The sequence below is a fragment of the Melanostigma gelatinosum genome, assembly GCF_949748355.1.
Source record: "Melanostigma gelatinosum genome assembly, chromosome: 10".
Lineage (NCBI taxonomy): Eukaryota > Metazoa > Chordata > Actinopteri > Perciformes > Zoarcidae > Melanostigma > Melanostigma gelatinosum.
Window position 1 is genome coordinate 23,122,468 of NC_136643.1, and position 71,101 is coordinate 23,193,568.

Below are 71,101 nucleotides of genomic sequence, written 5' to 3' on the forward strand. Positions count from 1 at the left end.
TTATTATCCCCCGAGGCTCAGCCAGGGGAAGCTTCAGAGGCAGCAGACCCACAGCACCCTCCTGCATTCCTCCTCTTACAAAGAGTTTAAGAATGGAATGGGCACCGATGGGTGCTAATGTATTCACTAAGGCGATCTTATCTGGGCCCTGCCCATTCAAAACAAAATGCTTGTTCGGGTAGTTTAGATAACATTAGTCTGGCAGAGACCCACAGGATGAGTGTGCACATACCGTACTTTCCGGGCTATAGAGCGCGCCAGCATATAGGCCGCACCAGCCGATTTATAAAAGAAAAAAGAATTTGTGCATAGATAAGCCGCACTGGTCTATAAGCCGCAGGTGTCCCCGTTGAACAGCAAGATGCTTTTAACAGTACTAAAGTTGTCTTCTTCTATGAACATCATAACATGTTGCTAGCTTCTAAGCTAATTTTAACATTACGGCCAATGGGGAACAGCATTAGCGAATATATAATATATCTTCGTACATCTTTTCATGCAGACATACTTGCATTGCAGACCAAGGTCTCTCACGGCTACCAAACGAAAAGCAATGAGGCAATAACTGTTGTTGCTCATAGCTCTGAATAGCTGTTGTGCTAGCAGCAACTGGCCAAGCCAGTTAGCCGTAAATGCTATTCAGAGCTATGAGCAGAGAAGATCAGCTTTTTCTCAAGTCTGCCAGTGGATCCTAACAGCCCGGAACAGTGTGAAAGAATCCATCATCACCAACGGGTTCTGAAAGGCTGGGATACTATGAGATTAAGGGGACAGCGCAATGAGGATGACAACGCAAGCTCAAGGGCGGATTTGCCCCAGTTCATGATGTGGTGTGTTCAAGGACCCAAATGCAGACTCGTTTTTTCCATTTTTTTTGTTCCAGTTTTTTTTTTTTACAGTTCTACAAAACTTGTTTGACAAAACATTTATTTCTCTCACTCAAAAACACGCACAAAAAAAAACCTCTTGAACAAGTTTTGTAGAACAAGTTTTGTAGAACTGTAAAAAAAGCTGTTGTGTTAGACCGGAACTGGAAGTTGCGGTTGTTGTGGCTGAGAAAAGCTACGGAAAATTCGTATATAAAGCGCACCGGACTATAAGCCGACGCCTCAAAGCGTGGGTTAAAAAGTAGTGGCTTATAGTCCGAAAAGTACGGTACACACACACACACACACTGTACATGCACACCTTGGTATGTGGCCTAAGGGGAAATGGAAAACACACAGATCTTGTTGTAAACTAACTAGAGGTTGTCAGTTTCTGTCAATCAGGCCAGTAAATCCTATGGGAACCATGAGAAGCTTGTCAAAATGTACCACCCACTCCCATCAACACAGGGTTGGGTTGGCTGAAGTTCACACAATGCCGATGACAGCAACGAAACAGTTGGAGACCATCTTGACGATTCGAATTCACTTTTACAGTTTTTTTTTTTTTAGCTGGCAAAGAAAATAAAACTTGGTTGAAACGGGCATCACTGTTAATAAGACAGTAATTAACTGTATTCTGTTGAACAAAATCAGTCGTGACTGATTTTGTTAAATGTTAATTGCAATTTGCTCTGCATCATACTTGAACATTTCGTAAAACGTGACCGTGCAATGATCACAGCATCATATCATCATGGAATGAATGGCACTCTCAGCCTCATCCATCAACATCTTCACGATCAAGATCTGCAACAGGACCTCCACTTCAAACTCCCATCTTGATGTATTTCCCGATGTGCTCAGTGTGCATGCACCTCTATTTCCACAGCCTGCACAAACAAGCTTAGTTGAACCGTTCCGCCACATATTTCCACGATGCCATACACATTGTGCTCATCCACACCGTGGCTCTCACCCCAAACTATTTTCTATATCTGTTCACCAGCGTTCACACATGCTCGCACTCTTCGTATGTGTGAACGTAAGGAGGACGAGTTGATTCATATCCTGGGTTGCTAGCCATGAGAACCGAAGCGCATTCCTCTGCATTCCATGCTGAGGTGAACACCGGGGTTGAGAGGAAGAGACAGGCATGTCTGTGGATGTCAGTGACTCACTGTCAGACCACTCGGGGATCATCTGTCTTTATTCAAAGAGGCCGCCACAGTTGGCACGCCTAGAGGCTTGGGCTGAATTGTCATAATTTTTTCCTGTAAACCCTCCAGGGGGGCTGTATTTCAAATGGGAAAAAATGTGAGATGGTGAGATTTGTCGAGCGTATTGATCTGGCCGAAGGAGGCTGCTGCCCCGGGGGCTTTAGGAAAGAGCTTGTTGGTAAGTGAGTTAAAGCTTTAGGGTCGTGTGATCAATCAGGTTGATGTGATCGGCCAAGACAAGATGTCTCCTGAGTGACCGACCTGAGGATCGCACACATGCACACACGGACATGGCACTTGCACAGAAAAAAAAAGGCGAATAAAAAACACAATCGCAAACAGAGACATAGGGATTACACAGGCATTTAACAAGCTCTTTGTGCAGGTCAAAGTTGACTGCAGGCCCCTCAGGAAAGAGGAGGGGCGGAGGGCGGCTGGAGAGGCAACAAAGGGGAGAGCTGGGGAATGCAGGGGTACGGGGGGGGGGGGCACCGACTGAAACGAATAAATCTTAAACAGACGGGATAGATGAATCTCACCCTTCCTTCTCTGACATCCCTATTTGGTTACCTCACTGCCATTCATACCTTCCTTTAATCTTGAAAATACCCAACTGAGTGCAGAACTGCTGTGTTTCCATATGATTTTTCTTTTCTTTTTTTAAAAAGATGAAACAGATCTTCATCAGTCTTCATCGGTTCGAAGGAGCCAAAGTTCTGTTCTCTAAAACACATCCGTGAGGGATCAGGTAAAAATGCAGTGGTGTAATCTATCACGTTTCCTCCTGTCAAAGCAGCTTTCATGAGGAACAGATAACACAGAGACGGGGTCCATTTAATGCTCCTGAACTGTGTAATAGATTGTCAAAGAGCAGCAGTCCCATAGTCCAAGGGTTAGGACCACCCAGGAGCCCAAACCCTGCCCCGCAAGGACGACAGGTTATTTCAGGATGCCGCGAGAAAGATTTATCTTCCGGAGGACAAAATTCAAATGCGCTTTTTCAAATCGATCATCTTGTGTTTTGCTTCACTTTGCTCTTGTAAAATATTTAAATTATCACAGTTATTTTCTTTTGATCAAATGAATTCAACTGAAAATCGTTTTGCGATGAAGCCGTGACATACGTGGTAATTTTCAACTCACCTTCATTTTTCTCTCTGCTGACTTATTACCTGACAAAGGCTTTCCGCTTTGAAAGCGCTTAAGTGCTCTCTCAAGGGCATGCACAATTATAAACCACAGTTCCCTGAATTGCATAAGAACTGAATAGCAGTTCTTTGAGGCGGATTAATCTATTTATCTCTTACGCGCTCCAAAATCTCATAGACCTGTACCCTCCGAAGCAGAGGCGATATACTGAAAGAACCTGCAGACATGCACCAACAAGAAACAGGCCATTTGTTTTTTTGCTATGCTGGCCCAGTCACAACCACGGAGCACACTCAGTCACAAAAAGCCCCACCAGTTAAGCAGATCACCACTTAATACAGTGAAATGCAGCTGAAAGAGTGTCTAGAAAATGATCTTCCAAAGACACACTTTGTATGATACTGGCCCAGGTTAGGACTGAGGGAGGTCTTCCTGCCTTGCAGCTACCTAGTGGGTCACTCCAGGTCAATGAAATATTACTGGACTAATAGCTCCCTCTTGTGTCAACATGTTATTAATGTCGATCATATTACAGGAGTCTCATTCTAGGTCTCACCAAGAGGCGGCAGGCTACCCACAGGACATAACGAATGCACCGGAGGACTCCAGGAGGCCAGGGACAAACTGAAACTTTAAGCTGAACGACAGCAGTAATGGAGCCAAAGCTCAGCAGGAGCTACAATGTGCTAATTCTAACCCATAGATGGTGGTGCTGCATACTTTACTTACTGTGATACACACCGCTACCTTAAAGCACATACTAACATATAAATATACAAGTATTTATGTACAAACACTGTTGTATTCCCAGATAAAGCAGGAGTATCGTGTGCACTGTGATCGGACCAAACTCGTATTGAGATTAAGTGGATCGTACATGAGTGGATCATGAGACAAGAGGACTCTGGGCAAAAACATGTGAAAGGCACCACCACCTCTCCCACATGTATACCGCATTGTATTCAATCTGTCTCTTTCCAATCTTTTTGTGTCTCTTTATTGTCAGTTTGTGTATTTTTATTTGGTCACGTTTGCCTCTTTCTAGTTGTTTTTCGTCTATTTGTGGCTTTTTGTATCTCTTTGCAGTCATTTGTCTCTTTGTTGTAGTTTTTTTGTATTTTTGTTGTATTTTGGTGTCTCTCAGTAGTTGTTTTATGTTTCTTTGTGGGCATATTGCATCTCTTTGTGGTTGGATACATGTCTCTTCGAGTGACATTTTGCAAGTGAAGGCCATGGGGCACCAGACATTGTGGCATGCTTGTTCGGTTATCCATCCATGAATTATTAAACAGACTGTTCAAGCAGGTATACTGTTAGTGCGGTGCTGCGTATACTGTATCTGTACTGTGACCTCGCTGTGAGTGAGCAAAGAGAATTTACCTGCAGGGATCAACAGCGTACTGTATATTATTACTTATGCATGTATTTGTAGCGCTTGTGTGTGGTGTGCATGCTTTTACTTTTGTGTGCTTACTTTAGTTTATAGTGTGTGTATTCTGTATCTATACTACACAAGTTAGTTTGTCTTTTTCACTGACCTCTGTGTCTCAGCGGTGCATTCCTGTGGTGATTGTGTCTGTGAAAGGAAAACAATCTTCAAAAACCTGGTGCTCCCTGTCTTTGGTGGGGCTGCAACTCTGACATTTCAGCAGAAATGCAGGTGTGTATGTGTGTGTGTGTGTGTGTGTGTGTGTGTGTCTATTTCAAGCGAACAAACATCTGAGCAGATATTCTGGTAAGTAAATGTGAATGGCTCCCATTATGCACCTCTGTCTCATTGTGCAATATGGAAATGGTTAAAGGAGTGCTCCAACATTTTGTGAAATTCGATTGGATGCTTTCTCACCAATAGCTTGTGAGAAGAATATCAATGTCATTAAATACAGGGCACAGGTAGCTCTGACATATGAAGCCCAGCACAAACAAGTTAACGCGGTTACTCTGTCTTCACTGTTGCCATTGTTTGCACTGTTAGCGCTGTTTGCACTGTTAGCGCCTTTAGCACCGTTAGCGCTGTTAGCACCGTTAGCGCCGAGCCGCTGGCTCAGCTGACGCCATGTTTAGAGCCGTGTGAAGGTAAGATATGCTCTGAATTTCGTGATGACATGATGCAAACGGCAGTCTCCCGTGTCCCAGGAACATCCCTAGTTGATCCCTGATGCGCTAAAATGAACACTTTGCTACTTTCACCTTCACTCGTGACTGAGATCATTACTCGTACGGCCACAACAGGTTTGAACAAACGAGTTTGAAGTATTTGTGCTGACGACTAAAACATACAGTCCACAGGCTAAAGATGTAACAGAGCTATCACTGTAGTAGACACACAGAAAATAAATCAGAATTATTCTTGAGTAAAACAGACAAAATCCAAATTTCCCAAAATGTGAGAATATTGCTGCAAGTTCTGCCCAATTAGCTTCACAGCCTGTCTCGTACGATTCCCAGGAGTGATGAAGCACTAATGTGTAGTGCTGCCAACATCACTGACAAGTTCCCATAAACAGAAATATCTCATTTTTTTTAAAAGATAAAAGCAAACACCATCTGCCATGAACTTAATTAGAGTTTATAGTATGTACATTAGGCAATACTATGTTTGCTCTTTAGATCTGGAGCCTGATGGAAAGAGAAATCATGGTCCATCCCCATGAGAATAAACATATTATTGACGTATTATTTACAGTGCTGACATGAGCTAATTTCATGCAAAGTACATCACATGTTCAAGATGTCATGCTGCCTAATTACAGTGACGATCTCAGAAACTCTAACAGAGACAGAGCTATGAAAGGGTTATTGGGGATTATGGTTTCATTTCTTTATCAAAATCGTTGTTTTTATGGGCGTCTTGTAAAATGTTTATTTGGAGTGGACTGTCATGGGTATCATCAATACTGTCTTATTGCTTAAACAGAATTCCTTCCAGGTTAGTAGAAAGGAAATTATTCAGGCAGTCGTAGTTGCAACCTCCGGTTCGTGACTCCTGATGCACAACGCACCGCAGGGTTCCAGGAAAACGAGTGGCAGCCGTCATGATTGTGCAGTAGCACTTCATAGCTATGGGATGCTGTAATAGTTAACTTTCCTTCCCCCTCTGTCCGTCTGTCTTCATTAGAGTCCTGTACGTCAGTGGAAACTGATTCAGCTCCGTCTCAGCTGGGGATCGAAGGCTGGTCTCGTGGGACCGGGCCGGGGATTCCTCGGGTTCCAGGATGTCTGCTCTGGAAGCAGGAAGCCTGTTACTCATATCAGCCGTGGACGTTGAAGATGACGTCACTGGTGTAGGAAAACCTCCACAGAGAAGACGATTCATTTTTTGGTTGGTCAAATGTTTCAGAGGAATGGCTATAAACGTTTGGGTCAAATTGCATGGCAAAACAAAATGTCTTGAATTCTTCATTAGAAAACACAGGAGCAAGTCTCTAGGCCGGTAAAGAGATACTCAATGATTCCCTAATGTGTGATTTTCTGCACAGTGTTCGAATGTTTCAGGTCAGAGGTTCTCCTTATGATACAAACAGAACACACACATTCCTCAGCCTATTCCAAACCAACAGTGCTTTTTTGGACACAGGCCTGTTTCCACTCACAATGGGGAGAAATAGGCTTGTACTCGATTTAGCTGTGAGTTTGTTTTAAACACATTCAGTGCTGTCCACGCGTGAATATGTGTGTGTACCTTCTCCAGGTTTGTTTTCGTAGGTTTTACGAATATAGTCCATGGCATCTGTTGATTCTGGACAGATATAGCTCATGGTCTCTCATGACCGAGGTGTTGCAAAACCTGTGCTCAAAAACAGAAAAGCAAATGCAACAAGCTGCTTCATACTTGGGGTTTAAAGAGTGCAAGGTTTTGTTTCCAATTTCCAGAGAATAACAAGCGTCTATAGCCACACTAGCGACTCTGTGAAGCACAGGAGGCCTTGAGCTAAATGCTAGCATCAGCATGCTTACTCACAATGTTTACCATGCTCACCACTGTAGTTTAGCCTGTTAGGTTGCTTACAGTTGCTAATTAGCACTATAAACATAAAGTACATCTTGAGGCTGATGGAAATATGGTTATTTTTATCGGTATTTAAACGAAAGTATTAAATTAGAGCCACATCGATAGCGTGGCTGAAGTCTAAATGTTAGCAAATAGCCTACAGTAGCCACTGTTATGTCACTATTCTAAAACGTAGGTTTTAGTGGTAGTTGTTGTAAGTCAGGAAGGACATTATCAGTTATTACATACTTTCAGAGCTATTTTGATCTGTATGACTCAGTCAGAGCCTTTCTCCGCAGTCCGTCTGTCCACAACACACAGTCTCGTATTATAAAACAGCCCTTATGGCTCTCATTGCCAAACCAGCTGTGGGGCTGGCGTACTACTCCACCAAGATTTGAGTCAGAAATGTCCCTGGACAGAGACTCAGAGCTGAGTGGCAAAACTGCAGTTTTCACCACGCTATAATTCTTGGACCCGATTTAACAGCAGTGGTTCTTCAACGTGATTGATTCTCATTGTGAGCAATTATTCTCGATATTTCCACGTAGTTTTTGCAAGACACTGTTTAGGTTCATCCGTCCGAATGTACCCAGACTTTTATGTCCAGTCCACTTCCAAAAAACTGCCCTTTTTAACAAGACATTACAGAGGATTTGGATGTTTTTGGCATGTGTTTGGTGCTACTGTAATTCCCTTTATATTGTCCCCCACTGGGATTCCTCATGGATCCCAGTTGTTTTAAAAACTCCCAAAGTTTGACTCATTAAAGCTCCTGATTGCTACTTATCTCTGAGATTTAACTGTAGGTTTCCTGCTAGTATCCTCCCCCGAGTGTTTCGCTGTTGAGCTTTTTCTCATCTCAACAGACCGTCAGCTCCTGTCTGTATTCTTCCAGAGAAGGATGCCTGGGAGAGACGGATGAAAGGCCAGGAAATGACTGTGAATGGGAATAACCCGCCCACTGGTGCCACGCCATGAAATCCACCCTTAAGAATCTTGTCATTGAAGCTTGAGCTGCTATAGTCTGGGAGGAGGAGGACCTTGAGGGGATAGCTGAACTGGATCCACTGAAAATCCCTTAGCATGGTGCTTCAGCAACCTCAAATGATTGACAGCTACTAACATTGACTTTTGACTTATCTAAAGCTTATCTAAAAATAAGCGTGGGACCAAATTGTTTCCCATTGAGAGTTTTGTCTTCTCAGTCTCCAAAGTGCTCTATAATTGGTTGTGGATGCCATCCATGCTGAGTACTTTTATACAGCAAGTAGAGTAGTTTAAATAATAGACCTAAATATGACAAATAATCAACCTAACACAGTATACTGCAATACTGTTATGTATAGCCTCTACATCTACATACTCTACTTCTTATTTGAGTGTTCTCATGAATTCACATGTCACATAAAAGGTCATTTCTTCCTCAGCTTTGATCTCGATTGATGTCTTGGTGACATTCTTTCACACAGTCATTTGTGTAATTGTGTGAGAAAGTTGGACCGTCTGTGTCGCGGAGACTTTGTGATCGTTGGAACTGTCACTGTCGCGGTAACACCGCTGTCGTCTCTGTGAAATGTCAACATTAGTACAACACAGACTGTCTGCCTCTCCGCTCCACAATGGGACTGTTGTGTCAGTGTCAAAGACGCGACAAAGTCTTTAAAGTCGGGACACTTGGGTAAGCTAAGCTTGGCTCTGTTTTAACATATTTAAAGCTCTTTGTGCACCATCTAAGGGGCTTCCCACCAATAGCCAGCCTGTTTATACAATGGCATAATTAAGGCCAGTCCCTCTGTTATGTTGCCTGAAATCTGCTGTATGTTGAAATGACAAACTGACCAACATGAAAGAACATTCTCAAGCCCCCCGGCCCGGAAATGTGCAACAACTGATCGTGATTATTCCGTTACAAACACCCTTCTCTTCATCGCTCCGTGCTCTTCTTATTCTCTCACACTCATATCTTGCATATGGATCTGATAGTGCACCTCTTTGAAAGCTTGTACAGGAATCCACACAGCAGCTGCATCTTGTGTGTAAGATCAATGGGCAACCTAAACATGGACGACCACATGTTTCAGATTGAGATTATGTTTTCCTTATGCCCCTTTATATTTCAAAGTAAAGTATAATTCAACCCATCGCCGTGTTACTGCTTTGGATGTCTTGAGACGAGTGGACAACCAAATCCTCTTTTTGTGGCGCTATTGTTCCACAGAAGCATTGTTCGTGGAAAACACAATTGCACACATGTATGACTTCTTCTGTTGTCCTTCTCTTCTTCTCTTCCCACATGAGTTCAGAGTTCCGGACCAAAACCGATGACTTCCTTCGTTCATCCAGGTCGTCTAAAGTCGACTGCATGAACTCAACGTGTGCTGAATTGAATCTAATTTGTAAATGTATAATTGACAATAATTAATCTACTGCAGACATCAGAGATGCTTTGGTGGTCCGTGTTAGTCGCAGCCTTCGGCAGCAGTGGACTTGGCACCGGGAGTGGCTGGCTGGGGCACGAGGAGGACGAGAAGTGAAGGACTCAAGGCCTGCTCAGTAAGAGAGCAAACATTCCCATCCTCCCCAAAGTAAACCTGACCACCAAACATGCCCCGGGCCTCAGGACACTGTGCACCGGACAGGATGTTAATACCTCCTTCTACTTCCTCGTATAACTTCATGTGCTCTTAAGTCTAACTGGAGATGTTTTTCAGCTCAAAACAGACCTAGAATATATTTAGACTGCTTTTTTAGAAGGTTGTTCATGATTTGTTACTTCAATTGCAATGATGATGTGTTCAAATACAATCAAAGCGTGTACAGAAAGTACATGATTCTGAGTTTATACAACATATATATTTCTACAACCTGTGGTGTAAAGTGTGTTTGTGTGTATAGGGGGAAGACTGACGCACCTAAGAGAGCCACAGTTTGTATGTTGTTTTACCTCACATCCCAGTTTTCAAAGACGTGCGCACTGACCTGGGTGGAGCGCGCTGTGAGTGCAAGTTGCACTGCAGAGTCAGATGTCAAGGAGCCACATAACCTGGAGATGAGCAGAGCAGAGCTTTTGATTTCCCGTCTCCGTCCACGGCGCTCGTCATTCCTGTATCAACCTGTCGTCACTGTAAAATAAAGAAATCACAGCACAATATGTCATTATACGACACGATGTTTGCTGGAGCTAAAAAGGAATCAAACTATCAACTAAATCTTATCAACTATACTTCACAAATGTTAAACATTAAATGGCACAGGTCTCAAATGCTGCCTGCAAGCCTTGACAGAGTCTCTTTATAAAAGGCCATAAATATAAAATCAGGCTCCAGCAGTTACTCCAGCATGATGTTTGGAGTTAATCCAACTCAGTTCAGATGTTTGCTTTTCTTATAAAAAGAGATTTATTTAGCATGTGTTGATATTTCTGGGGCCGGTAAGGATCTGCATGCAGAGACGCTGGTTTGTTTTTTCACATGAAGCACATTTTCTGCCTTTGGAAAGCTGATAGATCCTCACAAATATCAAAACATGAATGTGTACCAAAGAGGGAATAAAGTGTGTGTGTGTGTGTGTGTGTCCTGACCTACACGCTGCATACAGACACAATGATTGTTTCAGTGAATAAACTGAACTCATGTGACTGCACAGGTGCAGCATGTGGGAGTCTATAGGCCTGGATCATCAGCTGACGGGGCACTTGGAGTTATTTGTACCAGTAGCTGTGCGTGAAGGGAATGTTATTCTAAAGCCTGACTGTGGAATGCACTGTTCAAACACTATAGACCTACCCACGCACTGTACTGCATCAGGGTAGTATAAAACGATGTTGGCTCGAATGTCTTACTTGCACCGGTCTGTCCAGTGTATGAAAATATCAGGCATGGCTGGGAGCGTTTATCTACCGGTGTATCAAAAAACATGCATGGGCTGGGCATGCATATCCATGCACCATGACATGACTGGTCAAAGACAGCTCTGCACAGTGTGGCGCTCCCTACCAGCCGTAGGGAGCCTCAAACGCTGCCACGAAAGGGAGGTTTGTGGGTTGTGATAGCCTCAAATCAACTGTTGAGGATTTTTGGAGTTTTTTAAATTCTTGACCGAAAACACATCCGTTCATACTCCCGTGGAGGCCAGCACTGGCTTAAACAGGGTGTGGTGTGAGGAGATACAGTCAAGAACTCTGGATTCAGAGAGGCTATTATTCAGAGACAATTTTTGAGATTTGTCAAGCTATAAATCTATAGATTATAAAAAAAGTATAAAGTAATTATAACTCTTATTAGATTTTGCAAAGTTACAGTGCTTCCTGGTGTTGACCTGTCGTACAGCAACACTGCCATGGAGGCAATTAAGGTGTTTTCTAACAATTAGCACCCAATTGCCGCACATAATTCGTCCTCCTCAGAGCAGTAACGTCAACTCAGTCAACACAGATATGATACATGTATTTTTTCAGACGCAGTATCACTTACATTTCATCTCTTTGATGTCCATCGCGTCCAAAAGTCCATGATTCCGTTTAGAAAACATTCTTGTTATGACTCCAGATCATCACGTTTTTAAGTCTTCTTCAGTATCTCAGTGCTCCTGCAAACTGCTACTGCCACGAGCTAATTCGGCATACTTTTGATGTTGCTGATTTGCCCTTGTATTAAAAATGTTTTGTTAAATGAATTGCTTTAATTGTGGTCATTGAGACCCAGAACCATAGAACTAGCTAACTTCTTCTTCTTTGGGATTATTATTGGTGGGTCGCAAACCAACGTTAAAGGAGCATACCGTGACCTCCTGTATCGGAATGTGTAGGTCCATGACATTACCACTGATCCATGACATTACCACTGATCCACTGATGAAAAAATACTGCACCATATCCTAATCGTGTCTTCATCACATAACCAATATAACATATTAATCCCATAGTCTTCCCTGGCTCTTCAATCTGCTGATCCCTAATGCATACAGCCTAAGTTGGGTAAACACAGTGATCCCAACATTACCATACCGGCAATATGTAAATATGGAATCTTAAGGTGGGTCTTAGAGTTAATGGAAGCATATTACGATGATTGGAAATCTTAGGAAATCAAAATTGCTCATTGTAACAACGTGGTGAGATGAGGAAGCGAATAAATACAGTTTATCTTATATAATTCCTCGTTATTTATCATTATTTTGGATAAATTACTGTGTACGCTTGTTTAAATCTAATTTAGGAAGAGGGACATTTCCTTACAATTATCCAAAGACTCAACAAGCTTCGAGGCCTGACACATTCCGGCTTATTAAAGATGCCTATCAAGCCTCGCGCCCTTACAATCCAAGATAAATATCCTCCGTCCAGCCGGGATGTGATTGTCGTCTCCGGACCTCTTTGCACTGCAACGTAGCCAGACGTCATTATCATCCTCATCTGTGCTCTATTATATATCTGCTATTTCCTTCCGCGAGGCATGGGATTCCTATGTATGCATTTGGATTTAGAAATGTTGTGCGTGCGTGCGTGCGTGTGTGTGTGTGTGTGTGTGTGTGTGTGTGTGTGCGTGTGTGTGTGCGTCTATGTGGCTTGTATTCAAGGTTAACAGTCCCCGTGCTCTCCCAACATGGAAGCCTGCTAGTCATTATCCGTGCTGCAGTATAACTAACAAGACTCCTGAGTACAGAACCGGCACATATGGCGGATGCATATTCAATACTGCATATTTCACATTCATTGCACAATTTCTCGTCGTACATATTTTGCATTCCTTTTTCTTCATCTCAGTAGATGCAGTTAAGTATGGTTATTCAAACTGACTCTTCTGTGTCAGAGTATGTTCACGTGTTATTTTCTTTGCTGTGTCCTGCTACTATTCATCGCTGCATGACTCACTTTCCACAGGGGAATCATGAAAGTGTCAACATTCAAAATCACCATGTGTTTTATTTTGGGAGGTAGAGTGAATTCTAACAAAGCTATTCAGCTGTGAATAATAAGGGGGATTTTCAGTTTGTAAAGCAACTGATACATCTAATAAGCTTATATGCTGTTAAAATAATGCTAATGTCTTCTCTTTCCAACATCCCCTCGTTATTGTTCCACAGTTTCCTTCGCACATTCCCAGGGTTTCACGGCGCTAAAGCTATTAGCATACCAGTAACAAGCCTGCACATGGAATTGATTTGGGATTGCAGTGTGGTCTCAGTGCATCGCTCCTATACACAAGATGAATCAGGCAACATTGTTCTCCCCGTCTTTATTCAAAACTGATACAATGCAGGAATGCGCTTTGTCCCGCTGAGTTTGGGGATGCGGCTCATTGCAATTGGCTTTGCTGAAGTGGTCACGACTCCATCCGCATCTCTCACACTCACACACACACACACACACACACACACACACACACACACACACACACACACACACACACACCTACACACACACACACACACACACACACCGCTTAACTGAATCAAAGTATACTCTGGTCAGTGTTCCCACTGCTGTCAGGTATTGATTATGAGGCAAAAGTTTGAACTGCCACATTTGATGCTGCTTTTAGTGTAATCATTTATAAACCACACGACCGTTTTAGTATCAGAGTAAGCGGTGGTTTCATACCGTCGATGTACACATTTCAGGTACTTGTACTTTACTTGAGTATTGTTATTTTATGTCACTTTAAATCAAGTCTGCCTCCTGCCACATGACATCCTCTTCTCACTGCAACACATGTGCAACGCAGCCTGTTGATTGTCGCTCGTTGGCCTCATGCCGGCTGCCACATCACTGACATGAGAACTATGCAGTCGCTTGCTGCTACTGTTGCTTCTGCTGATATCGATTCTTTTTGTTTTAAACCCGACTCCACCTGTGGGCTCGGAGTCTACTTCCCCTCGTGGGGAAGTTGTCATCAGCGCTCTTCACTCCCTGATGTGCTGAGCCCGGAGCTTCATGCTATTAACAAATTGCCGCTACTCACACATTGATAGATCAGGAACAATTAAAAAAACTCAATATGGATTATTTTTGAGTCTCTCAAAGTCTCAATTCCTTGAAGTCATCTCCAAGTTGAGGGACGAGTCTCCAAGAGAAAATTGCAAGTCCAGAGGCAAGTCTTTTTGGTCAACCATTGCTTGCCATGGCATTAGTACTGCGCTGGCTGCTTGAAAGATTGGTTTCACGTCTGCCTGGCATTACTGAAAGCTTCAGAATTTTAAGTTTTTGCTTTCATCTCAAATCAAATCAAGTCAAGTCAAGTCAAGGCACGTCAAATCAAGTCCAAAATCCCAAATTTGCCCCAGAGGGTTTAACAATCTGCTCCACACACACAATACTTCTTAAGCTAAGACCCTAGATTCAGATCAGGAAACAGTTCACACCAAAAGCCTTCTTACATGTGTGAGCGATACATCACTTTCAGCCAATAACCATCTCATCCATGCAGGTAAATCTCCCCCCTCCGGCTTTCAAGCCTCAGGTTCACCCTTAAACAAGTTATTTCTTCAATATATCCGCCATGCTCCACAGCGCAAATAGAGCGAGCAGGATTTGAAAGCTCCAGATGTTCGGGTCATTAGCTGGGAAGCCTTAGCCTCGGCAGCCGCATGAGGATTGACTCATAGCCTGTCCTCTAGTCTACACCGCGGACCCTCTATGATGTCTCAGCCTGAAAGGCTCCCCATCGACGTGCATACACGTGCATGCATTCTCACATAGCTTTCACAGCTGCTCTGTGTGTTTTTACATGTGAAGTCGTGGAAAAAAGAAACAGTAGTACACATTAAAACAGAGGACACAACCCTGAAGAGAACAATGGAGGGAGAGTGAGAAAAAGGGTAGTGTGACAACATGAGACAAAAGATCAGGGATGTGAGCTAAAAAGAAAACTCATCTCGCCCTAAATCAGTGTCTGATTTGTGCTCTGTCAAGCTGTTTTTATATTCCGGCTGAGCTGCACTAAATGATGACATATGAGAATCATTAGGTTATTTGAGTCATATGTGCACACGCTGCCCTTTTCTTTAAAACCTTCGGTCCTCTCTTTCATGTGCTTCGAAGTTAAAACCTTTGTGGGTCGATATGGTCAATCTGCTTCTGAAGCATGTTGGGAGACCTTGTGAGGAATACAGCTGATCATGCACACACTCACTGTTTCATGGGACATATAAGAATCATAACTTTTGAGCGTTCAATCTCAAGATGTCAGTAAAGTTTCGGACACATTACACGCACCAGGAAAGCCTTTGAACAGAACATGTGAGACACAGATGAGTCGTGTGGGATGTCAGACTCTGTGAATTGATTTGATCAGAAAAAGGGCGGTGCAGGAAAGACAAAATTTCTTTCTAAAACAACATTTCCTGATGTTCGCCCTAAGACTGAGCCCAGTTCCATACATACCAATACCATCCAGAATGTACTGTAGCATGTGCACATTTTCATGGCATACTGCTTTTGAATACAGCAAACTTGGACATCAACCAAACTGCAGGTTTAAGTTAAACTTGACTACGAGACAACACACTGTTTCCCCAAAGAGTTAGTACTTTGTTGTTTGTTTTCCAAGATCTCCCTGGAGTTTTCTCTCCACTGTGTGCAGCTTTATTTCATTGTTTCCAGCTGCAAGTAGCTCTGCCATTGTGTGCTTTGTGGGACAAAATAGTGTCCACCAGATGTAGTTTCCAATTAAAATAACCCACACATGTTTCTGCAACAGTAAAAAGAAGGCTCCTATCGAGACACAGATCTGACTTTGCCACACAACTATCATGCCCTGTGACCTGCTGAGGAGCAGAAATCACGTTGTAAACTTCAGCAAATGAATATAATAACACTTTATCATACATCACATCTGCTGTTTGCTGGATGTTAAGGCCATTGGGTCAGTGTCGCACATCTGGACGCCACATGCAGCATGTGTTTTAAGTACATCTTAAACTTTGGTTGAAGCATCTGCTTCCCTCATGCGTGATGTACGTGTACTTGCATATAAATGTGGACCGCTGCTTATATGACTTTACTGGTTTGTTTGAAAGGAACAAAATAGTCTGTAATAAAGAAGCATCCGGATGGCAGTAAAATGCATGTTTCAGCTGGCAGTCCTGGGAATGATTTGCACTCATTCACAGTGAAGTGACCAGAGGATTGCAGTGCTTTTTGCATACAGTGAAAGTAATTACAGAGTAAATCGTAGGGACCTCTGCTGACTTTAGGACACATGTTGCAATCAGGGCTCTGTTTAAAGATGACAGCTAAGGTAACATAGAGCGACGGACTGAACATAGCCAAGTCCATCGCGGCAAGTTCAGCTCTTTGTGTTGACTTTAACCCAAAAAATGTTGAAATCACGTGAGCAATTACTCGCTGTCCTGCAGCTGTTATCATCTGCTGACATCGGCAGGAACGCAGGATGCTTCGGGCCCTTTCGCTGCACTCTGCAACCAAGAAATATCTATTGAGTGACAGTTTCACCGTCTGGAGAACCCACATGTGACTCTGATACAAACAGAGTTTTATAAGAAACCCACCAGCCTCTAGATATGTTAATATATCAATATTATTCCAAATGTGATGGTGAGGATAAACCCCTGACATCCTCTTATTCCGGTTTTGAGGCAAAAGACCATGTTGTCTTTTTTATTGTAACGTATTTAGGCTGAGACAGTCGGACTATAGTGAATGGAGCTGGTTCCCTGTTCAGCATCACTTTGCCAAAGGCTGTTATTATTTCAAGACCAGGGTTGCATCTCCACCACTGAAAAAAGTCACTTGTATCACCGAGAGAAAAATGAAGATAACTGATGGAACTGCGATCAAAATACAGGTGGTTATTGCTTTACATGATATGTTTTGTTCAGGCAGAGATAGGTGCAAAATGTATTTTGTTTTCCACAAACCAGCAGCTCCAGCATTGACTGCACGTATGTAGTGTTTAGTCTTTGCAGTGAGAGTGGATGTGGCTCAGACCTAGTGGTTTACTTTTCTTTACTTAGGCCTTAATTACAAGCCAAAATGGGGAACTTTCTTAGAGGAAAAGGAAAGAGTCTGATTTGGGCTAAAAACAACACACACCATAAAAGAGCAAAGCCAGTCATTACAATGATGTTATTTTGGCTCTAAACATGTAAAAACAACATTAATTTGTGCCTTCTCTCACCACAAGTAGAGAAAGAGTAAATGGATGATCAGCCTCTAAGTTTAAATATACAGCAGCACTGGATTCCCCTCTTCATCTGTGTCTGTGCAATTTCTGCACACAAAATGAAAAAGAAGAGGGAAAAACAGTGCACTTGGAATAAATTCATGGAGATATAAGGACGTTTCTTTCATGTCTTTAAAGAAGGAACTCTGATTCTGATTAATTCATCGAACTTCCCGACAGTATGACCAGCAGGGGAACAAACTGTTCTCACATATTTCTAAATGTGCTTCTAATCAGCTACCTAACATGTTGTGAAAACCTTAAAACCATCGCCTATATTCCTAATGAAATGGGTGTTGCAGACTGAACTGGCAACCCACAGTCCCGGGGCAGGTCCTGCCATTGCGTCCCCAAGAGTCCGGAGGCTGGGTTTGTGTTTCAACATTTCTGGGAAAGCCTCCAAACGCTGACTTTTGCCAAGGAGAACCTGCGAGGGAGCACAAAGGCATTTTTCCTGCGCAGACTCAGCGCAGTGTGCGCATTTCTTGCATGTTGTCGGTGGTTCCTCCTTCCTGATCCCAGATCATCGTCTCACAGTTTATTGGACATACACAAACAATGCCCGAGGATTAATTGGATAAATTAACTTGTGAGGGTGTATTTTTTGGAGATGTGACGTGGTCCAAAAACTCTTCACAGAAAGACTTTCATTCATTTTCTCGGAGATGCTGAGGAATTATTACAACGTTTGTGTATGTTTGTATAGCAGATGCGCTTTATGCTCCGGATCTCCTGGGATTGTAAACGGAAGTGTTGCTGAGATGAAGTTCTGGATATAACTGTTCACGCGCTACAAACTCTCCTCGAACCTTTTCTGTCTCCTACCGAGCAGACGGTGAAGTGGATTTCCTCAGCAGAAGAAATGCTCTGAAACACATCGCTGGCAGACTGTATGTCTTCATCTGGAAGTAATTGATTAACAACCTCAAATGCACTAAAATACGCGCCAGCAGGACCGCGGCTCCACCACTGGATCTGTATCTTCCCCTCAGTGAGGGACATCTCGCCAGAATGCGGGGGGCTTTCGTTCTCACTTTAGCTCTGATTTATCTGCTGACTTGGACAAGTGAGGCCGACAAAGAGACTCAATTTAAGCAATTACACAGACGCTCCAGACTGGGACGTGCCCAGCTGGTCGCAACGGACAAGGAGCGCCTCGTGGGACGTAGACGCCCCGGGTTCGGTTCTGCAATCTCCGTGCACGCTTCCAGGAAGGAGGAAGATGTGCAGGTGGACGAGGGTGTTCCAGTGTTCACCAGGACAGGGTCCGTGCAGGGCAAGAGAGCAGGAGGTTTTGGGCCAAGGAGAGGGGTGGCCGGACAGATCGGCTTGCCCCGACAGCCGAACATGCTACAAGATGTGAGCACCACAGGAGCGAGAGCCAGGGTCACCCGGATGCCCAACAGCGCCGGGTCACCGAACCTGCTGGCCAGCTTCGCAGGGAAGAACCGCGTCCTGGTGATCTCGGCGCCGCATGATTCAGACGGCTACTACCGGCTGATGATGTCTCTCCTGACATCAGATGTGTACTGCGAGCTCGCTGAGCGACATGTCCACCAGGTTGTCATGTTCCATCAGGAGGGAGAGATGGGTGGCAAGGTGAGGAGGATCACCACGGAGGGGAAGGTGATGGAGCGGCCGCTGGACACAGCTCTCATCCCCAGACTCATGAGCTTCCTCAAACTGGAGAAAGGTAAGTGATGGGTGCAGGTCCCCAAGGAGGCGATGGCACTGTGGCTGTTCATATTTGTTGTAATTTCTCTTTCTTCAAAGCAACTTGCTCTACAGCCATGAACCGACCAAGCTGAGCTCACATGGAGCAGCACACACATCGCACTCTGCTCCTGACATAGCTGAAGCTGTTTGTATCCAAATCTGATGAGTGCTGTGTTGCCCTGCAGGTAAGTTTGGGATGGTGCTGCTGAAGAAGACCCTGCAGGTGGAGGAGAGGTACCCGTACCCTGTGAGGCTGGAGGCCATGTACGAGGTGATCGACCAGTCGCCCATGAGGAAGCTGGAGAAGCTCAGACAGAAGGGCTTCGTCCAGAAGTGTAAAGCAGCAGGTGTGGAGGGCCAAGTGGAAGAGGGCACACTCACAGGTGAGAGGGGGTTGAGTTTGATTTGAGTCACAGTTTTTGTCGTCTTAATTGCAATCTACTTAAAGGGTCAGTTCACACAAATGACAAATATATATATCTATATTATTTTCTCTCGCGTGGTATCTGTCCAAGCAGATTTTGGTTTCAAATTTTGAGAATAGATCTGAGACTTCCACCTACAATGCAGACAATGGCGACAAAGCACATTTATAAAATCTGACATATGTTTCCAGTGTTTCCTTATCACTCAGCATAATCCACAGAGCAACTGTTCTCTGTCTATTTCATCAGAAGAAAACTGTTTCCATGACTACTATGACGGTGTGTTTTGTAGACTGACCAGAGTTAGGGGGACGTCGTTCCTGGAAAGAACGGTTGCTGTTCAAAGTGTTTGCGCAATCTGAAAATACGTCAGCTGCACTCCTCGATATTACTCGAGGAGAAGTGAGAAAATCTTGTTTTGTGGAATGTGGGTGCAACCTTACCGTCATCTGGCAATACTTGAGTATTGAAATCATTGAAGTCAGTGATTGGAATTATTCACACTAGAATGCAATTTGAGTTGATTGAACAAATGAAAGTGTGTTGAATTTACTTTCTCAAGGTGCTTGCTCACAAAATAGGAAAATAACGGAATAACCTTTCTATCTGTTGTCTTCCTTTCTGTGTGTGGACCCATAGAGGCACCAGTACAAAGAAAACCAGGGAAGAAGATCCCAAGAAAGCCCACAACAACAACCACAGCTGCCACCACCACAACAACTACAACTACACGGCCAACCACGACTACCACCACAACTACGACCCGGCCCACCACAACTACGACCACAACCAAAGCAACAACAACAACCACCAAACCAACCACGACCACTACCAGAAGAACCACCACAAAACGACCCACCACCACCACCACCCAGAGACCCACCAGAGCCCAAACCACAGCCCTGTGGCTCCCGGCCCCCAGAACAACCGCTGATCCTCAGTACGACAGCCGCAGAGAGAGGGAGAGGTACCCGGCTAAAAGCACCCCGGCGGGAGAGAACCGCACTGACAAGGACAACAGAGATCCACACAGCCGCAAGCTGGTACCTGCCACGCATAGACCCTCCAAGATCAAACCCACCAAGAGGAAGAACGGGGGAGAGAAGGTGAGGTAAAAGTGTGTGGGGTTCATCCGGTGCATCATTTAGGCCGACTAAACTTGTGGAAAACACCACTGCTGAAGAATAGCTTTGGGGATGTGTATGATTAGAAAGGTGAGCTAAAATAGGCACAATGGTCATCATGTTGAATCCGTTTAAAACTCCAAACATCTCTGCTACTAAAATGTCACTTTGGGGGGTTTTAAGCCGACTTTTCTTCATATTTTCAGCTTTGATATGTAGATAATTGTGTAAATAAGTGAAAGAGTTTATGAGACATGCACGAGACACCGGGTCTTGAAACATTATTCTGAACTGGATATCGGCCAAATCAATAATGAATCAATTATTGTTTATTATTCAACAAAGAAAGTGGACAATAACTCTTATTACTCAATTGACAACATATATGTTTCCGTGCAGGTGTTGACGAATGAGTACGAGGACAAGTATGAAGCGGGCAAGCCAACCGTCAGTGATCCGGAGGAGCCAGAAACCGTCACCGACATCAGTCCCACCAAGAAGGCCAAGGGCAAGCACGAGAAGAAGAAGAAAAAGAACGACAAGGCCGCCAAGAAAGCAGAGAGGAGAGGAGGAAAGGCCGGGAAGGAGGGGAAGGTCGGAGGCAAGAAAAATGGAAAGAAGCCGTCTAAGTACCCAGAGAAAGAGGACTACCCCAAGCCCACTAAGAAGCCAACGCCCCCTCCAAAGGGATCTCTGGCCTCCTTCCTAGACTACTTTGAAAACAGGAGGCGGCTGCTGGTGAGAGCAAGACACAACTCACAGTTCACGAGAGGCTCGCGACCTCTCTCATCTGGCATATCGCCTTTCATAATATTAGCACACAGATACATCACCATTGTTAAACTGCGCTGGTCAACCGACTCCCAGTACATACACATACCAGTTTTTAAAGGAATAGTTTGACACTTTTGGGAAATACGCTGATCAACTCTTTGCCCGACAGTTAGACGTGAAGATGGAAACCATTCGCAACTCTGTCTGTTCAACATAAGGCCAAGAAGCGAGCATCCGGTTAGCTTAGCTTAGCATAAAACCTGGAAACCATGGGAAACAACTGGTCTGAAGACAGAGCTAGGCCAGGGTAGCCAGGCTTTATGCAAGGCGTAGATCACTGGCTGTGGAGTGGCATCAAATCTTCTCATTTATCGAACGCTCAGCAATAAAGCAAAATCACATCATTTCCAAAAATATTGTCAAACTATTCCTTTAATGTACATTGAGTTCTGTACATCAGTGGTATAAATGGTTCTCGTTTGAGTACACCCAAATCACAATCAGAGACATTAAGCCATGCAAGTAAACGAGCTACTTTAAGCAGCAATCCAACAGAAACCATTCAACGTCACAATCAGAAACTCTTGACAAAACCTTGTCTTTCCTTCCACTGTGGACTCGTTTTTAGCCCAAATGAGGTGCGGAGCGGGAGGAGGAGATCGACAGTATTTTGCAACTCCAACTTCCAAAAACTGAAGAATGCTTTGAAAGCCAAACATCTGGATCAGTCGTCACTTGTTGATTCATTATTTTTTTACCGGTCAACAAATCGGTAAACACCTCTGTGCTTTGGGGCTGCACACCATTCACTCGGTTCCGCTTTTTATCTGCTGTAATCACACTGAAGTGGTTTGTTATATGAACAGACACAAAGTATGCGGAGCAGCAATCTGCCCGGCTGCACAGCTGTGTGCTAACAGACTGTGTGACTCTGTTTTGCAGCCAGTATAGATTCTTATCACAGCAGTCAGTCAATGTAAACATCGCCTCTTCAGCACACTGTGTGCGTTGCGTGCCTTTTTTTTTCTTCTTCATTGCATATACATGACACTATAACCTTCTTTCCCTTCCTCCAGCTGATTACGTCGGCCGGCGAGGAGAGCACGATGTACGTTCAGCAGCGGGACGAGTACCTGGAGTCCGTGTGTGAAATGGCCATCAGGAAAGTCTCCATCATCACCATCTTTGGCTCCCTGACCAACTCCACCATGAAAATTGACCACTACCAGCTGGGTAAGAATCATGCAGTGCGAGCACACAGTTTCAATTCTGTCACCCCCACCCCATGGTAGGACTCGGTTACACTTTTGTTCCACGTACATACCTGCCAGAGGGTCAGTGTGTGTGTGTGTGTGTGTGTGTGTGTGTGTGAGGATGTGCTGTATACAAACAAGTGGCTCTTTCAGTGTTGCCCCTCCCTCAGTTTGAGGTGACCTCATAGGGTTCCAGTTTTAAGTCGGTTGGCTGGTCGACAGCACGTGATGTGAGTTTGTTTTCTGTGTTTCTCTGTGTGTGCAGTCTGTGTCTGCTGTCTGCAGCATGTGCTGGGGATTGCTCATGCACGTTGTATGGCACATAGTGGGTAAACTAACCATTCTGTGGTTCTCTGTGTGTTGTGCACATGTGCATGGAGGTCTGTACAAACGCCAGCTACAGTGGATTTCTCAGGCGTCCGACGACGCCGGATCTCAGAGAACAGCAGCTGCTCTTGTCCCTGATTCATCGTTCAAAGGGAACTCGTTTTGAGTTCAGCAATGGAAAATACATTGTACTCCTAATGTCTCAGAGCTGCACATTGTGTTTGTGTTGTTGTGGTTTATTTACTGGGAAAACGTATCATCACAATTATACTTCATTTTCCCGTAAGAAGTCCGACAGTTACGTGACTTTATTACGCTTGTGTAAGAGATTTTATTCATCAGATGTGACAAAACAAGTCTCTTCTCCACAAGAAACATTTAAAACTAGAGACCATTTTGTATTGAGGTCACATGATACACGAAGCAAAATTGGACCTGGGGCGTAAAGTTAGGGGGCCAATGGCCCCTTCCTCATTTCCTACCCCCTACCCCCTTGTTCGGACTACACCTATCTTCAAACTTCACTACCTACCTGTAAGTTATGCATTTTTGATGACAAAATTTGTCCACAGACAGAATTATAAACACCTGGCAGCTCACAAGCAGACGCACAGGGTTGAAAACATCACCAGCGTCGCTGTGGACCTTCACATACAAGAGTGTGAATCAACAAACATGATCTGTCTCACCGGCTCCACTGCTGTCCCTCTTTTGTCTCTCCAGAACATGACAAGCCTATGAAGGGTCTTCGTCAGGAGGACTTGGTGAACCAGGATCTGATCACAGAGCTGAGGAAAGATTTTGGCATGACCCATGACGACTTCTACATGGTCCTCACCGACGCCGACATGAGAGTGAAGGTAAGACCTCGCTCTATACTCACAGTGGCACAGTTTAAGAGGCTGGATCCTCTAAAGTCCCAGACGGAAGATGTGGAGGTCTGTCCGATTTCAAAGGCTCCTCGACACAACTGGTGTATGCTCCCACAGCCTTCATTTCCTCTGCGGGACCTTCAAGAGCCACATCCTTTGTGGGGACAGATTGGGAAGCATGAGATTTTAAAAAATCGAAACATTCCCTCTAAAGTTAGAGTACTTTCTTACTCGTTGTGGCACAGCTGTCGGTCTCCACTCTCGGCCTCCAGGTTCACCACCCTTCTGTCCAACACTTTCATCCTCTCTTTTTCACTTTGAAGATGGTTGGACCCGTCCTCGCACTGCCAACGCGCTGCCTCCACTAAAAACACTCTTTTAATTCACACAACATGACATTTGCCCCACACCTGTATGTGTGTGTGTGTGTGTGTGTGTGTGTGTGCCAGGGTACATTTACCGGGCTGTATTTGGACAGGTTGGTCAAAGGGGCCAGTGTTCACCTCTCTGCCGACAGAGACAGGCAAGTCTGTGAGCGTGCCGGGATGTGGGTGTTGGTGTGAGACAGAAAGCGTCAGAGAGAGCGACGGGAGAAAGGTGTGAGAAAGTTAGAAGGAGCCGTGCAGAAGATTCAGCATATCCCGAGGAAGGTGCGAGAGCGTGCATGCGGCTGTGTTAAATATTCACGCTGAGGTTGTTTAGCATTTCATAAATGAAATGGGAGGCTGTGTGATGTTTTCGCCTTGTGCCGCTTCCCAGAAGTTGTTGTGAGGAATGTTTGTGATGTGGACGAGACCGCACCACATCTACAAACATGTTCCAAAACTTCACTTCATCACTTCATCGTAAAACAGTTTAACCATTGGCTTCATATGCGTTGTGTCTTCTGCACATCGACTGATTTATGCTGTGGTTTCACCACATTTTGGAACCAAGTACAACTGGTTCTTGTCAACGTTCTTTTGTCAGCAATCCTACGAGGTTCCCATCGCCATGAAGGCCGTACTGAACTACGTCGACACCTTCTCCTCCCGCATCCGAGAGATGGAGCAGCAGAAGAGAGACGGCGTTGTCTGCAAGAAAGAAGACAAGCCCAGATCGTTGGAGAACTTCCTCTCCAGGTAAAGTTGTTTTCTAAAGGTTTTAAATACACAACACGGCCAAAAATATATGGACGCCCGAGCATGACACCCAATTAACCATGTCTTGATGGATCTGGCTTTTGTGGAGCATTGATGTTTGATGATTTCATTAAGCTGTTGCCACAAAGTTTGAAGCATACTATTGTCTAAAATATCATTGATGTAGCCCTAAGTTTTCACTTAATTGCTACTTGCCCAAACCTTAGAGAAAAAGCCCCTTAAGTATACAAAAGTATGGCCAAATTTTCCGCTTCCATCCATCAGCTGTTGTTTTGCTCAATAATCAGCTCGACCACAATTCATAGCGTTTACAAGCAGCATTTGACGGATTGCGGCAGCCGGTTTGTGTGTGCGTTCCACTGATATTAAAAGTACCTCGAGGCTGAATCACTGCACTCACATGTTTTTCTAAAGCAGACGGGCCGTCTTTTTGTTTCCATGAAGACCTGAATTCCAGCTTCAGCTCACAGTGCTGAGATCTGGCAGGTTTTTTGACCATAATTCGGGGGGTTGTCACTCTCCGGCAGTAATAGTACGGCGACGCGTCGGTGTGCGAGCACAAACCCCTTGCGTTTGCACAGAGCTTTCACTGCTGCCGCGCCAACGTGCCACTTAAATCCAGGCGGAAACTTTCTGTGATTGCAGGTTCCGTTGGAGACGTCGGCTGTTCATCATCTCCGCCCCCAACGACGAGGAGTGGGCCTATCAGCAGCAGCTCTACGCCCTGACCAGCCAGGCCTGCAACCTTGGTGAGTCCCCCGAAATCAACCTGTCACTTCACTCCAAAACTAACTGTGACGGGTCAATTAACTCGCTTTCCTGAGGTCTGGAAAGGGCCTTCAAAGGGCTGGAAATACACGTCTTTGAAACGATGGCGAAATACTCCGAGAGTTTATTTTGGTGTAATTTAAACAAACTCGTCCTTTAAAGCTACTTTAAAGTGGTGTCTGTTTCACTCTTATTGTGACATTGTGGCACCATCCTATGCCGTTAGAGTTCACATTCATTCTGTGCGGCCACTGCTGTGAGGACTTTCTCCTCTGGAGTTGTTTTCTGTCCTTTCTGTGTGTGCTCAGCAAGAGTAGCTCCGCTCACACTGACTACTCTTTTCTCTGCTCCAATCTATTTCCTGTTGCTGCCGCCAGAAGCAAACAAATAAAAGTGCGTGCGTGCGTGCGTGCACAGACAGGACGCCAGATGACGGAACTGGCAAAGGGCTGTTCTGTTCTGTTTGGGAGCTAAACCAGCTCTTTTCCTTCCCTGACGATGGCTTTTTCAGCTTTGCCAGCTGGTCAACTTTTCCACAGTGACTTAAATGTCAGCACTGTGTATTTCAAAAGGAGACATTTGTCTACACTGTGCAAATCTCACACAGCCTGACGTGTCTGACAGATTTATGCAAGATTAATGTAAACTTGAAATGGGTCACAGTGAACTCCACTTCTCAGTAAAAACCAAATGAATGCTGTCATCTGGAGTTTCTCCCCTGCTTGAACCTCATGTTCCCGTCTTGTTTATAGCGATTCAAGGTTTCTGACAACTGCTCCCTGGCTCATACTTCTTTCCCCGAGCACTTTCTCACAATGCTCAAGTCAGGAACATAGATTTATTTGCCAAATTTATGCCTTTGACTTCTGCACTATCTGCCATTTGATACTTATGATGACAGTTCAGGAAGATATAACGACAGTTTAACTCGATTTTTAAGAGGGAGGGTGTAACATTTCAGGGGAATTATTAGCAGAAATGGAATATAATATTCATAACTATGTTTTAAAATCACCTGAAACTAAGAACTCGTAGTTCTCCGAAACGTGAGCCGCAGAGTGTAACACCATGGTACCGCCGGCCGCTCCTGCGGTAGTGTTATTCTGGTGAAGATGGCCTCTGAGGTTTGGCACTTGCTGGCCCGCATTTTACAGTAAGTCTCTCATAAAATACACCGCGATAAAAAGCGGTACCCATTCGTGACGTCAGTATGTCTGCACACAGTTTTTCCATATGAGTGAATCAGGTGAAGCTTGTCTTGCTTATCAGCAGACCCAGACCCGGGGTCTGTGAGGACTTTTTCCCCATCGTGTGTTGCTCTTGGCTGGGTTGGCACCCAGGGCTGTTCCCTCCCTCGCCGGCCCAGACAAAGGCCTGTCCTGCTGACTGGGCTGCAGGCCTGAGAGGGTTGATCCTGGTATTCAGCGCTTGGCTCTCACTCAAGTAAAGCCTGTGTTCTCCTGTGTTTAAAGTGGGCTTTCTCGCTTCAGAGGAAACAGCATTTTGGCAGGACTTTCCGGACCACCACGTTGTCCTCCCTTTACCGACAACCCAACGCTTAGAACGGTTTCAATAAGGGGCAACCACAGCAAAATCAGCTTGTGTCAGCAGGAGGACTGGTTGGTCGGCATATTACAGGCAGAATGTTCCTGTTTAAACTCTGTCACTGTAACATATTCGCCTCTCTCTGATGTGTGTTGTCAATGTGGTTGTCGTTGCCTCACACAGGTCTGAGGCACATCGCCGTTCTGAAGTTGACCGGCACGGAGCTGTTGGAAATGGGCGGAGTCTTGGAACTCTATCCTATCAACGGTAAGAGCTTTCTCATAGAAACTAAAATGCAAAACCAGAATCAATGCATCAACATCAGTTCTGAAAAGTGAAGCCGATGCTGAAGAGGCTTAAACTTGCATTCTCTCTAGTGTCCAGCAGGGGGCGACTCCTCTGGTTGTATAGAAGTCTATGAGAAGATGACTCTACTTCTCTCTTGATTTATTCCCTCAGTAAACATTGTAAACATGAGTTTATGGTCTCAATCTCTAGTTTCAAGCCTTCCTCAACACAGCATGATGTTCATTCAGTACATTATGGTCCATTCAGAGTCAAATAGACGAGGAAGCAGAGAATGCTTCAGGGCGTGGCTACGCTGTCACAGTGTGTTTGTCAAAGTTACTTGTAACGTTTTCCGGTCGCCTAAAAATGTCTTATTCAGTGTTCGGTTGCACTTAGCGCCACCCTCTCGTGTCACTCGTGGTTACAAAAAAGACAAGACGACGACGACCAAAATGCCGAACTCCGGGCTTCAGAACAGCCGTCCACAAACCAACGGGTGACGTCACGGTGACTTTGTTCACTTCTTATATACCGTCTGTTCCAGAATCCCTGTCAATCCACAAATCCACAAGCACAGGCCAGTGTTTCAGTGTCCCACTTCTCATCAGCAACACCACAAAATGGTTAAGAGACTAAGTTCAGAAGTCCACTTATCTATTTCACCGTGTCCCCAGAGGAACCGCAACGATTGTTATTGACAAAAACACTCCATACGACCTCACAGCTGCATGTCCATGTATCCATGTGTTCCTGCTGTAGCAGGAGACTCAGAATCAGAACAGCAATTATGTCTTTCATTTCATATAACCTGGTATTTGTTGCTCAAGAGAACAAATCTCTTGAACTTTACTGGGAAAAAAGAAATGCGAGTCAAGCTTATGCAAAACTACAGCTGCTGCCTTTGATTTCTTTGACATTTGAGTTCAGCAAATTGGAGATACAGAAAATGTCTGCAAAGGAAAAACATGGCTGCACTGTCTCCTCTCTTAAAAATACAAGATATCTGTGTTGAATACATCGTTCCTAAGCTGCATCTCTGCCCCATCCAGGGAGTGCTACCGTGGAGCGCGAAGGGCTGTCATCCAACCTGGTGAAGGACATAAGGAACTACTTCCAGATCAGCGCAGAATACTTCTCCATGCTGCTGGTGGGGAAGGACGGCAACGTGAAGTCCTGGTACCCTTCACCCATGTGGTCCATGGCCATCATCTATGACCTTATAGACTCCATGCAGCTACGCAGGCAGGAGATGGCCATCCAGCAGTCACTGGGGATGCGCTGCCCCGAGGACGAGTACGGAGGATATGGCTACCATCAGCACGGATACGAACACGGTTATCAGGACAGATATCACCAGGGCTACGGTTACTAACCCCCCCACCCTGCCTTGCAGCTGGCGGCCCTCTTCCTTTCACCCGTAACGTTTGTTCATCTTTGTTCATCTTTCCCTCCCTTCCTCCGCCGGGCAGTCGGCTCAGACAGAGTGAAGTCCTTGAGTGTTTTGTAGCACTTCGTGAAAGCCTCAAAACTGTTGCTTTTCACCGATCCAGCTCTTTGATACAGTACATATAGCGTCGTCTGCTGCAAGTAAATGTCTTTAAATGAGCCCGGAGGTTCAGAGATCTGTTGTGGACATTGTTTTTGTTTTTTGGATTTGTCATTTCTGACTTCAAACAAGTGTTTTGCACGTTATTATATCACCCGTCTCCTTCACTTGCCTTCCAGGTCAAATTTACATTTTCATTTCATCAGCACACACCTTTTCATTTTGTAGATAATGGGCTAAAACAAGACATATATGTAAAATAAGACATATGTGTATTTATTGGACATCTATTGCATTTGAGGTGCAGTTATCGATTATTGTATGAAAAGAAGCTGTCACATTATTTCTCTCTTGTAAAGTTTCTGTTGCTGTACAATGTTCTTATTTATCCTCTATTGTGCTATATGACAAATAAACATTTGTTTGCTACCAGTACCGGTCTTTGGCTGGCTTTCTGGACAGTACCGTCAATGCTCAAAGTGTCAGTGTAGACTTCTGCATTGCAAGAATCTCTGAAGCTACATCTCCTCCTAGTGGCCTATACTGAGACGATGAAAGGGACCGTTTGACAGTGGTACATAAAGTACAACCCGATATTAAAAAACATGTGCTGTAATACAGTAGGAATGAAAAATATATGTAGAAAAAACGCTTTTAACCTCCTGGTCCCTTCAGTAGGTCTATCTTCATCCACATCCTTTCCCCAATATGACTTTATCCTTCATCAACACACGACACATTTTAATTGTCATCACAAAATTAAAGCAGGTTTGTGACACAAGAGGAATCTTAAAAGAAATATATTTCATGGCATTTCACAGTTTAACCACATCAATATTCCTCCATATGACCAAAAGAAAGTAATGTTCAAGGCCAATGAAGAGAACCAAGAGCCTTTGTTGTGCTTTCAGAAGTTCAGGCATCCAAACGTGTGAACTCTGTAACTGCTCGTAGCTCTGGTTCATGTTTAAGACAAAACACAGAGTGAGCAGAAAAAGAGAAAGCTCTGTACACTGTAGTGGAAACATCGATCCTGTTGTCTGGTAATGTGTTTCTGAAGTTATAGTTTGTGATTTTGTGCTGGTGCTTCGGTTTTTCACATTGTTTAAATATTAACCATAGATTGACAACGACACCAAAAACATGCACAAAGCCTGATACAATCATAAAACCGTGTGAAGTACGGCCGCTGGTCATTAAACCCGTCGATCACCAAATAGCTGCACATACTAGCACCCCGATCAATGGCAGCCCACTGCTCCCTATATACAGGGAAGGGTCAAATGCAGTCGTCAAATTCCGTGTATGTGTATATGACAATAAAAATGGTTTCTTCTTCTACAACAGCAATCATTAGAAGGCCTTAATGATCCCACACGCTGATGTATTACAGGCACGACAGCACTCCTAAATAGACAGGCACAAAATATACACAATAGTCTTCGTTATCCAAGAGTTCATCACACAATCCATTGTTCACGTTTACCTGCAGACAGTCATTGAAATAAAAGCGTTGACAGATGAAATCGGCGACCGTCGGGACGAGTCTGTACTGCAGCTTCGTATTCAGCAGCAGCGAAGAAGAAAACCTTCCGTCTCGCAAGAGAGCCGGCACTACAACGACTCTTCCTCGGATTCACTGTCTGTGTTGGGCTTTGTCAGGAGCTCCAGCTCCTCGCCGTCCTGCGACAGAAAACACGAGAGAACATTTAGAATGCATGCGGAACGGAGGACAACCCCGCAGACAGACATCTGAGAATCATCACCGAACGTTAACTTTTTAAAGTTCATTTCCTCAAAGTCCTGCTAACCCCAGGACAGTGTCCTCGCGAGGCCCCCATAGAGATCGGTTCCGTTTAACAGCTTCCTCTTTCAACATCCAATAGACTACGATGACCTAACGAGATTACGTGAGGTAATGCACCCGCGTGAGGCCGAATGCTGTTTTCACAGCAGGGAATCAGGTTTCCTCCTGCACTGAAGAAATGACATTATAGAGAAATGAGAGCCAACTTTCCCACAGAGAGCTTGGTATGTGCGTGGGCGGAGAGGAAGGGCCTTTACACGTGGGTGAGGTGGAAAGCGCGTGCACGCGACAAGTGAAGATTTGTGTGTTTCAGGCGGTGTGCTGCCTACCCCTCTGGACCTCTCGAACACCTCTCCGTTGATGACCCGCAGTTTTTCCTGCTGCAGGCTGTGTTCCAAGTCCTTGAGCCGGCTGGCGTTGTAGATGAAGATGGCCAGCAGGACCGTGGGAGCCTGGAGGAAGAACTCCAGCGAGGGGCGGAAGTCGAAGAGGAAGAGGGAGAAGGCGGTAACCAGAACAGTGGTGATCTGGCCCGTCAGCACGTGGAACATGTTGTCTCTGAATTTTAAGATGAAGGCCACAGATAAACCCAGGGCAGCTGAGGAGAACACAGGGAAGAGAGAGTGTTTTTCAGAACTCCGCAGCTCAGAAGAGTGAGTTGTTAGGCATGAGGACGTGTTACTGATCCTCTGTTCACTCACCAGTGACCAGCACCAGACACAGGGAGTAGACATTATGTCCGTGGAGGAGGCCACAGTGCTCGGTGAGGCCTCGTGCCTCACTGCCGAGCCAAAGGATCAGCCCGTTGAACACCACACCAAAGGCATACCTGCAAAAGCATGACGCAAAGGACTTGAGCACTGAATTTAACGACGCGTCTTCTGCCTTATTATGTTCTGCATCAGTCGCCTCTCACAGTTTACTGTTCTGGATGAAGATGCTCTCAGTGAGCTGGTCTCCTTCTTTGAGGATCTTCTCGTTGTAGATGTTGGCCATGGCGGAGATGAAGCACTGGAGGACGAGCAGGATGTGACCCACGCCCAGAGAGCGAAGCTTCTCCATCACCCTGTCCCTCCAGGCCTGCCCGGGCAGCGACGACACCCACGATTTACTGGCACTGTGTGGGGGGGGGGGGGGTAGAAAAGATGTGAACAAGGGGAATCAAAACATCATAGAGCCGGACATTAACTCTCGTTGAATGATCAATACTGATGTAGGCACCAGGCCATGACAAGAAAGACAGCGACCTGCTGTTCCTCATCTGCTCCAGCAGCTGTGTGTAGAGAAGGCAGGAGTTGGAGGGGGTGGAGAGCGGGTTTGAGTGGAGACCTGGCAGAGCGATGGCGTTTTGGCTGCTCCCCGATCCCGTCGTCAAAGAAACAATGGACAGGAAGAGGACAAATAAAGCTGCCCACTGAACCCAGGACAGGCGCCTCCTGAAGGAAAAGGTGAGGAACTAAAACTTTAGTTTCCTTTGTTGTTCTACTGTGTATAAATATAACTTTTGAGCTACAGAAAGAACATTTCCAGCAGCTATTTTGCCTTAAATATTTGGTTAAATAGAAGATGTATCTTCTAAACAGGCCTGAAGAAAAGGGGGGGGGGGGAATCAACAGGGCATGTATCAGCTGATGCACACTCATCCCCTCTCATCAGTCAAACACACACACTATCACACTGAAGAACAAAACATTACAGGGCGGTGAATTGAGCCACTTACTTCAGAACAAGTCTGAAGAGTACTGCTGTGGTCAGGATGACAAAGTTGGAGAACAACACTGCCATGGCCTGGGGACACGAGGAGGAACAGCTGGTTTAGAGACAAAACAGCAGAGTGATAGCCAAACATCACAACCAAACACCAAGTCTTCGTACAGGACATTCAGTCGAAGCTGGTGTGATATGAAAGGGTTAAATCCACATTGAGATTATGTTATGTCACAGAAGTTATAAGAGGTTTGCAAAGAGTTACCAATAAGCTGTGGTTTGCATGTTAATGATGGTTAAATAACTGGAATTAATGCACCGGAATTGTCTCCAGAAGCCCAGATGTAAAGCCAACACACACAATGTTTCCCTCAGGTCGTGGTCGTGTGAATAGATATTGAAGTGTTAACTAACAGGCTGCAGGTAAGTCATCACGTAGAAGATGATGAGGTTGTCTAGGAAGTAGAGGAAAGCAGGGACAGCCCACTTCAGGGAATTGAGGAAGGAGGAGCTGGAGGAAAAGCCAAGATCTCTGCATGATCGACCCTCTGAAGAGACAAGACCAAAAGAGCAAATAAACATCCCATCACACACACACACACACACACACACACACAGCTGGGACTTTAATGTGTACCTTTGACTATGACCCGAACTGACATGGCCAGACAGAAGAGCAGTTTGAGTAACTCAGCAAGTAGATTGACCGATGCAGGGAGGAAGTCATACTTGTTCTCTGCAAATTGAGCACAAACAAAGAGACGCCGTCAACTAATGTCACATTAAAAACATTAAAACCGTTTTATGACATGATATTCAAGTGTGTGCTGGCTAGAAGGCAAGCGCATCACGTCACAGTAATATCACATCTCTGTGAAAGTAATGGCCGTCAGTCACCAGCATTGGCAGAGAATTTGAGCAGCAGGATGCGACTGGTCCCCAAAGTTACGAAGCCCAGGCCGAGGGCCAGAGTGTAGGCCGAGGAGCGGGAGCACAGCCTGGCGCAGGATTGGCAGCGCACCATGGCTAGGACCGGATCTGAATGCAGTCAAACCTGTTCAAACACAGAACACAGAGACACACAGTGCTCGTATCAAACTGGTGCCCAGTAGTCTCAGAATCCTCATTGCAATAGAATAATGGGATGGACATCGGGTTATAAGCTGTTTAATCATGGGCTGTTACCAATGAATGTGTGTAGCCTTGTTTATGTATTCTTAGACACGGAAACTTAATAACTCCATCACACTTGACTGTAAAAAAAAAGATCAGAATGTGGAAATTAGTGGAACATTTCACATCCTCGAGCGCTGACTCGTCCTCTCTATCCGTCAGAAAACACCACAGATTACCCCCCCTCTTCTGATGGAGGTTCAGCCATAAACAACAGCAGCAACCAGGCACATCAGTTACAGCAGAGGTCTGCATTATATTTAACACCGTTACTGTAAACACTAAGCTCCCAGCCGAATAGTAAGATGGCAGTATATATTCTGCAGTTTGGACCGTTAGTCAGACAAAACAAACAGTTTGAACACGTCGACATGGGCTCTGAGAAGTTGGATCGGGTATTTAAAGGTATAATACAAAATAATAGCAAGCGAGAGACGTTAAGTGAGTCTCGCTCACACGTTGAATTGAACCAGTAAGTGTGAAGAGCTAGCATGCTCTTCACAACAACCGTCGTGTTGCTGCAAACAAAGACCTTCAAGAAAAGCAACACGCGTTTTATTTTAAACGTTCTTTCGTGTATTTTTCTGAGGAAATCGTGAATAACGTGAAAAAGAAACCAGTCGTAGGTGCTACTTACTTATTATTCCTCTTTCTTCCGAGACATAGCTGCACTGTTGCTCTTCCTGGTTAATCCGCGCATGCGTGCTGGCACTCGCGTCATACTGTACCGACTGTATGAGTCAGATGTGCGCGCACTATCTGGTTGTCCCCACTTGAGAAGGTCTGTTGCTGTATACTTTTATGTAGTACCACAATGATGGCTCCTCAACCGATGTATACGGCTGAATACTTTGTGGTGGTCCAGAGAGGGGAAAGTACATCTACAGCATACAAAACCACTGGTTGAAGAAGTATTTAGATATTTGGAGCAATACTACAATGCAAACATTTTACAAGTCAAAGTTTTACTGAAGTAAAAGTCCAAAAGTATTAGCATCAAGGCATACCTAAAGTACCAAAAATAAAAGTATTCCTTATGCACAGTGGCTTAAGAATATTACTGAATTGTAATTAGTGATGCATTATCATCACTTTAATGTTGTAAAGCTGGGACTCATTTTAATAACTGTATGTACTGCTGGGTAAGTTAATATATTATAATACATAACAATTGAATTGTTGATTTATTTTGTATTAGTAAAAACTACAACATGGCTTTCAATATTTAGTAGAGTAGAAGTATAATTCTGCATAAAATCAAGTACCTGAAAATTATAAGCCTATTTTAGAGCAGTACTTGAGTAAATGTACTTGTAACTACAATATACTCAGTACTGTAAAATAAAAAAAGTTGCCTGCACTTAACTTGAAAATTTCAATTTTCTGCTATACTTTCTACTTCTTCTTTACTAGTATTGAGCGACAACTATTGTACTTTTCAGTCCACTATATTCGTCTGACGGCTGTAGTTGTGCAAATATGTCCAAAACACATGATGAACTTATTAATGTATTGCATCACGAAGTAGTCAAAATTGTCTCCACATTGTCGCACATTACAACACAGCTTTAATTAAACAGTGACTTCTTCAGTGGGTTCAGAGGTCCAAGAGACTTTTGACTTTCGACCCACTGAAGACAGCACGGCTGTGTTTTTACTCCTGTCAAAATCAAGGGTGGAGGTAACGCGTCTTTATTAATAATCATAACAACAATTGCAATAATTAGGTTGAGCGGTGATGAATCTGTGCTTTACCGACTTCTAAAGGAGAGGTGTTCTTAACATTAGCAATAGTTCTGAATGGAAAAAGTTAAGCGAGTAACTTACAACAGTTTCGATATGTGCTAATGATGAAATGATGAACGCTGAGATGTTTATATTACATTGTGATTGGTTTGTCTCCACCTGTCACACGTACAGTTTCTTGAGTTATGGCGTGTTTTTCACCAGATGATTTCCCGGGACATTTTGAGGTTGGAGAAACGTTCACTGTTATTGACATGGTTGTGCTTTTTTGGAGATGATGGGAAGAAGCACACCCCTCAGGGATGACTCACAGCAACACACATGAGGTTTCAATTCCAAGAGACAGGGAGAGAGAGAGAGAGAGAGAGAGAGAGAGAGAGAGAGAGAGAGAGAGAGAGAGAGAGAAATATGCAGAGACACAGTTCATTGCCCTGGGACATAATGTTTAAAAGCGCATGTTTGTGTCAGTCACAGATAAAGCACGGAGCCGGACCTCTCTGTCAGATCACAGCTTCTTCACTTTGTAGAGCAGACCGGTTTCACCTGGAGGATTAATCCCAGATATGAGGCTCTGTTCCTGGACTGGAGCTTGGTGTCTCCTGTCTGTCCCGGTTCTTCTGACCGTCCTACATGTCAAAGCCGACCAGCAGCAGCCCAAGGAGAGACACTATTACATCGCTGCTGTGGAGATAGACTGGAACTACTCTGGCAATGACACACACGGGTAGGGTACTGGTTACAGAATTAGACATGCAGCTGGTGTTGAATTGCTCTAATTTTATTATTTTGGATTGTATTTTTGTCTTATTAATATTATTTGAATTCCGTCCACCTGAGCTTATCTGAGACGTCTAACTCGGTTTCTGTTATTGCAGTTGTGTGTGCCGCGTGAAAACAGTCCAGTGTGTCCTTGTTTCATCTCTCTGGAAGCCTGTTATTCATCCTATGATAGTGTCAGACACACACACACATACATATAGACACACTTTAGTTGCAACATGTAAGGAAGCTTGTGCCTTCGTATTTAAAGTCCATATCTTGTTGATAGGCTGTGCTGCTGGTGTGAACATGTGTTTTCCTTGTGTGCTGATTGAGACTTTGTGTTTTTCTTGAATTCCTTAGGTTTGGTCCCACCTATAAGAAAGTGGTCTTTCGGGAGTATGACAAAGACTTCCGACAGGCTAAGACTCATCCCTCCTGGTTAGGTAAACTGCTAAGAAACGCTTCTCCTAAAATCTAATAGAAACTTTCATTTCCTAATCATTTACCAGAAACAAATTTATATGTACATGACTGTTCCCAAACTGTCCTTAAGTGCTAATTAGTGTGACAATTTCAATGTGTTGAACTGGTACATTTATTTGAGTATATAATAACACAAAATAACAGAGTAATTGTAGACAGATTATACAGATGAATGAGAAACTAAAGGATAAACCTGAATAAGTGAGCGTAGAAACAAAACAGCAGGGCACCAGGTTTCACTGAACCGTGTGTTGAGCACGTAAATGATGTGAATTATATTATGGCCTTCTTTGTCACCAGATCTCAATCCAAATTAACACCAATGGGAGATTTTGTAGAGACTTGTCAGGAAAGCGCTCTCCACCACTGTAATTAAACCACCGAATGGGGGAATATCTTTTGGATGAAGGGTTCATAGAGAGACTAAAATGCTCTTCAGGCACGAGGAGCCTGCATTTCGTTGGGCGTGTTTGCTCCTTTAATGTGTCCCCATGGATGTAGAACAGTTAGTGAATTATAAGCAGCTTGCAATTTTGATGAATTTCCCAGAAAGAATTGTGAAATTGTTTAAAATGTCAGTAAAGATTCTGACTCAATGTAACCACTGTTTCACTTCCTGCTATTCTTACAAACCGTAATGAATCAGCAGGCACTTAAAGGGGCAGTTCACCCCGCAATCTAAAATATTCTTTTTCTTCTTACCCAAAGTGCTATTAACCACATTGTTTTTGTGTGAGTTGCCTAGTTTTGGAGGTGTCAGCCGTAGAGCTGTCTGCCTTCTATCAAATAGAATGGGGCTAAATGGCGGCTTGTGGCGCTCAAAGCGGCAAAAAAAGAAATAAATAAATACATTTTAAAAAGTCAACAGCGATGTTTCTTTCCAGAAATCATGACCTGGTTACTCTTAAGATAAACCACAAACCTTGAGGAACTATTTTCTTTCAACCACTGCCTCTTTAACAACCGTCCCAAATGAATACTTTCTCAATTTCCCTTATAATTAGTACCAAAGAGCATTTTGCTTTCCTAGAAAATAACAGTTGTGTATTATTTCCTTTCTAGGAGAGTGTAAGTAAGATACCATAACAATGGGCCAATAGTGAAATCGTATTTCAGTTATGAGTCGGTGTGACTTTACGTCCCCGTTGTGTCGTGATGAAATACCAAAAAGTGTCTTTTCTCCGCAGGTCTGCTCGGACCCACGCTGAGGGCTCAGGAGAACGAGACAATTGTCGTCACGTTCCGAAACATGGCCACCGGACCGCACAGCATCCACCCACACGGGGTGTCTTATGGCAAACAGTCGGAGGGTGGGTGCTTGTTAACCCAGCTGCAGATGAATGTGACAGCTGTGGCAAAACCCCGCAGACAGCAGCAAGACTCTCAGTCCTGTCTGTACGGGTCACTGTGCTCATGATGTTGCTCATTCCCATGTTTACACAAGATTAGCCGACACAACAAACAACCTTGTTTGTCTTTTTCTAAAATATTAACCAGGACAGGGAGATTATCAGAGGAGACTGTACTGAAGTCCAACAGGAAGCATTACGACGCCTGATAGGAAATCACTGTCTGCGTCCAGTAACAGGAGATGATTGACATTTTGGTTGTAGGAAATTGACATTACCGGTCAGCGCTTTTTAATTTGCTCTTCATGCAAAAGTCAAAGAGCAGAGTCATTTGAAATTCAAGAACAGCTTGTAGGAAATTCTTCATTAAATCTTTTTTTGTGAGGAAATTCAATAATCTCCTTAGACCCCTCGCTCGGCAATGGGATGTCATTATTAGACCATTCCAACATGATTCTTTATTTATCCATAATCCATATTTATAGCTTTTATTCACGGTGAACGCTTTGTTTGTTTTTGCAGGGGCCAACTACTTTGACAACACGTCACAGAAAGAGAAAGAGGACGACGTGGTGAAGCCTAACGCGGAGCACGTTTACTACTGGGAGGTGACACCAGATGTTTCTCCACAGCCAAATGACCCCACCTGTATCACCTACACCTACGTCTCCCACATAAATGTTGTCGAGGACTACAACTCGGGCCTCATTGGTACTTTACTCATCTGCAAGCCTGGTAAGCAGCAAAAAGTTGGTTGTGTTTCAAATCACAAAGTATTGCACCTCCATATATTTGCTGTTATTTTGGATCTCTCTCTTATTTTCCCTCTCAGGCAGTCTGGATGAGTCGGGGCAGCAGGTCGGCGTCCACCAGGAGTATGTGTTCCTCTTTGGGGTTTTTGATGAGAGGGAGAGCAAGTACGAACCAAACAAAAATGCCAACCACGTGAAGTACACCATCAACGGATACGCAATGGGATCGCTACCTGGTTAGTCTGTCCAGTGGTTTATCGCTCATTGAGTTAGAGAGCGAGCAGTCAGTTGCTCAGGTCTCCTTGGTGATTTTTTTAACAACACGATATGCAGATGACACATCAGACAGAGTTCTGGTTAATAGACAAACCTCCGTGCAAAGTCAGTGCGGAAGGTATTTTAAACTGCAAGTAGCCATAACAACCGATGCTTCACACTGACAAACTGACTGCAAACACACTGATGACTTAAACTCAGGCCAGTCCTTTTTAGTTTGATATGTATGAGCCCTGAACACACATTATATTTTCATCATCTCTAGATTATTTTTTAATAAAAAATTTACTCAATAATAAAAGTGAGAAAATAGATGGTACACGTCACGGTCAGTGAAATTACATTCGCTAGATGTCCTGCGTAAACAAAACAGTTGAGGGAAAAATGACACAAAGTGACCGACAGCATCCTCTCCTCTGTCCAGATGTGAGTGTGTGTGCCTACGCCTCTGTGAGCCTGCATCTGGTGGGTATGAGCTCAGAGCCCGAGGTATTCTCAGTGCACATGAACGGCCAGGTGCTGCAGCAGACGGGGCATAAAGTGTCATCGGTGGGCCTCATCAGCGGCTCCACCGCCACCGCCAGCATGGTGGCTCTCCACGCAGGCCGCTGGCTGCTCTCCTCCCACACCATCAAGCACATGGAGGGTACGTGCTTCTCTACTCAGGAGATGAAATAGATCAATCGTCCGCCACAGACATGGATAGCGTTCACCAATGTAACAGAATTTACAAGAAAAAATAAAATGTGTCTCTGCCGTTGCAGCTGGCATGCATGGTTTCGTGGATGTGAAAAAGTGTGACGGCTTCAAAGCGCCGCAGCGAAGGATGACCATCGAACAACAACGACACAGCAGGGTGTGGACGTACTACATAGCTGCTGAGGAAATCATCTGGGACTATGCACCTAATATGCAAGAACACATTGACGGGTAAGCAGCATTTACAAATCTCTCAACTCTTTAAGCTCTAGTTCAACTTGAAGGGCAGTTTTGCGCTGATTAACTACACCGGGGCCCCCACAGCTTGAAGAGCAGTGTTCTAAATGTTCTTGTTCTTATTATGGAAATTATATCAATGTCTCAAAATGGAATAACTCCTCTGATGTGCAGGGACTTCAAGTTCCAGTACCTGAGGCAGTCAGCAACACGCATCGGTGGGAAGTACAAGAAGGCGGTGTACACGCTGTACACAAACGAGTCATTCACCGAGAGGTTGGAGTCCAAGCAAAGGAAAAATGAGCTCGGGATCTTGGGCCCAGTGATCAGAGCGCAAATCAGAGATATCGTCAAGGTGAGATCACAGAGACGAAGACAAAAAGCCAGACAAATATTTAGACATTAATGCAGCATATTGAATGATATAAAACCGGTATTTAATTGAATTAAAAAACAGGCATCGGATAAAGAAACATTTAAATGTTCTCCTTCATTATGAAGTGTTTATGATAACTTCTCCTAAGATTGAAACGTACTACATATAAAAATGGCTCCAGTTCCAATGCTTTTTATCTGCTATGGCTATGAACGCCATTCAATTGTTGCTCTAGACAGCACTTTAACCTCACAGTCAGTGAGCGTGAGCACAGAGCCAGCTCACAGATCATGTGTCACTCTAATACTTGGGTCATCAAGCCTGAGCATTTATCACTGTCTGCAGACGGCGTGTCCTCACTCATCCTCCTGTCCGTTTACAGATTGTTTTTAAGAACAAGGCCTCCAGGCCCTACAGTATCTATCCACATGGACTGACGATAGAGAAGTCAGATGAGGGGGTCAACTACCCAGCAGGAGGTACGAAATCTGTCCTCACAGTAAAACAAAGTGGATTGAACACTTGGGTAAAGTGGATTATCCACTCTGGTTTCATCATATGAAAAATAACGAATGAGGTATATCTCCATGTGTTTCGCAAGGCAACCAGTCTCATGGTGTTCAGCCAGGTGAGACGCACACCTACACGTGGAAGGTGGTCGACGAGGACGAGCCCTTTGACGGGGACTCTCGATGTTTGACACGACTGTACCACAGCGCAGTGGACACGCCGCGCGACATCGCCTCAGGACTGATCGGACAAATCCTCATCTGCAAGAGCCAGTCGCTCAATATCAGGGGTGTGCAGGTAAAAAGATGCTGCGTTCATTGTTCGGCACGCTAGCGGCACGGCTCTGGGGCACGGCTACATATGTTGAAAGAGAAAACTGTAGAAATGAAAAATGTAACAATCAAAACTATTATTTTGGTTTGTTTCTCCAGCTGAAAGCAGACAAGGAGCAGCATGCAATCTTGACTGTGTTCGATGAGAACAAGAGCTGGTACGTGGATGACAACATCCGCCAATATTGCGAGCGATCCAAAGTTAACAAGGCAGACCCGGACTTTTATAAGTCCAACGTCATGCACAGTAAGTTTTTGCCATAATCGAATAAAAGCTAATTCAAAACGACACGATATATATTCACTGCATTATTGGTTCACCCATCTAACTGCGTGGCCTTCAGCTTGCTGTCAGACGACTGACCGTCACGTGATGTATTTCCTCACAGCAATTAACGGCTACGTGTTCGAGAGCGGCCCGCCCCTGGGCTTCTGCAACGGTGAGATCGTGACGTGGCACGTGTCCAGCATTGGAGCGCAAGACTACATCCAGACAGTTACTTTCTACGGCCACACGTTTGAGCTGAACGGGCGGACAGAGGACTTCCTCAGCCTCTACCCGATGAGCGGAGAGACCATAACTATGAAGATGGACAACATTGGTCTGTCAGGGCTTACAATGCATTTCATGTCAAATTCGGGATTATGTATCCAAATATGTCATCTGTAGGGATACTTTCAACTGTAGAAAATATCAACAGTTTCCGTTGTGTTGTAAGCTTCTCGCAGTGCGTTTCGGCATTTGCAGCAGCTTATTCTAAGTCGTGCGCATGTTTCCTCAAATCGGAAATAACATTTTTCTTAATTTGCTTGTGTTGAGCACTCAGAGCCACCGTATGTAAATATATAGAGATGATTTTGCAGATGTAAAGTGACAACTGCTTAGGTTTTCATTGATGAGTTTTTTTATGGCCCTCTTGAACCAGGTGTCTGGCTCATGGCTTCCCTGAATTCCCATGAGACAACCAAAGGAGAGCGCGTAAAGTTTCAGGATGTCGAGTGCTATCGTGACCACCAGTACGAGTACACCGACTACGACGATCCAGCAGCGCTCAAAGAATTTACAGTGTGGAACCCTCTGAGCTTGGCTGACATCAAGAAGGAAGAGGAGAAGCCAAAACCTGCAACAAAGACACCAACGGAGCCAGACTATTACACAGACAAGTTTGCAGACGAATTAGGTCTCAGGTCTCTGAAGAACCAATCTGGTAAATCAGATGCGGAGCAGCTGGACCTCTCTTTCCTCGACTATGATGCTGTTGACGTGCCCGATGGAGGTACGGAAATCACCCTGAATTTCAAGGAGACGAAGAATAAAAGTCGGACCTCGATTCCGAAGCCAAATGCACCAAATGAGACATTATTTTCAATTTGGACAGAGGTGGATGGACTGAACCTTACTGCAGTTAGTTTGCTGAACCAAAGCATCAGTGAGAACACAACACATGTGCAGAACACTAGTACACCATCAACGTTTGGCAATTCTACCGTGAACACGACTGTTGTTTGTAGCCCAGATATATTACCAAAGAGTGACGGCGTAACTACAAACAGCAGTGTGTTTGTAGTCTCCAGTGTTGATAATGCTACAGTGTCTGACACAAAGAACACAACAGTGCACGATGCTACGGTGTTATCAACGGTTACAAATGTATCAACAGAGATTACCAATCTTACGGTGACGTTACAAGAAACGGCCAATCTTACGGAAACTTCAAGAGGAAATTCAAGTTCCGTCATGGAGACTGACGGAATGAACGTAACCCTGACTGGTGATAACCAGACTTCTGTGGGCATGATGTTGGCGGAGGACTCCGAGGAGAGACTCACCAGAGGGGACGTGTTTTTTTATTCTGAGCCGCTGACCAATACCAGCACCAACAGTCTCCACAGTACACTCGAGGGCAACGCCACATCTCTGTCACACAGTGCAACAGAGGAAGATGAGAATAACACAGCAGCTAACCATGTTAACGTGTCGGCAGATGAAACAAACCGTTCGTCGTCTACTCCGACGGCTGATGTTGGAGAGGTTAACACCAGCAGCACAGACAGGAGCAACTTTACAATCTTAGAGGTGGAGAGCACAGGCAACACAACCAGTGACAATGACTCCCTGATTGCCGCAGCAGACTATTTGAGTTCATTCGTAGTTCAAATGAATTCAACTGACATTGTGACTATTCCAGCCAATTCCAGCCTTGGAAATGTAACACACGCTCCGCTCGAAACTGGGCGCTCACAGAATCTCACAGCGAGTGTGTCCGGATCAAATGCATCATTGGAGATCAGTTCAGAGAGGAGGGAGAATCTCACAGCTCATCTTGGTGAGTTGAACTGCACATCCTCTTTAGAAAGTGTCTCCAATGAGACTGATCTGTCCCTCTCCAGCGATGCAGAAAGAAAGAGCGATTCGGAGGAGCTAAGTGCCTCAGACATCAATGAAGAAGTGCTGATCTTCCTTTCACAAAACCAAACAGAGGTGATAAAAACCACCTCCGTTGAAACGCAGGGGCACAACTGGACTTATGAGGGAACTCACCAAATGGAAACCGCGGAGATTTCCGACGACATGATGAAATATTTTGAGCGAGAAGCCCCTCATACAACGCCAACCCCGAAAAAGAAGACCAGGAGGGTGAACCTCCGACAATGGCCCAACAAGGGCGAAGGCATGAAAACGAAGAAGAGGAAGGAATTGAAGCCTCAGTCCAGGAGTGGCCAACCGTTCTCTCCTCGAGGGTTCAATCCAGACATGACCCCGCGCGGGGCACGACCTCTTTCACCGCAGCCCGTCCACGATGAGATGGACCTCATCAACATGCCCATCGTCATCGGCGTGCCCCGGCCCGATTTCAGTGACTACGAGCTGTACCTTCCTGGGGACGAACCAGATCATCTAGACCCAGAGCTGGACAATGTGAACGCAAATGAATACGAGTATGTGACCTACATGGACCCCTACAGCGATCATGACGACATCAAGAAGCTAAACCTGGACGACACCGCCAAATACTACTTAAAACTCTCAGGCCCGAATGTCAAGACTTATTTCATCGCTGCAGAGGAGGTCGAGTGGGACTATTGCGGCTACGGACAGAGGTAAGCTCAGAAATAGCAGTGAGAAAAAGCTCAGGTGACATTTTAACAGACACAGCAGGTATACATCTATATGCACGCAAAGCTGAAATAAGGTCCTGTTATCGCCGCAGGAGACAAGACAAGTCGCAACGAAACAGCAGAGAAACTCAGTTCACCAAGGTGGTTTTCCGAGGGTACATGGACAGCAGCTTCAGCACACCTGACATCCGTGGAGAGATGGATGAGCATCTCGGCATCCTGGGACCTGTCATCAAGGCGGAGGTTGGACAAAGCATCATGGTAAGACGGCCAAGCCATAATCTGAACAGCTCTTCTGGGATCTCGCATTTGACCATATTCTTTGTGTGAAGAATTCACTGTCTGATTGTTGCTTTATGTAAAACACAATAGTTTGACATGATTTGCTGTCTTTCCAAATGTTAAATAAGATTAAGATTAATATCGTTAGCTGTTAATAGCCAGTTAGCTTAGCTTAGCTTAGCGCAAAGTCTGAAAACAGGGGGAATGGCTCGCCACGCTCCGTCCAAAGGTAACAAAATCTGTCCTGCAGCGTCTTTTAAATGTACTGATTAACTTGTTAAATCTCAATAGTTTGAACCGTGCAAAAACCCAAGATGTAAAAACGACAACTTTTGTGCCGGACTTCTTTTTATTCTGCAATAGTATCTTCCTGCAGGGGGCTAGCTGTCCCCCTGCTAATCTAAGCTAACCATATCAATCTCTTCAGCTAACTCTCTGCGAGAAAATGAATTTGCAAATTTTCCAAATGATGTAAATATTCCTTTAAAGCCCTAATGTGCCTTTTTCTCTTGTAGGTGCTGTTTAGGAACAAAGCCAACCGTCCGTACTCCTTACACCCAAATGGGGTTTCCTATACCAAGCAGACCGAGGGTCTGTCCTATGAGGATGGCTCTAAGTACTGGTATAAATATGACAATGAGGTTCAGCCCAATACCACCTTCACATATATATGGAAGGTTCCTGCCTCGGTTGGGCCAGTTGCAGACGAGTCTCACTGTCGGACTTGGGCCTACTATTCAGGTGTCAATCCTGTGAGTAATCTTTCCGTTGTAGACCGTGTTTTAACTCGAGATAAGTTTCGTATGTAGAAATGCTTTTTACAAATACAAATTAAAGCCACTGTGTTTCGAATTCCAGTCTCTGACTGTGGCACCCCCTAGTGGCAGCATAACAACATGATTACATTATTATTATTATTCAACCTTTATATACACAGCAATATGACACTGAGTTACAGATAGACGTGACATTCATACAGAGACGAAAAAGAATCCAAACCATAAAAAATGATCTGTGCAAAAGTGCCAAAGCGGTATTTTTGTTTGGGTTGAGCGTGGTGGAATGTTCTCACAGTTTTTTTAGAACCAATATTAAACCTTATATATCTATCTCTCAGGAAAGGGATATCCACACTGGCTTGATTGGGCCTTTGGTGGTGTGTCGAGAGGGCACCCTGGACAAGAACGAACCGGACATGAGGGAGTTCACGCTGCTTTTCATGACCTTCGATGAGTCGCAGAGCTGGTACTACGAGGAGAACCACGAGATGATGCAAAGGAAGAACCGAAGGAGAGCTATGGACCACAATTTAAAGGAGAACCTCAAATTCCACTGTAAGTACCTTCAACTAGCCTGGATTAAATGATATAATACATACATACTACATGCACTGTTAATAATATCATGTCAAAGTTCCAATAAGTTTTCTTCCATGCATCCAAGACTTATCAGCTACAGAAGAAAACATCCCCTGACCAAAATGATAAAAATGTATTTTTCCCTGATGTTTCCCAAGCCATCAATGGCATCATACACAACCTGAAGGGCCTGAGGATGTACACCAACCAGCTGGTGTGCTGGTACCTGATCAACATGGGTTCTCCCAAAGACTTTCAGAGCGTCCACTTCCACGGACAGACGTTCATCCACAAGAAGATGACCAGCTACAGACAGGCCGTCTACCCACTGCTGCCTGGTGAGCGACATCATGTCTGTTTGTTCAGGAACACCTTCTGCTGCTTTTGTGCTTCTTTTTTTGAATGGGAGTTTACAGTATTTAGATCGACGATACCCTTTAAAACTGTAACACGGAGACTAGCTATCGTCTATATTTGATGTCAACAACGTAGCAGAGGCACGCATGTTTCAACGTAGTTACTGAAACTGTCTTTGCAGGGAGCTTTGCCACTCTGGAGATGTACCCATCCAAACCTGGCCTGTGGCAGCTGGAGACAGAAGTTGGTTTCAACCAACAGAAGGGCATGCAGACCCTCTTTCTGGTTCTGGATAACGGTACAAACAGCTGAGCAGCTCTGCAGCATTTAAAGATACTCTTTCAGCTTTGTTTTAAAATTGACATGTTGCTTGTCTCCTCCAAGACTGCTACCGCCCGCTGGGCTTAGAATCCGGCAGCGTGAAAGACGACCAGATCACAGCAACCAACACTCGAGGTAGCCAAATCTGTGTGAACCCAACTGTATTGGCAATAAATGCACTGTAGTCCTACTGCAAACTCTCACAATGACTTGTGAAATTATTGCTGTAAACTTCATGGCACAAGAGGAATGACAACATTTCCATCTTTGAAGGATACTGGGAGCCCCATCTTGCCAGATTGAACAATAACGGTAAATTCAACGCATGGAGCACAGAGCAGAACAAGAGCTGGATTCAGGTATGTGTTGTCTGTGTTATAAGAGTGTGTGTGTGTGTGTGTGTGTGTGTATTTGAGTATGTTTGCATCTGTGCACTTGCTTGCTATGTGAAGACAGCGCAGTGCCTTATGTATCTTCCTTGTACAGGTGGACTTCCAGAGGCCAGTTGTGCTCAGCCAGGTGGCCACGCAGGGAGCCAGGCAGCTGTTCCAAACCCAGTTTGTGGTCAAGTACTCTATCTCCTACAGCACCGACCGCCGGAAGTGGATCTTCTATAAGGGCGACAGCAGGGACCTCAGGAAGGTGGGAGAAGTTTGGTCACTTTTGATCAACGCATACAGCTACAAACTGAGGGAGAAGTGTGTGATCGCCATTTTGCTTCACTCTGTCTCTCCCTCTTTGACCAGGTATTCACTGGGAACCAGGAAGCCTTTGAGACAAAAAGAAACACCTTCTTTCCTCCTGTGATTGGACGGTTCATCAGGCTACACCCCATCGACTGGTACAACAAGGCCACAGTCCGCATGGAGTTCTACGGCTGTGAGCTTGATGGTATGATGTTACTGTACGACGACGAGGAATCTGTTTTTTTCAAATTCACGAAATATGCAAAATCGACGACGCAAAGTGGCAAAGTTTCTCCTGAGCCTCAATATATTTATTTCACACATTCTTGATTTCGTCCGTTGTTCACCAGCCACACAACGAGCTTTTTTTCCTTCTTTTTTATACAGTGTCATTTTCTTTTTGCCAAATTTGCAAATACATTTTCCAAATTGCATGAAGTTTAGTGAGCTGCATATTATGTTGCAAAATGTGGTGTAAATAGCGCATGTTTCCAGTTAATTAACTCCTCAAAACATTTCGCCATATTTGCTCTGCACATCCTCCATTCATTTTTTCCTGTTCCTGTAAATGTGACATTTCTGATCTCCTGCCTCAGGCTGCTCGGTGCCTCTGGGGGTGGAGAGCAGACTGATTGAAGACCATCTCATCACAGCCAGCACCTCAGCCTCCAGCTGGTACTCCGGACCCTGGAAACCTTCTCTTGCACGCCTCAACAAACAGGGCGCCATCAATGCATGGCAGGCCAAGGTACAAACCCGAATACCGACATGACAGGTCGAAATTAAGGCATTCAAATTTAAAGTGAGCATCAGGTAGAATGTCTCTGAGTGACCTGCTAGCAACATTCACACCCCCGCGGCCTCCGAAAACCCTTGAAAATGTGTGAACTGTGAATTAAATAGCACAGAAATGTCTTTGGTAGTTTATAAATGCGTGCACCTACCGACCTACAAGTCAACGCTTTTCTCTCTCCCCCCCCCCACAGAATCGTGACATGAACCAGTGGCTTCAGGTGGAGCTGCCCCAAATCAAGAAGATCACAGGTATCATAACACAGGGAGCCAAGTCTCTGGGGAAAGAGATGTACGTCATGTCCTACACTCTGCAGTACAGCAACAATGGCATTCACTGGAGGCAGTACACAGATGATGAGAGCGTCCCTTTCAAGGTGACCGGTGGCAAAATCACAAACTGTAATTCAATGAACCAGTTCCCCGGGTGACTGGCGTTACATTTGACAGCAATGGTGAAGAGTTTCTAAACTATGTCTTCCTCTCTCTCTCGCCAAATCCAGACTTTCTTGGGAAATACAAATAACAACGACCACGTGAAGAACTACATCTACCCTCCTATTTTCTCCCGCTTCATCCGAATCATCCCCAGAAGCTGGTATAACTCCATCACCATGAGAATAGAACTGCTGGGCTGTGAATTTGAGTGACACAGATACACACAGATACACGCATAATGATGAAGGGTCAAATCAACCATGCACATGTAAGTAAAAACACACATGTAGTGTTCGCCCAGACATTTACACATCCATTCCCACACATAGGAACATGTATAGAGGATACTACATGCATAAACATATCACAGCCCTCGTGTGCAGCAAAAAACAAGAACATAATTGCATCTACTGCTCAAGCCAAAACTCATACGATGTGCAAAGTGTAGTGTTTTATCAAAGCAAATAGATGCCTCGTTAAAATGAAATATAAAACTCATCGGTAAGTGAAATACGTATGAGTAATCTTAACCCTTTTGTCAATAGTTTGATGTATTTTCTAATTCCAAGCTGTTCTATGGCATTCTGTCCCTCACAAATGACAACGAATGAATGTAAATATGTAAGTAGAGATCATGTCATTTATTTTTGAATAAATATGATTACAATTCTTACTTTTCGGTGTCCTGCTTTGCGAGGTATCAAGACATGAATGAGTGGATTCTGTTTGACTTAGTGTCCCACTTACGAGTAACACCGATATCTTCTCGTGGTGTCTCGAAGGTGTCACTTTCGGCACCTCCGCCGATGCCAGGCCCCTCGTTAAGCAGCAGCTAAGGGCCTCCAGAGTCAACAGACACGTGCAGCTGCAGACACATGGCATGTTTACCCATTTGCTGATCATGTTAAACTGGGCACCGGAGGTGTGAAAGTCCCAGCGTGGCCGTCGTGCGTGCTACTGATGTGTGAAGACAAATGAACTCACGGAGATCTTTATTGGACAACTGGCTGTCTGGGGCTCTGGGGAAACTGTCGACCCACGTCTGAGAAGACTTTCTCGGGATGAAGAAAGTTCTTGTTTGGAAGCAGCTGATGGGAGAGGAAAGGACATGCTGTAAATATAGGCTCTCTGACCGCGATGCAAAACAATCTCAACTGTAGGTCCACTTACTTACTTGTGTCAGATATTTCCACTGTACCACGCATGCTGATGACGGTTGAAAGGTCAGAAAAAATCAAATGGGTTGACTGTCAAGCTTTGTTCCCAACAAGGCATGACTACACCAAAGGTTCAAAACATCCGATTGATTGCAGTTATGACAGCACACCACCAGATGTCGCTCCAGCTTCATCTTTGCTGAAGCTTTGCAGCCCTGGACAAAATATTTTCATGCTGCGTGATAAAGTTTTGTGTGGTTGACCTCCACCTGGTAACATCAGTGGAGATCACGTACGGATCCAAATGACTTCAGACCTTCAAGGTCCGGTCTGAGTACAGTGCAGTTCTTAGATTATGAGTTTAAAATGTGGCATGTAACCTAAATATAAATACAAATATTGTGCTTTTAAAATATATGAACTTACTTCTAAGTGTATTCAAAGGCTCATCAATCTTAAGATAATAAAAGCATGTGAAATCTCGTTTTTTTTGGCTCCTGTACAAATATGCGACTGAAAAACATCAATTATTGTGAAATCATTACTTCCTGAGGCCGGGGCCCCATGTTAAACATATGTCAAATATTAATGAAGAAATATTCAGATCCTTTACATAATGTAAAAAACGACACATCCCTCACATTCCAGAGCGACAGAATAGAAGCAAAAAGTACTCCTCGTGAAGTGGAATGTCAGTGACTGTCATGAAGTTTTATTCTGCCATGGTCAAGCTTTTCTGCACTGTTGGGTAGTTAAACCTCGAACACTGTATGTTTTTAAGCAGATCACTTTTTTTTCAAGCAAAGTACAGGCGCCTCAAAGTTGTAAACAGGAGCATCCTGTGTTTTTCCTTTCCACCACTGCTGTAAATATAATGAAAACAATTCGCATATTTTCAATATCATTGGTATCAAGTCCTAAAAGATCTGTCTGTCAGCTGGGTCTCGTCCCGTCCCGATCTGCCTGGTGATCCGTTATGAAACGCACTGGGTCGTGATTATTAATATCTCCGGATTACACCTCTCTGGCAAGTGACACAGGAGTTGTTTACAAACACGCTTTTTTATAAGGGAGTCGTCAGGGGAGTGTAACTTCAACCGCCAACATTTTTATTGGCGCACACGCGCACAAACACACGCGCGCGCGCGCACACGCCCTTCCCTTTCTGTTTCGGACGCCACGCCCCCACTGAGCGGGGCTCATTAAAAGGAGGCAGTCCTCGGGCTGGAGGGTTAGTTCAAGACCTTTTGCACACAGGAGGACAGAGTGGGACTTTACACAGAGGGACAAACATACATACATATATATATTTAAATATACAACACAGACTTTTGGATCATCTCAAATCTGATTACTGGAATAATGAAGTCTCCAAAACTCAAACCTCAAGGTAAACAAGTGTTTTTTTTGTATTTGTTTGTCATATAAGACTTGCTTGGTGCTGTGTGCCTTTATTATAGGGTCATACTTAAATAGCATTTATGTAGGAAGTATTTAAATTATCTACAATATTCCGTCAGGAAATAATTCATGAAGACCCTGCCTTTATAAATATATATTGTAATGCCTTTCACATAGTTTCCTGTCATATTGCCATAATATTACGCTCCATTAAGTTATTTGCTGGTGGGTTTATTGTCAATCTCTGACTCGGCTGAAACTTTAGCCGATCCAAAACAAACTTCTCTCTTAAATGAAATGTAATTCATGTCATGTTTTTTTTTTTTTTTTATTCTTGCAGCGAAGTTCGTCAACGAGGAGGATCTGAACGACGTGTTGTGCGAGTTCGACGCGGTGATGGAGGACTTCACGTCGCCGGTGGAGAAGCGACACTTCAGGTACGACGAACACCTGAAGACCATGAAGAGGAGGAGCAGCGCGAGCGTCAGCGACAGCGGCATCAGCGACTCCGAGAGTGAGTCCGTGAGAGACATCGTGTATGAGAGCTGTGTTATTCAGCACATGTCCTTCGCGCTCCTGCTGGGCTTTTGTTTTCCAAATGTGACAACAAAAACAAATCACAAATACATTTGGGCGTCTAAACCAAGGAAGGTCTCCGAGTATGTATTTAAATTGGGCAATTAAAATGTTCCCCGTAAGTGCAAACATGGCAACATGGAGATCAGGCACCGTACAAATAATAGTTATAGTTTGTTTTATGCATCTGACACTTACAGCTGCTGGTCTGAAGGAGTTTATGCCCACTTTGCCTACAAATATAAACCTAATAAGTCGGTCATATCACTGACTTTTTATCAAACAGCCTCATGTGTTGCATTTATGTTCTGTTACTCCTCCTTCTGCTCCGCTGCTGTGTGTGCGCGCAGCTTCTTATCATGTGCCATCAAGAGCGCAGCAGGGGAAACTGGCAAACTGTTGCACGTGCATCCATACACGTGTGCGCTCATGCTCTCACGCACAATTACAGTAGAGAGAGAGAGAGAGAGAGAGAGAGAGAGAGAGAGAGAGAGAGAGAGAGAGAGAGAGAGAGAGAGAGAGAGAGAGAGAGAGAGAGAGAATTAAGCAACATCCGTGCTAAAAGCAGAGGGAGGGTGTTCGAACTTGCGTCTGTGGCGCTCACGAGCTTGTCGATTGGTTCAAGGGATCAGATTCCTGCATGAGCCCCGTCCTCTCCATGGCAGTCTAATGAAGAGGGACCTGTCCCACGCAGGGACGAGCCATTGTGTTGCAGCCTGATGGATGGATGGACTGTTGAGCGTGCAGATTAATGACGCCGCAAACCGTGCAGGGTCCTCCACATCCGCCCTATCGAGCGCGTGCACGTTTGAGCGAGGGCCGGAGATAGAAATAAAGCAAGTAGAAGATGAGGAGAGTGCGAGTAACAAAACTGAATATATGTGCACGAATGAAAACAGAAATGAGAGGGAGTCATGTCCAAGTCATGAGCTGATGTTAAGGCCACAGCTCTGTGTGTGTGTGTGTGTGTTACATGATGTACACTGAGAAAGTGAACGTCCACCTAATGAAGTTGGTCTGCGTTTTGTTTTGCTCTCTTTTGACAGGTGCAGAGTCGCTCAATAGAAACAGCTTCAGCTTCAGTGACGAGAGACTGAACTCCCCCACCACCAACTCACCTCCTCTTACGTCACCAAAACGTGAGCTTTTATTAAAAAAAGTAATTCTTACTCTGGCAAGACTGTAAAGACTCATGACTCAGCGAGATGTATTCCAAAATATACCAGTTTGCCGTCTCATAATGTAGTGATTGAAGATGCTTCGTTTAAAGTCTGCGTCTCTTTCTTTCCCTTGCAGCCAAACTCGGCGACACGAAAGAACTGGAAGACTTCATCGCAGACCTTGACAGGACATTAGCGAGTGAGTGCTAATGCAGCCTAGCTGTCAGAACCCCTGGTGAATTAGGCCGAGTGCCGGCGCCGCCCGCTCGTCGGGATTAACGGGAGCGTTTGTTCCCCGTGTCAGCTATGCTCACGACCACTCATAAAGTGACACGGGAGTCACTCCCCTTGGATTTCTAAGACACAAGGATGCATCAGGACCATGAAGGAGGCGGGACGCGATGTGTGGACCACGAGGCCTCTGGGGTTACACTGGAGGGAAAAGCAGCGTGTCCCTTTTCACCTGTCAGTCAACTTTGAAAGAGAGTGCAGCAACCAACACCATGCAGTCCGTGCACACCAACTTGGTCCCATCCTTTTATCCCAGAGCTGTAACCAGAGAAGGCAATCGGGCGTTTAGTGGCTTACAGAAAGGTCACAGGTAGTAGCCGTACATGGCTCATCTGCGTTGGCCTCTTCTTACACGAGTCTTGTGAGTGTTTGGACTTGCATCAGAGTATAAGGAATGTGCGCTGGTGCAAACCTGGACTGAAATTCCATCTGTAAATGTCTGGAATGGAATGAGACAGAAGTCGGCGTTGAAACGCTTTCCTTATGCCCGTGTTCCTTCCTCCAACAGCCCTGCTCTGTTCTGTGTTTTCAGGCCACCGAATGTCCGTCTTTCACAGCTCGCAGGCGTCCAGTCGCCCTGCAAAGCTGGACATACAAATCAGCCAGTCGGGCGGGCAGCCAGCCCCCCCCCCCCCCCCCCGCCACCACCACCAGTTAGCCCCAGAGGATGGCGCGTTCATTAGGGCCACCAGTGTTTACGATGACCGGCCTGTAAAACAAAACGTCCGCCGCTCTGAGAATAGAGCTGGCAACCAGGGAGCCGTGGAGTCCTGTTCTAATCACGTCTGTCTGTCTCTGTCTCTTCTTAGGCATGTGACCGGGAGCCTCACAGTCATCTTGGTGTGTAGCCATGAGGAAGGGAGGGCGTGGATGTCTGGACCCCCCATTGAGCAGCTAACATGCGTCCGGCCCCTACACAGGACACCACCCAACAGGATACAGCTGGATGGCACGGCAACTTCCATCAGGTCGAGCCAGCGCTCTGCTATAGTTAACCCAGCAGCGCTCTACTAACTCCAGGCCACCTGGCTTCTGGACCGCAAGCCGGGTCAACGTTGCATTGTAGGGAACCTGAGGACAAGAACACTTCAGCAGCAATGACGTAATGCACTCCATGAAATGTTGTGAGGAGTGAGGACGTGGAATATTTGCTGCAAAAAAAAAGAGTCACTGGAACAGTTCTTGTCAGAGCAGGTTACACCCCCTCATCCAACACTTGAGCTGGAAGAGTATTTAAAAATGGCTTTTTATGAGAGAAATATATTGGTAATTTTATAGAGCTTCTTATTGTAAATTGATCAGTCTTTTTTTTGGGGGAAATATATTTTTATATCTTATGTAAATAGTATTTGCTTTGAATTCTCTTTGCCGCGCTATTAACAGGACAGTCAGATTAGGATTTGACACTCGTTGACTGGAATAAAGTTGGTTACATGCTTAAATGTGAACTGGAAACTTAATCCCTTGTGAAAAAAAAACTGGAAAGCAATATATGTATTTAATACAGCGAATGCCTTCCGGATATGATATTAAAGAATGCAATATTGTTCTTGTAAAAGCGCCTCCTTTCTTTATTTTGGACGGGGAAACGTCTCTGGGCTTCTGTCGGGTTGTTTCAGTGATCTGAATGGAACATGCAGCTCTGTTTAGCTTTATATAATATATATATATATATATATATATATATATATATATATATATATAAATATAATAAATATATGCTACAGTATAGAATATCTCATCCAAAGTGAAATTCAATAACTTACTTCACATTAAACTTTTATCCTTTTCCATGAAGTCCCTATATCTGTTTTAAAATCAAATCACACAAGAAGGTATTGATTCCCTCCAGAGGCCGCGGAGCACAGTGGGTGTGGAGCTGCTGACTGGCTAGAATTGGAGCGGTAACGCAGCGGGGATCTTTGAATGACAGCTGGCTCCTCACCGCCTCAGCGCTTTATTAACCCTCCAGCACCACTTCCCCGGTGTGTCCTTCTCTCTGTGCAGCAATGCTGACGTCCCTCCGAAGCAGTGCTGCGAGCACAGGCAGGCAAACCAAATGGGATCGACATTAAACTGGTAAAAATAAAATTGTGGAATGTGGATGTAGTTATGAACTGTAGTCCACCAAAGAGAGACTCACCAAAACTGACTGCATGCTAAAGTGTAGGAAGAGGTGGGACATTCGCTTCATCCCAAGAATGTAAAGTCATTCATGCAACACACTGAAACAGACATTTTACGTCTCTTACCTTCTGTGCTCATTAATCAACCACTCAACACAGCAGGGACTTAATATGCAACTTCTGTAGCAACAGGGTCTATTTCCAGAGGTGGAGGGAGACAGGAGGGTGCGACCCCTTCCCGGCCCAGCAGCAGGTGTGGCTGAAGTAATCTTGTGTCTGAGGCTCCCCCTCCGTCTGCTGACCACCAGGGGTCAAAAGTCACCAACCATGGGCAGATATGCGTCTGGTAGCAGTGCAGCAGGTGCAGACAGACTTTGGCGCCACAATCACATGGGTACTACTCTGTTTCATGTACTTAAAGGAATACTCCAGCAATTTAGTAATACAGCTGCATAACGTTTGGGTACGTTCAAGAAACAGAATGTGTGCAATAGAGGCCAAGATATAGTGCCTCTGTGGGTCAAGAAACCAAAACTTCTAGTTCCTACATTTCCCACAATGCAACGTAATGTTGTCTTTCTCCCTGCCTGGTAAATGCAGTCTTTCAAACCTCGTGCTACAAGTTAGTAACGCAGGTTTTCTGTGATCAAACTGATGTGTAAAATCAAGTGGAGTGCCTTTTTAAAACTTCTTCATCTTTAAAGTGTCTCTTTGTCCTCTCTTGGCCACTAACGGCATGTAAAGGAGGACATCATGCCCCTCCTTTCTTTCAGCCTCACTCATTGCATCTGAAGTGATTTGTGCTGCGACCTTTGATTGTATTTCCTCTGAAGTCTCACGTTCTGAAGTGAGGACCTCAGCCCAGAAGCTGGGTGTCTCCCACAGCTGTCCACAGGCAGTGGATCCAGCCAGACTGTTAATCTGATGGCAGGAAGCTGGCATGGAGACAGCCGTCTCCATGTTTCTTCGGTACAGTTGGCAGAGGGAAGCTGTGGCCACTGTCACTTATCTGCACTGTTCTGCACCATGGATCCGCTGGCACTGATCTGAGAGACCATGTTGACACAACGATGTTCCCCCGAGGGCAGCGGGTGGGCTTCCCTTTCTTCTATAACAACCCCACACTTGGCGGAGGTAGGTTGGCATCTTTTTGGCAGCGTGGGTCGGTCCCGTAGAAGTGTTGGCTTTGGCGGTGGACAGCCCGTATAAGCTCAGGGCTGGAAGTGTGGGAAAGTAGAGGACTCGAGCTGGATAGAAGTTAAACAGAAATCTGTGGAGGACACAGCTTGTCTGTCGCTGCCCCAGCAGAATGTTACAACCTCACACACCCGAATATCCTCGGCTATACTGCCCGAGTGGATACCCTGTGTTGATACTGATTCATGTACTGTTATTCCAGAAGGTCAAATTGCATCGCTGGATAACATTCCTTGAGAGAGACTTTCACACGGGGTGTAGAACTTGGTGATGTGCTGCAGGGTGGACTGCTTCGACCTCATCAAGTAGGAAATGGTCAGCACAGTCGCCCGGAAGAGATGTCGTCATCGTCACCGCTGTTCGTGTCCCGTGTGAAAACAAAGGTTCACGTTGATTGACTCCATGTGCTTGTTATGTCACGGTACATCCTCTGAGTGCTGTTGTTCATTCTGCAAGTTCTCGTACCTTAACAACAGGGTAGGTCTTTGCCAAAGACAGGTACACGTTGAGAACAGAACAACAAAATAACTTAGTTAGGCTGAGGAAAAGGTCACGGTTTGAGTTTAAATAAGTGTGTTTTCTATGCAAAAGTGCCAACTCACACAGCAGCTGTAAACACACGGCCCTAAAACAGTGGTAGTGAGGCCTCCGGTGGTCAAATATGACAGAAAGGTGCCCACAAAAGTAAAACTCCCCCAAAACGACTTTATCTCTGAACAATCTCATTAACCCGACTGTGAGATGGTGAGAAGATGAGAAGAAGAAGGAGGGGGTCGGTTGAATACTGGACATGATGGAACTGTTCGTTCGGAGCAGTTAAGATGCAGAAAGACAGAAGGATAGACGGGAGGAAACGGAGAGAGCAACAGATGGGAGCCAGACAGTCCAGTCTGACAATAAGAGGGAGGACCATGACAGCACAGAGCCATCTGGGATCAGCCTGGTGCCCCCCCCCTCAATGATTTTCTTTCTCTTTAGAATTGTGGGAACTTTATGTCTCAAATGCACCAGATTTTGTTGTTAACTGACTCAGAGTGTCTGCGAACTGGTCACTGGGCCACGTAGATGTCCTGTATCATGAACCGAGATGATCTGGTTTTGATCCAACAGTCAGTTTAAGTGTATTTTTCTTCATCTTTGGTCAAACATTGGACTTTGTCTCTCTCTCTCTCTCCTTCAGGTGTTCCTCACAACTGTTGACTGAAAAATAAAGGAGAATAAATGCCAACATTTCATAACAAAAAGTTGCATCAGGGGACACCAGTGTCCCAATTTGTCCTCGCATTAAACGCGTCCACTTTGACTCAGCCAAGCTCAGAGGAAGTGCAGGCTGAGTTAAGAGTAGCAGAGGGAGACAGCTGTGCCTGAACATTGGCTGGGACGGCAGCAGGCTCACAGCCCAGTGATATCAGCGCCTCTCTTCACAACGCTCACGCTTTCCAACATCTTCCCGTCTCATGTCCCATCTGTCATCACCTGCTACAGCAACATGGAAAACCTGCAATGTTGCTCTACTTGAGTAATAAGACAAAGCCAAAATTAACAGCAAAATAAATGTAACAGGCACACGTCATGGAGGTTTGCCTTCATTTCGCTGAACTTAAATATGACGCTGGGTTTGGTTTCTGATTGTAAATAGCAGTAACATCAACACCCAAGTCATCATTTTGACCGAGACAGCCGCAGAAGTGTAGTGCTGAGGCTGACACTGTTAGCTCCGTCAGCACTGCTGCAGTTGTTTGCACTGTTAGCGCTGCTAGCACCATTAGCCGCGAGCCGCCAGCTCAGCTTTCGCCATGTTGAGAGCCGAGCGGAGGCAATTAAAAAGCTCTGAATTTTGCAGTGAGCACCTTTAAGGACACCTCAACAAATAGCCATGAGTCACCTTTGTCCCTGCAGGAATACGTCTTCAGGAAAACCATCGAGCACCTGCTACTGAGCTTTCTGTTCAGCTGCATGGGCTTCCTCAGCAGTAAATTCCCTGCTCTGTACCAACGTAATTTTAGTCATATATATATATATATATACACAGCGGCTCCATTGCAGAATCAGACACAGTCAGGTCATAGATAAGTCAATCTGATAGTGATGATGGAGATCATGATGGATGTGCATGAGGTCAGGGGGAGGCAATAATAATCACGTCCATGACAGCTGAACCTGCCTGTCAGACCTCGTGTGAGTGACTCACGTCGTCATGATGAAAGCTTGTCATTGTCAGGGAACGAGTTCAGAGGCCCTCGGTTCAGGCTGCTGTCTGTTCATGTGAAGCAGTTACTCAGCATACTACTTTAAAAGCATTCGGCCGGTTTCATTTAGTTTTAAAATCGGGACTTATTGAATTTGAAATGCCTTTCAAACTGACGTTAATAAACCCTCGGATATTTAGTACACGGCAAATTACTATTGCTGTGCTTCAAATAATCTTTTTTCTTTCTGTCAGGGTTTCAAGCAGTTAAAAACATCAGACGGCTAAAGGAAAGGCTGATGAGCACGAATGGATCCTGCAAACACGCCTCAGAAAGAGCAGTTAAACCTCGGACCTTCCTATGAGGCAACAGTGCAAACAACAAAAGCAGGAAGGTAAGGACACAGACGTACACACACATGCAACGATGGCAAACAGGTGCAGACATGCTCATATACCAACACACACGCACACACACACAGACACATGCACACACACACACACACACACCCCTCTCTACGCCTCAACACACACTTACACACACTGTCACGTCCACACATCACAAGAGACAACATCAACACACACACACTCATTAATGTCCCCCTCTGTTTGCACAGCACCGGGGACATCTGGACCCCAGGGATGTGAAGACCTGCGGAAGGCTGAACCTGATATTTGGCTCTGTGTATATTTATGTCTCTTTGTGATGTGGACAAACATCTGTGTCTCTGCCCACCCTATTCATAGAAGGACCACTTCAGCAGAGGGGCCTCCCATAGGAACCCGTCTCCATGTAGAGACCGACACATGGCTGCAGGATTTGGGCGTGTTTGCTTTTCTCCGTCCATTTCTCCCGTTCCTTCATTCGCCTTAGCTTTCCATACGATCGCTCCGAATCCCTTTTCCACGCTGTGCTCTCTGAATGACACCCTCACCACACAGAGCCTCTCAGTGCTGATCAACAACTCGGTCACACAGACTAAAGCCTTTTTTAATGCAGTTGTTGTTGCTGTCATTTGAACGGCTAAATTCAGCATCTTACTCTTCTTTATTCTGAGGAGAGGAACGAGAGAAGGAGAAAGGCTAACGGCGGTGCATTTTGTAAAATATGAGTAACCCTATGAAGCTTTAAATGACTAAACACGTGTTTTTTAATGGCTGAAGCTTATCTACAATCTGCACATCATTTCCTCCAGAATTCAATTAGTGTGTGTTGATTTCCTATTTCCCTGCACATGTACAAACCAGCTTGCAGACATTTGAAACTTCTTCTATAACATGACTTATTCAGCACTTGTTTGTTAATTGTTAATTGTTAATAAGCATGATAGAATTCATGATTAGAGGACAATAAAAAGCAAAATATGGATATAATTCTCAGATGAATGTCCTTAAACACAACAGCAAACCTTTTATGATGACGTTCAAACCCCTCTCGTGTCTCATGCAAGTTGACTTTAATACTGCACAGACATTAAGTTATGCTTTGGAAAATCATAAGCAGCTGTAGAATAATAATTATTAAAAGTAATATGCTGTACATAACATGTTCAATACTAATCCGCAGCTGTTTAATTCCTGTTACACTTGGGTGAGTAAATGTTACTTTAGCAGACAAAGGCCATTGTTAATAATTACGTTCCAACAGATGCTGCCTCCTGTAACTCCTCCTCCTGCTTTCACTTCTCCTCCCATCCTCCTATTTTGTCTCTCTAACCCTCCCTCTCTGTCATCCTCTCCCCCTCCTCCACCCTGCTGAGCTCTTCTTCTCCACCCTCTTCCCTAAACTCCGTCTCTTGTCCTTTCATACCTTTCTCCGTCTCCTGCCTGTCACCCTTAAAACGACCTCATTTTGAAGGGGGGCGGGGTCTACTTTTTCTTCCTCCCTGTGAGCCGTCTGCCCCGTGGCCAGGTTAGAGAGGAGGGTCAGGGTTGAGCTTTGGGCCAGCAACGGCACCCTGTCATTAAGGCTGAGTTTACACGTGACCAGACTTTTCATGGGAACTGGACCCTGAGGGGGGAAAACCTCACCTTAACTCACCTGAATGAAGGCTGGAGCCTCATGGTCGAACGCACATAAACACACAATAGAAATCTCAGCAGTTTCTTAAAAGCACTTGTGTCAGCACTTCACGACCGCAACAGGAACCTCTTCTGTTTTGTCCTGGACGGTGGAACCTGAAGGAGTCTGTTTGATTCCCAGTAGCGCCCGCAGGGCATCAGTGGACTCGCCCCGCATAATCGCTGACCGATACACTCTCCTCTCTCTGACAGAGGACAGGGATGTGCTCTCTTCCCCTGCTCCGTCCATTCTTGCCCAGATTTATGTTCTTTTATTCTTTTTCTGAGACTGTAAATCAGAGTGGGGTTGGCGTTTTAAAAGTGCCTGTGTTTAAATCCAGTTTTGTTTCTGTGAGTGTCAGTGTGTGACCTCGTGCTTCTCCTCAAATATAAATCACACATCGCATGCCAAAGAGTGGTAGCCAGGGTTTGTCCCTAAATGCATCAGACGTTGCAAAATGCACCTTTCACCAGCTGAAGGATAATAAGTGACTGTCAAATTAAAATATTTAATGAGCCCTCTTGTAAAAGCTGTCTATCTATCATCTTGTCCTCCCTCAGCACAAATAAACCGGCAGTTCCACGAGAGGCTTGAACAAGACACTGCATGCTGCTCCCCGTCCTCTCTGAACTGAACAGATTCATCGTGAACTGAGAACGATGAGGAACGAGTTCAACTGAGCTGAGAGGCAAAGCAAAAACCTTCATGGATGGTGACTTTTAAAATGTCAAAAAGAAAAATTATAATAATAAAGAATATATTAAATGTTGTTTTTATAAATATATATATATGTATATGTATAATAATGTTTCATTTTATTTTGGGTTATATTCCCCTACATCCGAGGGCCATGAGTTTTAACACCATGAGGCTGTCACTGAAAACAATATCCTCCATTGTTTTGTTATAAAGTCCTGAAAGACTCAAACGTCTTTTCTCAAAACACTTTTTAAAACTCTGCCAGTAAAGTGAGATCATTTCCACCAATTCCCAATACAAATTGTCATGTTCCCAGAATGTTGTTCAGCGTTGTAGTGCTCTGAAACCAGACAAAGGGCAGCACTAAAGCATGACACGTTTGGTTCCATTGCTTGTATAAAAGATGTGACTGTGATATTTGTGGAATAAAAGGAACCCTGCGGGCCAGTTCAGGCAGCTATCTCAACAGCTACGCTCACATGGCAGACTCCTCTCACTGCAAGTGGCGTCTAGGAGTAAAACAAACCCAGAAGTTTTGCTCGGGCTGTGTCAGCGAAGGAAAGCTCGTTCAGAGAGGCATTTCCTGACTGCTGAGGTAATTAGGCCCATCGAGCCTCAGACGCACAGGAATAACCGACTCCAACTGTGGCTATGCTAATGACACTCGTTAGTGCTATTTTCCCTTCGTGCAGGTCGCCGACATTTATTCAGTAAAGGAGTGGAACAGGAAATCCATATCCATGTCGTGTCAATTCCCAGCCCATTCGGCTGCAAAATAATATCAGTGAGTATTATTAGATGAGAAGAAATCAGCAGCAGCAATCAGCTGGGTGATGACGTTAAGAGAGGGAAGCAGGGAGAGGAAGAACATGTTCCCTTCTTTCCAAAACAGGTCAGACTCCTGGCCTCAGTGGAGTAAAGGGCAGGACTGACACACGCACAAGCCCCGACTGTTGCTGTGATGTCTGATAGTCTTGGAAGGAATGCATGTGAGGGGATGGGCAGGGGGGTAAATGTTGTTTTCTTTTTCAGCGATACATCAGTAGACAGGCTTACAGATCATCGTAACTCCAGGAAAACTGGACCATTTGGCCTTTGTCTCTCAATTACAAAAAATGTCAATCACATGTCATCTCTGACATTCACTGGAGTGCAGCTGGAGGTGAGTGAGCGAGAGCGAGAGGGGGGGGGGGGGGGGGGCGGTTAAAGGTCTTGCCAGACCAGCTCGGTTTAACGTGGAGGTGTGAGAGAAAGAAGCAGGAAGAAAGAATGAAACCAGAAAAAACAGGGCGAGAGGGAGGAACAGAGCGGGAGAAGTCTGCAAAACAAATCAGCACAGGGTCTACACACACACACACACACACACACACACACACACAGATTCCAATACACACCAATAACGCACTCACATCACCGAGCAGCGAGTGGAACCACTGACGAACAGCGGTGACATACGAAAAAACAAAAAAAACAAAAAAAGGTTTCTGCTGTCGGTCACAGCCCGTAGCCATGCCAACGGGCCCCGGGGCCAGATGTGTACGCGCACAGTCAGCAAGTATGCAGCATATTGTCATGTGACTGTGAGAAGTGATGTGCACACAATGCTTGACCCAAAGCAAACAGCACAATTGGCCGACTGTCAGTGAACGCACCTTTAACAAGCAAGGAGGGAGTATGTGGAGAGGAAGGAGTCTCAACACATACCACCACTGTGAACAAATGTCAAAGAGCTGTACCAACAATTCAACACAATGTGAATATATGTCAGCATCCAAAAAAAGCATTTGCCTTCAAAAAGCTTCCTGTGCAGGAAGACGTCTTTTTGCATTCATTTACAGATTAGTGAATGTGTGCATAGACCATCTGACATGCATGCTCGGGTTCATTTGTGCGTGGAATTTTTTGAAGACTCTTTTCGCAGTCTCCGAAACACAATCGCATGTTGCATTGAAGTGCAGGTGGGAAACTGGGACTCCCGGCTTTTCAGTATATTTCCGTTTCATAAAAAAATGGGAAAGGCCGTGTTTGAATGGAAATCTGTTAAAAGAATGAACTACTCACTACCCGTCATTCACATTTATAAATCTTACTTTTATTTGTGGATCATGAAACATTCAGAAACATTAAATATAGACTCAGCTGCTTCAGTGTTGGGATGAAGCTGATGTCAACACACCACCAACCCTCCCTTTTCCAACCAAAGTTCTCTCTTTGGAGTTTTTCCTTTTCTGAATTAATGGTCTACACACACACACACACACACACATCTGATATTGTACAGTAGAGATTGGAATTCCCTCTAAGTCGCGTGTGAGTCTGGATTTTCGGCTAATATAAATACAAGTGACTTGACTTTGATTCAGCAGCAAGAGGAGGAGGAGGACAGGAAAAGAAAATCTGTTAGAGCTGCGTAGTCTCCCCCACAGCTCCAGGCGTGTCCTCTCTGCTCCACAAACACTTGGCGCTGTCAGAGGGAAAGTCTCCCTGCCTACCCATAAATCAACATGTGAAAAGACACACACACACACACACACACACACACGTGTGTTGGAAAGCACATACAAAGAAGCACCAACCCTTTAAATAAGACATTTTTAGTCACGGTTATTGAAGAGCAAGATGCTCGTTCTCATGTACGACAGAAGCACTTTCATTACATTCAACTCATTCAAACAGTGTTTTTGTTGACAATGTTGAGGACATTTGATTTTGGGAGAAAAGTGATCGCACAAATAGGCTCACTATCACATGTCTGCACAATACAAAGCTTGTGTAGCTGACAACTCAGCAGCCACGGCCACAAACGCAAAACATTGTTGACCAAGTAGTCAAGGACAACAGCGTGATCATATCTGACCGCAGTAACAGTTCAAAAACCACATCCTCCGCATGATGCGAGACTCATCGCAGGACTAAGAAAGCTCCGAGTGTCTGAAAGGGAAGTGTTAGTAATGGAAGATTCTCTGTCTCTGATGACTCATTTCACAGGGCGTGTAATGGTGATGATGGCCAGGACTGTCAGGCTTTACAGATATTGACAGTTAGTTCCAGAACCCTTATATGTACGAGTATTACTTGAGCTGAGGGTTTGTGGAGGCAGACATGGAGAGAGTTCACATTCGGAGTCTGTGGTGGCAAGTATAAGCTGTAAGTGGTGAAAAAAACCCAGCGAAGCCAACACCAAGTGGAAAGGTTTTCCATCCCTGTGTCTCATCATTACTACATGCACACACACACACACACACACACACACACACACACACACACACACACGCGTGTGCGGCTATCTGGATCTGAGTTAGCCATCTGGATTGGCTCTCATGATTACAAATGTTCCACCTCAGCCAGGCTAAGCTCACCTGAGTTATTCAATAACCAAGCGCAGGGTTTCAGCAGACACACTTACTTTCCCAGTGAGGCTGTGTGTGTTAATCTGTTGAAACCTCAACTGGTAATGACGGAGAGAAACACAGACCCAGACCAGAAGTCTGGAGAAAACAACTCGGATACAGATCAGGTCCCCCAGCAGATCTGTGCAGATCATGACACAGTAAAGACTTGAAGGAATGAGCCCAATTCCACGAATGCAGATTTGTGTCTCCCTCCCCACATTACATGCACACAAGATCCACGTTTTTGGAGCCGGGATCAGTACAACAGGACCCCTCTTTGGACTACCACCCAGTTGGCAGCAGGACACTCTCCCAGGCTTTGCTGCAGGAAAGGGGTCTTGGTTCCTCTCCTGAAGACACTCATCCATAGAGGTCTTTGGAACTCTAAGTCTGGCCCCTCACCGTGGACCAAAAAGCCTTGGGAGACAATAACAGGAGCTGTTACCGCAAACCCCCCCCCACTTCATAGAGTAGCAATTCTCCAAGGGGACATTTAACGAACTAACTACAAACACATGCAGTTTAAGAAATGCAGGGATGTTTGCAGCCCTCACAGACACACGCCTATGTTGGGAGTTAATCATCAATTCTCGGTGAACTTGGATGATGTGCTGACGTATCGTCTTGTAATCCTCTCTTTGTTTTTCATCACCACTCCAACTGGCTGACTGGCTGCCCGTACAGCTGCGTAGTGCGTCAGGTGCTCCGCCACTCCGTCTTCATGTCTGTCAGCAGCTCGGCTCATAAGGCTCCGCTCAAGATTCAATGTGCGACTCAATTTGGACTTGACAAGGCAGGTGTCAGGTGCTCATTCGCTCTGTGTGTGTGTGTGTGTGTGTGTCCAAGGTGTGCCAGACCCAAGAGGGACCTCTTTCAGCCCAATGAGACCAGTGTCTCACTTTCTCTCTTTGTTTCCACAGACTGATATTAAAAACCAGACCCCAGTCAACACCCGAGACAGTCACACTTATTATGTCCTGCCCGCGTTATTTGCTTCGTCAAACTGGACTGAAATGTGATGACATCAGCCAAAAGTAACCCGAAAATAGTTTGCTTCATAGTTGTGAATCACCAGAGTTTCTGCTGATTCGTTCCACAAATGCAGAAACGGTGACTGACTCACACAGTCTCTGAACAGTAAGACGGGGACAAACACCAAACAAACGGCGTAACACTGACTCATGCTTGTCGAACCCTCGTAGTCTAGACGTCCATCGCTCCGCTGTCATCAGACGGGGCTTTACAGGACAGGCAGACCAGGTGTGCATTAAACATGCGTGTGTGAGCCCCCAAAGTCACTTTGTCATAGCAAATCCATGGTGATAAACAGTGAGTCACTAAAGCAGTGTAGTACAGGAAGCAGGGAGGGGAAGTGGAACAGACAGTAGCATGTAATTACTCTTTCCATAGGCCGGACAGGCCAGAGATTGTAGGGCGAGTAATAGAACGCAGACACACAATACAGCCAAGTAATAATCGGAATCATTTTCATTTAAATACAGCTGTTTTACCAGCTGATAAAGTGACTTGACCGCCATTGAATGAATTTTCGGATATTTTGACATTCAACATGAGAGCTGTTGGAGATGTTGAGGAAATCTTTAAACGTAAACTTCAAACCTACCTATTCAGCCAGGCCTTTGATTAAAAAGGGATTTAGAGATTACTTCAATATTTTTTACATTCTTTTTTTCACGTATTTTATTATATTTAAGTTGAAGAAAATATCTATTTCATTGTTATTTTATTAATCATTTATTTTATTGTGTTTAAATTGTATAGCTATTAGTTTTTATTAATCCAGTTTTTATTTCACAGTGTTTTGCTACTATTACGGTTATTATAGCTTTTAATTTAATTGTATCATTATGTGTCATTTTATTGTCTTCTGTGCGTTGGTCTAAAATTGTCAAATTATTGTATTTTCTGTTTTTTTCAGTCCAAACTATCTCATTTCAACTCGTCAGTCATCTGTGAAGCACTTTGAACAACACTAAAGTATGAAATACAAGTAAAGTTTGAGTGATTCTAACTTCCACGGGTCAGATGGACCTTCTCTGGAATAAAGTCCTCTTTCCTACCAGAAGACATGTTTTGGTTGTCAGGAGGTTTGTTTGGAACAAACAGAGGAAGCAGCGGACACTTTGCGAGAGCTGAGCCAGTGACCACATGAATAATCTTCAGAATCCTCTTTTCCAGAACATTGAAGGAAGATCAAAGCACGGCATCTGACTACATGGTGTGAAATCTGAATTGTGAAGAGCAGCACAGTGACAACACATGGAAAAAGTGACCATGGGAGAAACCAGAGTGCAGCGGAGCGGTCTCAGTTTCTAAGAACACCATCACACACAGTGGACACTTTCTCCTTTATCTTGTCTCATCATACAAACGGAGAGTCCAGTTTTAACCTAGGTCACTTTTGCTCTTTCCAACTATTTAACAGAGAGAGAAAGAAAGAGAAAGAGAGAGCGAGAGAGAGAGAGACTGCTCTGGCTCGAGGTGGGGACACGGACATTTCCCACACAAAGGGGGACAGAAGTGGGTGAATAAAAACACATCCCTCTATCGGAGAGCGATCAATGGAGACTGGCAGTTAGCGAGGCTGTTCTATTGATCCGATGAGTCCACCATACAGAGGCGTGAACACCAAGTATCACAACCAGGGGGCGAAACGATACAGTATCGGATGCACGTGTCTGCAAATTGGCTCGGACCGAGTGAATTAATTCATCCGACTGCACAGCATGCTGTCATTGAGCACAGACACAGGTCTGTGTGCACTTAATCCCTTAACGAGCACAACTAAAACACACACACACGTCACAGAGGTTTTCCTTACAGGGGCCAACGGTGTTTGAGGAGTGCGAGGTCTGGCAATGAAAGGGGATCTCGGTATCCAGCAGGACTGAGACGAGCGATCGAGGTCCAGCAGCAAGGAAGGAAAGGGCTCGTGCATGTTGTCATAGGTGCTGTAGGAGAACACACACACACACACACACACACACACACACACACACACACACACACACACACACACACACACACACACACACACACACACACACACACACACACACACACACACACACACACACACACACACACACACACACAGCCGGTGGTTGTGCAACAGTGGCTGCCTTTAAAGAGCGTGCGCAGTCAGGTGAGGGGGAAATTCCCTGGTCACAGTCCCAGCATTCCTCTGGAGCAAAGTTATTGCCGCTCGTCACAGCCAAGTGTCGGTCAGGTCAGGTGGTTCCTGCCTGCGTGTGTGTGTGTGTGTGTGTGTGCGTGTGCGTCTTTTTCTGTGCGACAGACGATAAATGACGAGGAAGTCCAAATGAGCGAGGGCCGTTTCAAGTTCTCGACCCTCCCGTCTCTGAGTAATGTTGCTCACAACCCAAAACAGGACGAAGACGTACGCGGCGCGTGCGTCAGCGCAGTTGGTCGAAAACAACAACAGCTGAGGGCCGTGCGTTTGATCCCCACACAGGGCCTGAGACAGGCCCCAGGCATTCATTAGGTCACTGTTGTTTCCGAGACAGTTTTACAGTAGAGTACAGTCATGCACAAGATCACAGGCTTTTTAATAGACCACATGGTACAGTACCTATTCCTAGAAGGACACTACAGACTGAAGGCTTCAGTCAAAATAACAATCACAACAGTCTCTTCCCTTCAAGGAGAGTCTTCAGTACTGATACAGCTGAAATAAAGTTGTATAATCTGATACAGAAGGCGGGTTCAGGAGCGTGATGAGTCACAACCTTAAAGTCTGACAAGCTTCCGTGCTTTGTCAGAGCAGATCTTGAGGTTTTGAACGTGTGAGATAAGAGGTGAGTGTGTGTGTGTGTGTGTGTCAGTCTTAGGCATTGGACAGCATCGTAGATGTGAAGATCTGCTGCAGTATTTGGGGGATCTGCTTGGTGTCCAAAGCCACGAAGGATCTCCCTGCCGGAAGTGTCTTTTGGAGTCTGAAGTAAAGAAACACAGATAGAAGTTTCAGGTCAAACAGAGGCACTGACATTTAGTTTCCCGAAAAGAGAAAGACAGAGTGGTTTGTTCGCTGGGTGGATTGGTGCTGGACAGAGCACAGTGTTTGTGAATGAAAGGGCTGCCGCTCACACGGAGGAACAACACAGCCACCTCCATCTCGCTTCACTTCTTTTATTTAAACACACTACATCTGATGGCACTCTTTCTTTCTTTCTATATTCTTTCATTCCCCCCATGCACTTACACATTCCTCTTGTTCGATCAGTAGTGCGTCCTCTACACGAGGACACACACCAGCATGGGCAGGAACATAAAACTACGTAACTCTATCGCTTCCCCATATGCGTGCGTGCTTCCATGACACGTGAATATATCGTTCTCGTTCCTCTCCTCACATTCTGACTCGAACCCATAAACTGTAAATAGCTTGAACTGTCTTTCAGAGGTCATTTCTGCCGGACCGTGGCATCAGGAGCTAAAGAGTAATTCCTCCCGTCGCCGTTTTAGAGGGTCAGAGGTCTCTCTCTTTGCTTTCTTGCTGTTCCTGCTCTTCACAGAGTCGTGAGCGGAGTGCATAACAGGTCTCTGTCGTTCTGAAGGTCCTTGAGCTCGTGACTGCTTTCTAACCATGAAGCCAGAAGCTCCTCAAAGCAGACAGAAGAGTGCACTTTCCCTCATCCACTTACTTCCTGTCATATGTATCCTTCTTTTGGCTTTTGTTCTTTTTTCACCCCCTTAACTTATCCTTCCTATTTCCTCCTTCGCCTCCCTTATTTGCACCCTCAACTTAACGCCCCCTAGATGCCACCCGTCTCCGTCTCCGTCTCCGCCTCCTCACCTTTCGGCCTGATCGCCGAGGGATCCGATGAAGATGGCAAAGGCGTTGACCTGCGGGTCGGAGGTCAGGACCTGGGCGAAGCGCTCGGGCCGGATGCCGTAGCGCTCCAGGTTGGCATCGCTGAGCACCACCACGAAGTGCTCGTCGGCCTCTTCTCGCGCCAGCTCCTTAATGCTGGCGTCGGTGCCCTCCAGCGTGTAGTCGCCGCTCATGCAGAACTGAGAGTGGGCATGCATGTTCTGCAGGGCGAGGGAGGGAGGAGGAGGAGGAAACAGGCCAAAGAGGAAAAAGAGGTTGAATAAAACGTTCAGACATCCAGTGCATTATCCAGTTTATCGCACAGGTGGAGAAGTTGTTTGTGGTGGCGGACCTTGAGAACGGGAGGACTTCCCACGTTAACGAGAGAGAATGAGAGCATTAGAATACAAACCTGTTTGGGTTGGTATGTGTGGGAACAACAGGTGTGCAGAGACAAAACAAGAGTTGATTATGAAAGCGTACCTTGAGGACTTTGAGTCTCTCTTTGTTATTCTTGGGGACTTTATCCGCTCTGACCAGCTCGATGTCGCAGCCGTCGCCCGAGTGGCCCACGACGTCGTACTGCGTAGACAAAACAGTTCTATGAAGGTAAAATCCTACCACATGAACATGAATGGAAAGAGTGACGATATTCTATCGAACAGTACGTGGACTGAGGTGGAAAGACTCGGGCGTGACGGTGCCGAAATGTCAGCTCGTAACTTATAGAAGACCATCCTCGCAGTATGTTAACCCTGAGAGTGTACACGCCTCCCACGGACCACACGTCACAAGCGGCTTACGTAGACCCGGCTCAGCCCGGCACTGTGGGCTCCAGTCATCTATTCCAGGACTCAGGTATTATGTGAGTGGCTCATTTCTAATATGGGCAGTTATGACTGTGGTGGTCAGAGGTATGCGGCCGTGCGTCTCATCTGTTCATAACGCTGTTGCTGGGTAGGAAGCCTCTTTTTGTTTTTCCACAATGTCAAATCTATTTTTCCAGTTAGTTTTTTATACAACGTTTTATGTGAAATCCTCAAATTCAATTCAAAATATGAATAGACTTAAAATCACTGAAATTAAAAGTGTTTTTTCCTACAACATCAGTTTGTACGTAAGTGGGGTTTGATGGCTGTAATACATAGGACATGAATCTATTAAGTGCCTAGTTGTTGATCTACCACACACACACACACACACACACACACACACACACGCACACACACACACCTAAGACT

The 71,101-nt window shown here is 45.0% G+C and overlaps 5 protein-coding genes across 6 annotated transcripts in view; 3 read left to right on the top strand and 2 right to left on the bottom strand.

The window, feature by feature from the left end:
- Nucleotides 1–17,808: 17,808 nt before the first annotated feature.
- On the top strand, nt 17,809–29,626 carry ccdc80 (coiled-coil domain containing 80). Its single transcript, XM_079276946.1, has 10 exons — nt 17,809–19,106; nt 19,315–19,512; nt 20,194–20,660; nt 21,078–21,416; nt 22,529–22,685; nt 23,756–23,892; nt 24,874–25,025; nt 25,692–25,795; nt 27,543–27,626; nt 28,697–29,626. The coding sequence occupies exons 1-10, from the start codon at nt 18,425–18,427 to the stop codon at nt 29,017–29,019; spliced, it is 2,643 nt and encodes an 880-aa protein (XP_079133072.1). The 5' UTR covers nt 17,809–18,424; the 3' UTR covers nt 29,020–29,626.
- A 121-nt stretch (nt 29,627–29,747) lies between these two features.
- On the bottom strand, nt 29,748–34,602 carry slc35a5 (solute carrier family 35 member A5). The gene is made up of 10 exons (XM_079276947.1): nt 34,518–34,602; nt 33,605–33,761; nt 33,345–33,443; nt 33,122–33,255; nt 32,721–32,788; nt 32,248–32,436; nt 31,917–32,117; nt 31,702–31,829; nt 31,330–31,598; nt 29,748–30,876 (listed from the first exon to the last, which is right to left on the bottom strand). The coding sequence occupies exons 2-10, from the start codon at nt 33,729–33,731 to the stop codon at nt 30,808–30,810; spliced, it is 1,284 nt and encodes a 427-aa protein (XP_079133073.1). The 5' UTR covers nt 33,732–33,761; nt 34,518–34,602; the 3' UTR covers nt 29,748–30,807.
- f5 (coagulation factor V) lies at nt 34,252–49,388 on the top strand (the record flags this gene model as incomplete). The annotated part of the gene is made up of 27 exons (XM_079277242.1): nt 34,252–34,275; nt 36,154–36,350; nt 36,749–36,831; nt 38,059–38,181; nt 38,743–38,955; nt 39,053–39,208; nt 39,673–39,894; nt 40,013–40,178; nt 40,359–40,539; nt 40,943–41,039; nt 41,162–41,367; nt 41,502–41,649; nt 41,792–42,004; nt 42,329–43,330; nt 43,556–44,504; nt 44,615–44,783; nt 45,320–45,556; nt 45,922–46,138; nt 46,321–46,500; nt 46,701–46,817; nt 46,904–46,975; nt 47,114–47,199; nt 47,327–47,482; nt 47,587–47,731; nt 48,123–48,274; nt 48,513–48,695; nt 48,822–49,388. 27 exons carry the CDS (start codon nt 34,252–34,254, stop codon nt 48,966–48,968), a joined length of 5,841 nt encoding a protein of 1,946 aa, XP_079133368.1. The 3' UTR covers nt 48,969–49,388.
- A 1,772-nt stretch (nt 49,389–51,160) lies between these two features.
- On the top strand, nt 51,161–54,893 carry rgcc (regulator of cell cycle; the record flags this gene model as incomplete). Of its 2 annotated transcripts, XM_079276365.1 has the most annotated exons (5): nt 51,161–51,303; nt 51,655–51,828; nt 52,937–53,029; nt 53,187–53,249; nt 54,151–54,893. In XM_079276365.1, the coding sequence occupies exons 1-5, from the start codon at nt 51,276–51,278 to the stop codon at nt 54,156–54,158; spliced, it is 366 nt and encodes a 121-aa protein (XP_079132491.1). In that variant the 5' UTR covers nt 51,161–51,275. The 2 variants fall into 2 exon arrangements, with proteins under 2 accessions (XP_079132491.1, XP_079132490.1); XM_079276364.1 differs by lacking the exon at nt 54,151–54,893 and having other exon boundaries at nt 53,187–53,260.
- Nucleotides 54,894–68,596: 13,703 nt separating this feature from the next.
- Nucleotides 68,597–71,101, bottom strand: part of vwa8 (von Willebrand factor A domain containing 8) — a 46,117-nt gene continuing 43,612 nt past the window's right edge. Inside the window, exons 43-45 of the mRNA XM_079277648.1 lie at nt 70,344–70,442; nt 69,843–70,081; nt 68,597–68,982 (exon numbers count right to left, since the gene is read on the bottom strand). Coding sequence (XP_079133774.1) covers nt 68,874–68,982; nt 69,843–70,081; nt 70,344–70,442 — 447 coding nt within the window. The 3' untranslated portion in view covers nt 68,597–68,873. The remainder of the gene's footprint in view (nt 68,983–69,842; nt 70,082–70,343; nt 70,443–71,101) is intronic.

Coding starts and splice junctions, on each gene's coding strand:
- slc35a5 (XM_079276947.1), bottom strand. CDS start 33,731: ATGGTGCGCTGCCAATCCTGCGCCAGGCTGTGCTCCCGCTCCTCGGCC. Junction 32,437..32,720: donor CTCTTCAGACTTGTTCTGAA/GTAAGTGGCTCA, acceptor CTTTTCCTTCAG/GAGGCGCCTGTCCTGGGTTC. Junction 32,118..32,247: donor GAGCAGATGAGGAACAGCAG/GTCGCTGTCTTT, acceptor CCCCCCACACAG/TGCCAGTAAATCGTGGGTGT.
- ccdc80 (XM_079276946.1), top strand. CDS start 18,425: ATGCGGGGGGCTTTCGTTCTCACTTTAGCTCTGATTTATCTGCTGACT. Junction 19,513..20,193: donor GGAAGAGGGCACACTCACAG/GTGAGAGGGGGT, acceptor GTGGACCCATAG/AGGCACCAGTACAAAGAAAA. Junction 22,686..23,755: donor AATTGACCACTACCAGCTGG/GTAAGAATCATG, acceptor TTGTCTCTCCAG/AACATGACAAGCCTATGAAG.